Genomic DNA, 58,582 nt, shown 5'->3' with positions numbered 1-58,582 from the left:
CTGCATTCTTGTAGTGGCAGATTTGTGCTTTCTCATCCCTCTGCTGCCCTCACAGAAGGGCAGAAACAGTTCTGTATGAAGTGTGCAATTTACTCTGCTAAGCAGATCTCACCTAAATTAGACCTCCTTTCAGGTGACGTTTTATTCCATCTGCATTTGCCCTTGCACTTAAATGCAAGCACATAACCCTTTTTATTACTCTATGTAGTAGAATTGTTGTGATAAATTAAAGCACTTGATACATTTAATTGTGCTTGGTATTAGTTGTATACTTCCTCCTTGGAGCCCCCTTTTGCTGACTCCTTAGATTCAAGTTTCTCATCTGTTAGCTTCTGCGTGGGAATGTAACTGATGTTGTGCTTGGAAGGGGAGGTGTGTGCTCTGAGAGCGTGTCTTAAAGGTGTGTGCTCGAGGAAACAACATAGAACAGTGCTACTATTTACAAGCCACACTAATACAATCTTGCTTTTGAAAGTGAGCTTCCATACAAGCATGATTTTCTGTCTTTATGCGTGGAAAATACAGAAAACCTTCAGTTCTCCTTAGACACTGAATTTGTTTCAAGAACTGGAGGGTTTAATGGAGATGAGGGAGACCCATGGAATCAGCTGGTTGATGACATTCATAAGTGCTTTTTGGGTAGGAGAACCAACAGAAGAAACTAAATATCTTCCTTTTGAAAGAATCTGATACGGTGTTCACTTTATTTGTAGAAATTGTCCAATAGTGTGATGTATTTGGATAAAAATGTTTCAGGAAAATGTGGTCAGTGTTAATAGATTAATACACAGACAGACTTTTTTAACGTTGAGCATATTTGCTAGCCGTGTTAGAGGTGCAGAGGATCTGCCTCCCACCTGCTGTGCTGTGCCAGCCTGGGTGAGGAGGTGGTTCTGGCTGCCCGCCCTGCTGGGTGCCTGCTGGGCACTGTGTGCTCTGCCCAAGGGGCGCTGCAGCAGCTCCCTGCCCAGCACTTGGTTGGGTTTGGGAGCCAGTCAGCAGCAAGGAGCATCTCAGGGCTGGAGGGGGCAGTGTCATAGTGAAGGGTGGATGTGACCGAGAAAAGGATGGCTATTAAAACAGAAATAGCATGTGATGAATTAGGATTGTTAACCTGAAGGCTTGTTCATTTGTGTCAGGGACTCCTCCATGTATTCTTGCAGCATCTGTAAATTCACTGTGAGAGTTATTTAGCGAATTCAGCAACTGATTTGTTAGGGTTTGCATTTTCCATCTGATAGAGCTGAGCTCAGATCTGTAAGTGTAGGCCAGCTGACTGAGGTTTTTCGTTTGCAGAGTCTGTCACTTTGTTCAGTTTACTGTCTGTAGGCTCTACGTTCTTTTGAAGTGAGATTAGAGAAACTTGGAGTTTTGGCTTTTTTTCCTTCCCTGGGAGTGCCGACATTATCAAACATAGAAGCTTCATTTAACATGAGTAGACTCACAAAAACAAAGTCCCCCAAAACAATAACATCTGCTTCCTTCAAAGCTCCAAAGCACCACATTTCTTGTCAGTAAGAGATCGCTGTGCTCGCAGCAGTGCCTGCAGTATTCCAGACGTTCAGGAGGAAATAGCTTATGGCTACATGGCTCATAGCAGAGGGAGAGTTAGCGAAGGAATGGAATGTCTGGAACCTCTGGGATCCCATTAGGTGCTTCTGTTGGCTTTGGTAAGCAACGTGTCAGTTTCTGTTCACAGCAGTAGGCGTCAGGCAGCAGAAGAAACAAGGGGAGGTGGAAATGCACATCAAAAGAGATGGCCTGAGTGATGCAAAGGTTCCTAGCGTGTGTGTGCGTAACAGTTAAAGTTCTGTGTGCTCTGTGGAGAAGTGGATCCGGTGGAAAGGCATCAAGTTCAGAGGTGGGACAGCTACATGGCTCTTGTTTGTTTAAAGCTATCCTGTGTACATCAGAGGGCTTGCTATTGTCTGAATAATTTCTGAAGGCCTGTAGGAAGCCTGCTGCCCAGCACTGAGAGATCTCAGGAGTTCTTTAAAACCTCGTGTACCCAGCCTGACCGCTGTATAGCTGGTTAAATTTCAGCAGAAGACGTGCTCTGCAGTCTGATAGTTCTGCCTTAGAGCACTTCTGATTTTGCAGGATGTGCTGTGTGCGTGCACTGTTCTTGCTGCCCCACTGCTTGTCCCAGCAGCGTGAATCCCACGTGTCCCCATGTGAAGCAGTGATCTCACGGCAGGCTCTGAGACTGCATATGAGATCCCACAGAGTTCTGCTTATCAGGTCTGCAGCTCCTCATGGCCTCAGCTTTTGTACTTCTTAATCACCCCCATTTCTTCATTAATTTGATACAAGATTTAACATCTTATTATATAACATCAGTAGTTTTCTGCTAAACTGAGCTTCCAGTAGAAGGCTGATTTCTGTCAAATGTTTCCTTAAAGTATGTTATCTTGATGAGTTGAAATAGTCTAGGTTTACTTTTATCTAAGCAACACTTCTAATTAATTAATCTCTATGAATATGGTAATTACAGTCGTATTGCCAGTTCATTTGCATCAGGGCTGAAGCTGAAAGCTTTTCTGCCAAGTGCACTTTGATCTTCGACGCAGTAAGTAACATGGCCAGGTGGTGGTTGGAACTGATGATCTTTAAGGTCTTTTCCAACCTGAGCAATTCCATGATTCTAAGTCCAGAATGTGCAAGTAAAAATGTCCAGGGATCACAGACTGGTCTGTCCTGTCTTCGTTACTGGGAATAAATCAATTTGTGTTTGAATGGATTCTGTGTTCTATGGATTTGGGATGGGAAAGCAAGGTTCGCACATCAGAAAAGTTCTGAAGCAGAAATGATTGTACTGTTAATCTGCACCTCTACTTTGCTTCCTGTAATTGATAGTGCAGTTTAATTCATGCTTTAACTTCCTGGATCTCTTCTCTTGTGAGCAGTGCTCCCAAATGCCAGGTAAACTTCCCTGCATCATTTGAAAACACAACTCTTTCTTCTTTTGCCTTTGGGATCTTTTCTACAAAGCATGGTAACTCATAGTTCTTAAATTCAGAACTACTTCTGCTGCTTCTTGGAATAATCTCTGGGTTAACTTTGGCTACATGTTCTTGTACCAGGCATGCGTGGTGAATTGATATGTGCCACCTTATACAAGAAGTAAACGTGTTGACTATATAACATTTCCTAGTAGCATTCTGGAGATCAAAAAATGTCAGAAAAACAAGCATAGTAATGCTTTCAGAAAATCAGAGAAGATACGAGTCACTGTTTCTACCCGTGAGGCTCAACTGTGAGCCTAAACAGGTTACCCAAGGAGGCTGTGGATGCCCCATCCCTGCAGGCATTCAGTGCCAGGCTGGATGTGACTCTGGGCAGCCTGGTCTGGTGGTTGGCGACCTGCACATAGCAGGGGGTTGAAACTCGATGATCATTGTGGTCCTTTTCAACCCAGGCCATTCTATGATTCTGTGAGCACCTGGGAGAGGAAACTTAGATGTATTGTGTAGCTCATCTGTATGGCTGGGCTATGCAAGGGAAAGGACTGGAATAGAATCATGGGGTATCCTGAGTTGGAAGGGACCTATAGAGATCATTGTGTCCAATCCCTTGGCTCCACATAGCAGCACTCAAAAATCAGACTGTATGTCTGAAAGTGCTGTACAAACACTCCCTGGGCTCCAGCAGTTCAGGACCTTGCCCCTGCCCATGTGGGCTGCCTGTCCCATGCCCATCACCTCTGGGGCAGACCTCTTCCCTGATATACAGCCTGGGTAGGATGGGCATGAGTGCTCAAACAGCAGGGCAGCCAGGCATGGTTGTGTGATGCTGTAGTTGTAGTGTTCAACAGAGCAGTTGTTGTGGATGTAACGAACCTACAAGGAGGAAGCATGAACTCACAAAACTTTTCCTGCAGATTCTTGTTTGAAAGAGTCACGGCCGTGTTTTTACCTGCCTTCAAACCTCTGCTGCAGGTCACTGATGGAAGCTGGCACATAAGCACTGATGCCTTTGAGGAGTCACCCAATGGCTTTTCAGCCCATGCATTTAGAATGTAATGGCAGGTGTGCAGGGGTTAAAAAATCTCTTTCCTGACCATTCACTTTAATAGTGGACTATCAAAAGGCAATTCTTCTTTCTAAGAGTGACTTCTATATGATGCAGCTGATTTCATATACATTTCTTCCAGTTTCTGAACCGATTCCTGCTTCCCACCTTGTCTTACTCTCAGAGAAGAGAACGCCACACGTTTCTTTCTACAGTAGTGTTTCCTGTCAGTAATTCTTCTGTCTCCTGGGTCATGGACTGAAGGGTGAAACAGCTGTGTTCTTCCCCAGTATGGTACAAAGCTGTGCTGTGCCTGGGATGCTGCCCCTCGCTTTGCTATCAACTAATGGATGGAACTATTTTTGGTAGGAACAGTACTGTAGGGAACAGTACATGCACTAACTGAGCTTGGTAATTTATGTATTTGTATGTGTTTATATGTAGATGTAAAAAGATGAAACTGAAGATTTCTAATAGGGTACATCTCTATCTCTAAAGGCGTCGGGCCTTCTCATGGCTGCACTGTGATGAAGTCTGCAAGTTCTGTATTTTTTGTATGAATTTTGATCTTGAGTAGGTTTTAACATGAAGCTTTTCAAAGCTAACAGCATTTAAAAACACAGCTTAAAGCATTACAGTGTGCAGAGGGAGTAGGGTTCAGTTTTGCCCTTGATATAAAACTGAGGTTTACCTCCCTGTTTGTTTTCATCCTCCTGCAAAGCCATTCACCACAGAGCTCACACAGCAAGCAGCACCTGTGTGGCGTGCAGAGGGCTGGCTGAAATAGTTGTGGCTGTGACTGAATGTTCTGCAGACGTGTGCTCTGCACTGGGTGTTTATGCACAGCGCACCCTGTTTCAGCCACCCGTGGAAGCAGTTCTAACACAGACCCACCAGCTGTGATGTGCTGTCTGTGTTAGTGAGCTAATGCTGCGGAACCGCCCCCGGGGGGGTGCTGGGGTAATGGGAATGGGAACGTCTGGTATTAAGGCTCTACTGGTACGTATACAAAACAGACTCTGACATGTGGCTGTTGAACAAAGTTGGACCTGGTTTCTGTGCTGAAATTTGGTGAAGTCAGGTTCTCCGTGTTCCTGCAGGGACTTGGCTACAGGAACAACGCCTTTCCTCGGTCTTTCTTTGCTGACGCTCCCTTTTTCTGCTCACATCTTTGAAACAAAATCCATTCAGACACGGAATGTGGGAATGTGCTAATTCACAGCAGTTACAGGGAGTGAACAGGGCTCTGTTGATGTTGCTACGTAATTCTATTTCTTGCTTTTGCTTCTATCTTTGCTAAATCTGCTTGATTTCTCTGTGTCTTTCTGTACAGGTTACAAAAGTACGATCTCTTGCAGCCCTTAGGATAGGAACGAGGTAGAGATCAACAGAAGACCTGGGGTCAGCCAAGGCCTGCTGTTGCGCCTCTAAATCTGGACAGTTTTCAGCACTTTACCTTAGGTGCTGCCTGGTCCACCAAGACTTTTCGGGACGGACCGGGAAGCACTGTTCCAACATCTCGTTAATGTTTGGTTCTCTCATGCTCTCTAGAAATCTTTCCTTTGTTGTCTTTTCCTGGGAGAAAATGAGCTCTTAGAAGTACTGAAGTTGTTTTCCCCCGTAAAACAGGAGCCAATACTGATGTATTAATCTTTGACATGTGATGGAACGTGTTAGATGGGCGGTGATGTGACCCTGCCGAGCACTGGGGAACTTGAAGGCTTTGACCACTGCGTCTGACCATATCCAGCCTGGGTAGAGTGAAATGAGGGTAGATACTTTCCAAGTTTTATTGGTTTTCTACGCCATTTCTAATAGCCTTGATGATGCAGGAATACTGTCAGGTATTTTTTAATGTAAAACTACCGATTTGCTATGTCTGTACATACGTTTCCAGTGTAAGAACCTGTTGCTATCTGCCTTTTGTATGCTATTAGAACGTGCATACTGTGTATACGTAACTGCAATGAATTGTGCACCCTGCACAAAAGCCTGAATAAATGGGTTTTAATGTTGACCTGAAGAATCACTATTCATTCGATGATCGGTCTTACTAATGGTCAGACGGCACCGATTTCATTTCTCAGAGAACTTTTGTTTGTGGTGCCCACCTGTAACCGAGTTACTGTCCATGAACACTGTGATCAGGTATTGCTGAGAATAAATCATTCCTGAAGGAGAAAATGGGAACTGGTAAATAAGGGACTTGAGTGGATGGACACCTGAATTATTGGGAATACCAAACCCTGAAAACTTCTGTGTTGGTCACATTGCTGTCACACATGCTGGCTACTCAGGCTGAGATTTGTGTGGATAGATCATCACAGCACTTACATGTGAGCCCGTAGATGCCATATGCATCTGAAATCCTTGGCCAAACCTGCTGAAAGAGGGAGATGCTGTGGTGGTCCCCGAGGCTGCTGCCGAGCCTCGGTGCTGCCGCGGTGCCTGGGCTGTGCCTGCTGTAGTGCTGCAGGGAGCCCTGCTGTCTGTGCGTTTTGCCACTCACCAGACTTGGAGTGCCTCTGCAGTGACTGCGCCTGGAAGCAGCCTTCTAGGAGAGCTTGTTTACTTTGTTTCTAACCATGAGAGGTAATGAGGCACTTTCATGTGCAAAATGCTCTTGAGGGCTTTATCTAGTGCTGCCCACTATGTCTTATTGGTTTTGTTGTCAGTGTTCAGGTTCACTAGTGAATGTGCTACCGCGCTGCAGAGAAGGAATTGCACAAGGCAGTGTGTTTTAGCAGCTTGAATTTGGGGGGAAGGGGAAAGTGATTTTGTCATCATATATCTTTGGGGGCACGCTTACAGGGTAGAAACAGTGCCTCTGGTGAACACCATGGGGGTTTGACCATAGGGATGAGCAGGGAAGATTTCACCTTGGAAAGGGCTTTGTTACTGCTGGGATAGCAGGCAGGAGGTTGCCATCAATACAGGTCTGCTGATATGTCTGTGCGAAGGAGCTGTGTGTTGCCTGCTGGGTGTTGTACAATGAAGGGAGAGGAGGTGGGGGGTGCAGACCCACGGGCAGCCATCATGGAGGAGCTCAGCCTGCTCCCCGGGACAGGAAGCTCAGAGCAGCGCTTCCCTTCCTCGTGTTCTCCCAGCAGCGTCCAGGTTTCAGAGCTCAGCTCCTCACTGCTCGGATCAGGCAGGGTAATAACATAACTTTACGTACACACACGTGTTTCTTGGCTTCTCCGTGTGTATGACTACATGTCTGCTGCTGCTTTGCTTTCCCTCATTCACATGCACTGGCAGGTACCAGGTGCTGTTATCCCACAGACTGGTTCCCAGTGGCAGAAGATGGGATGGGCGAGTTATGTTTCAATAAGATCGCAGTGAAGGCTTCTAGTAGGGTAATGATCCTGCTTCCCTGCATGTTGTGCCATGCTTACGCTTTCCATTTTTATCATGCTGATGTTTTCCTTTCCCTGAAGCAATTCCAGAAAGGCTCCAAGCACAGCACTGGACTGTGTCCTGTGTCTGCCAGCTTTGGGTGCTGACTAACTTCAGGTTGGGTGTGAGGGGAAATTTCTTCTCAGGAATAGTGGTGAGGCAGTGGCACAGGCTGCCCAGGGAGGTGGAGGTGAGTCACCGTCCCTGGGGGGCTCAAGAAATGTAAAGATGTGACACTGAGGAACGTGGTGAGTGGGCATGGTGGGGATGGGTTGGGGTTGGACTGGATGTTCTTAGTGGTCTTTTCCAACCTGAATGATTCTGAGATTCTGTTCTATCTAACTAACCCACCTCACAGTGGGAGGACTCTGGTGGAGGGCTGAGAAGAGGCCTGGCCCCAGCAGGCTACTCTGCAAAATGGGGCAACCCCAGGGCAAAGGGGAAAAAAGATTGCTTCTGAAATGAGCAAAATAGAGCCTAAATCCACGTGTGCATTTAAGAAATATGAAGTGAATCCCACGGCCTTTGTGTGGCACAGGAAGGCTGGGTGCCCCGCACAGCCCTGGCCCCGGCCCAGCCCAGCTCTCCCTCCTGGGCATATCAGGTCACCAGAAGGCAGCAGCAGCCCCGGGTCAGCCCCGCAATCGGGGGATCTCTGTAATGTGAGCCTGGTCCACGTAAAAACCTGCTGCTCACGCTGATCACCATCTCCTTGTCTCCTGCTCCCGTTGCCCACGCTTCACTGGTTCATGTAAATTAATAGCGGCGTTTAATTTCCTTTGTACCCACCTGCTGCTCTTGGCACGCTCATCTGTGAGGGGAGGGGAAGAAGGGCCGATGGCGGCGCCGCCTGGCTCTGGCAGCCCTCAGCCCCTGGGGCAGCAACTCCACCTGGGGGTGGCTATGGGCCTGGGGCTGCCATAGGGATGGGGGTGATCCATCACTTGGTGCAGTCGTAGCCATTTCTGCCCCGTGGTGCTTCCCTGTCTTGGCACGGCCTTACAGGAGCACCTGTGTGTTACTACAAGAGCTACTGGGATGCTGCAGGCGTTCCGCTTTTGGGCCTTCAGCTCCAGCATGGCACCCTTCAACTCCAGCATAACACCTCTGTGGCCACTGAGGGCTGCTGGGATCCCTGACAGGCTCTTTTTAAGGAGTCACAAGATATGTTTTTAGCCTGATAACATGTTCTCTGTGGTAGGCTTCCCAAGCTTACCTTGAAGGATGCAAACAGGCAAATCCCTGTGGGAGTGAGCCCCTGCCATCCTGCCTGACCCATCTGCTGGGCCCTGACATTCCAGCTTCACTCCAGCATCTCCCATTGCCCAGAGGAGGCAAACCCACACAGCATGCTCAGCCACGATGCAGCCAATGTGCAAAGTGCTTGCACCAAGTGAATCGTCAGTGGGCACAGCTGCTTAAGGGCGCTAGGTTGCTTTTCAGGCCAACCACCCACCCTATTTGCACCACTCTCAGCCTCGCTCCTGGCTGCAGGGCTGACAGGGCACCCAAACCCAGCAGGTCAACCCCAGCCAGCAGTGCAATTCTGCACAACTTTCCACAGCATCGTGTGTGCTCAACAGTCTGCTTCCACAGCTTCTGTTGTACCTTTGCATTCATCAAATAACTTTGCAAAATTCTGAGATAAACTGCTGGAGCGATGCACTTACAGATAAATAGGCGTGTAGCAATACTTGAAGGCAGAGCAGCTCTGCTGGTGTGCAGTCTTCATCCAGATTCTGCTACCAATGACAGCCACGGCTGTGTGTCCAGAGCCCCAGCCCTCTCACCAAGAGAAAGGACTGGAAAGAGCCCATTAAATGCTCTTTACTGCCTTAAAAATGAACTTACGCTCTGTAATCACTGCATGTGTTTGAACCTCTCAGTTGTGGCACTGTTGGGTGAACTGACTCAACGGGAGCCATTGTGCTGTGCAGGTCAGGACACAGAGCTGCTCTATGCTCTGCTGCCATCAATGCTGCTCTCTAAATTTGTACGTATGAAACAAAACAGCCCACCAGTGAGGAAAATGAATCTTTATTTATTTTTTCTCTAAAAGCAGAATCCAGATACACGTTTTTGGAATGGTTTAGATGGTGGCTTTAGGATGGGAGTAGTCACATCACAGAAATGACACGGAACAACCAGTGAAGGAACGAAGAGCATTTGACAATTGCTTTACCAATTAGTCCCAACACTACTCTTAACTAATGGCTTTGCCAGAACAGCCTTTAGAATTGTAGAAAACTTCACCTACTCAATACAAGCACAGGGATAATGAGGGAAAAGGAACTACTGAACGCAATTATTGCTGCCGTAGCTGTGTTTCTATTTCCTTGCACAATGTTCCATAATGTGCTGGCACAACATTTCTTAAATACCAGAATGATTAAGAGTGTCATTCACATAAATAAGAAACAACCAACCAGCCAACCTAACCTTTTAAATCAGACTTCACTGAAGAATAACAAAATAATTCATCCTACAAAAACAGAGGTTTGCCTTTAGAAGGCGTAGACTGTTACACCAGCAAAACAGTGAGGATGAATGTGCTGAGATGCCAAGGAATAGATTTGGTTTCTGCATGCTTCCAGCTCCTCATGTGGCTATTAGATCTGAGAGGGGAAGAGAACTATTGCTGTCATTTCCCCTTTAGAGGTGCAAGGACAGACAGAGTAACAATCAGTTCAAGCATAAGTTACACCAAGCCTTTAAGACCTGGAAATGGGAGGTGGAGAATGATTTACAGCATGCTCCCAACTATGAACAACTCCACGTATGAACAATGCCTTTATCGACAGCTCCCATGTATCTCACTGCCTTGTACCAAAGCAAACCCCATCACACACACACACCAGTATGATCCACGCATGTAGAGACACTGCACGTGGGATCAGGCTGCGAGACACCAGCTCCTGATGAAGCCTTAAGATACCCGTGACTGTGGGCAGTGCGCTGTGGGACGTCCGCACACAGAATCTGAACGTCCCTCCTGTTCCCCACCACGAGGCCAGCTGGAACAACCACCTCACACTGATGATTTTCACACTGGTTACACGGTGAGTCCAAACGGTGTGCACATATATACTGAAGTTCAAGGAAATTCTTAAATCCTACCCCCTTGATAATTCACAGAGCGTATAAAAGGCATGACTTGACGCTTATAAAACCTCAGCCCTTTTGTAAAAACAAACAAACAATAAAAAACAACAAAACAAGGCCACAGGATTTCGTTTTAAGCTTTAATCTGTTGTTATCTTCATTTCAGCAGCTTAAGCTCCTACACTAAATCACAGATACACTCCTCCGTGGCCTTTAAAGCAAGAAATAAATTAGCAAGAGTCACACTGTAAATCAAAATAAATAATTTCTACATTACTTTTTATTAAAAAAAAACGGTCTTTTTAATTGCACAGTATTTTAAATTTTCAGTAGCAATGCAAAGTCAGTTGGGTATTTTCTAAATGCTCCAGACAGCAGGAAAGCATCGTACCACGCTGCAGCCAGCAGCACCAGCCCGGCCCCGTCGCACAGCCCTCGCCCTGCCGTGGTGCCCGGGCCATGTGAGGTGCTCTGTGTGCACACACAGGTTTGGTACTTTATGGCAGCTCCCATTCGCTGCCACTTTCCCAGCAGAAGATGGGACGATTCAACAAGAGTCCAAAGGCTGCGGGTGTCACCAGGCTGGCTCTCCTTTCTGGGGTGCTGCATGCACGCAGCACGCTTCCGGCTCTCCCCAGAGCAGTTTGCAGCAGAGGACCGAGTTGTAGTTCAGACATAGCAGAGAAAACACGGCTCCTGCAGGGACGTGGTCTTACGTCCAGCCATTAGCAGCAGTTGGCAAGCAAGGGCAAGGTATTGAAAAAAGAAACATTTAAAGGTGTTTGTAGAAAGACATCGTAGCGATTAATACCATCACATCCTGGGCAGCCCGAGCTCAAAGTCAGGTGCCCACAGGATGCATTTAAGAACTCTAAATACTGACAACAGCCCTTGTATAGAGAACAGCGGAGCGGACGCCTGACGTCGACGTGCACCCAAACACGGTGCATCTGCACACTGTTACAAGACAGCTCTCATGGCTCAGGTCCTGCTTGCACACACAGCTTCTGCGAAGCACCCCAACAGCTCTCGATGCCGAGGGAAGGGAAGTGGTGGGATGGGGCTAACCTGAAGGCTCTCCTCTGTAACTGCAGCGCTTGCAGTGAAGACAATATTGACAAGATACCCCTTACCATTTAAGCCCAGCTGTTTGCATCAGTGCAATTCTGTAGCCAGCAGTACCACCTGCCCAGTGCCACTCCTCCCCACACACTGCTGGTACTGCTCCCTGTACAGATCGGTTTGCCCTTCTTCCTCCAATACAACTACAACAAAGGAAGAACCAAGCCCTACCGTTTGTCCCCCACTCATTTTGTTCACCCAACGTAAGAGCGTCTAAAGGGAACCAGCACCTCATTGCACAACATCAACAATCACCACGTAACTCCTGTTCTTACACTTTCAAAGTGTTTTTAGTGCTTCGGCACCAAGCACAGAATGTACAATGGGAATTTTCTACCAACCAACACACTCGCAGGGGTTCAGTGCTGCAATAACATCTGTGGAGGCATCCGAGATCCAGGCACCACAGCGTGTCTCCTGTTGGCTTCAGCAGTACGATGTGAAGCCTGGAGGCCAGAGGGCCCCGGGCACACAGCACAGGGTGTTCTGATGTTCATGGGACAGGGGAGATGAAACGCTTCTACTACAAACACACAATCCTGTTCGCGTTCAAGGAATTCAGCTTTTGGCAGAAGCGAATCCCTACATAATAAATAAACATGGAAACTCATTAAAAACACAGGTATAATAGCTGCATTGTTAAAACAGCTGCATCTACACTATGGTGTAGTACTGACGTGTAATTCCATTCAAAAAATCTTAGGGGTACAACCCAGATGAGACCCACCGACCTCTCCAAACCTCAGCATCAGCACTACGTCAGCCCCTACGCTCCAGCAACGCCTGCAGACAGCCACCAACCAAAGCGAGGGGAAGGCTACAGCCGGACAGACAGCTCCTGCGCCGTCCCACGGACAGGCAAACACAGGTCCCACACCACATCAGCAGTAAGAGCCGTCTGGAGCACTACTTCCTGAAATAGTTTGCTGAACACGGTTCAGATTATTGGATATGTCTATAAGCACAATGCTCTTCAGAAGCATTTACTGTATACCCAAATCCTACTCACTGCCACACACGGTGTCGCACGAGTAGTGAAAATGTCTTCGTATTCAAAGGTGCTTGGACATCATTTTCAGGCAGCATTTTACCTTTATTTTAGTGAGTTCACACTATGAAGATTTTAGGAGGAAGAAGATGCCAATAGTTTCTTTAGTTTCTTTTCTTTCTTCATTTTTTTTTAAATATGTGAAATTGAGACAGACACCTCAACAAATAACTATTTTTACTCGCCTAAATCTATTCTACATCTGAAATCTCTAATTTTTCAATAAGAGATAAAATGTTGCCCAAAAGCCTGTAGCCATACGTTTGTGTTTCTACTAAATCTACAAATCAAAATAGTTCTCAGTTAAAAAGATACAATTTGTATCAACAGTAAAAGGTACTTTCTGGTTCTTCAGGGCCTTTACATTCCAGCAAGTGTACCAAAATGATCAGCAGTAATTGTGTAAACCAGTGGTTTGTTAACACTGAAAAAATGTTACAATGGATGGAAACCTAAAACTGTAGGCAACTGACTATGTCATGTAAGTACAACCGACATCAATTGCAAAATCTATTTCTATTTTATATATATAGATGTATATATATATAAAAGCTTAGAGGTGCTAGTAAAACCCATGACTTAAAACCAGAAATATCCCTTACTAGTACTAGAGCAGACTCACTCGGTCTGCTGCTAAGACTACGCTACCTGTGGCAAGCATTGGCCCCGCGACGCAGCAGGCCAGGAACTGATGCCAGGAACACACACAGCCCCTTCTTCCCCAGCCCTCCCTCCCATCTGCAACACAAAGACAAAAAGTTTCACTTGTTCTTTTGAGCTACAATATCGTCACCATAGTGCAGTTAATAAATGTTGCATATCCTCAACACACAAACCCTTCCAGGCCAGCCTTGATAAATAACAAGTAAAATCAAACAGTGTCTTAAATACAAAACTTGCATTGAGATAATTAAATTCATTTAAAAACGGGTAAATATTTTATGAAAAGCGTATTTTATCCGGTACACTTGTGCAGCAATACAAAGAAAGACACATGAAACATCTAAACAGAACCCTAGCAAGTCAGGCCCCTTTCTACTGACCAGGAACAGCACGTGGGGATGGAAGCAAGGCGGCCTGTTTCTTGGAGGTACCGAGTGTTGGCAGTCTCTGCTGGGCTCAAAGGGGGCTGCAAATTCTCAGCACCTTTGAAAACCAAGCAATAAGGCTTTCACCTTAGCCATAAATTAGTAAAAAGAAAAAAAAAAAAAAAAAAAAAAAAAAAAAAGAAGTATTTTTCCTCTGATTGCATTTGATCTTACCAATCAACTGCATCAACAGAACATGTAACTATTTAAACAAAACAAAGGAAGCAGTGAAAAGTGCCATGCTATAAATTACTAATATAAGGTTACCCATCTCACCGTTCGTGGTAACTCCATTATCTGTTTAAAAAATAAAGTCAGTGCTGTAGTAAATCTTTGTTTCCTATAAATAGATTATAGCACACACACAAAAAAGCCCACAAACAAACAAACACGGTGTTGTAAAAAGTTCAAAAACTTGGCTTGAAAATTGTCTGCTGGAAGTAGCAAAACCCTCTCTCTGCAGGTTGTTTTAACACCGTGCAGGACGAACATCCAGCAAGTTAAAAAACAAATCCCAAAATCGCAACAACATGTAACAAGGATAGAAAGTGCTGCATATAAACCCCTGATGCACCAAAGATTATAACCAGAGACCACAGATTTTTGTATATATATCTCTCTATATATTAATTTAAACTGGAGCTTTCTCCAGACATGAAAATAGCCTTTAAAAAATTTTCAAACTAGAACACAAAACATATCAGGTACTCCGATGCATGGGGCTCTACATACAGACTCCGTATTACAGTATTTCACATAAATGGATTACTATATAACCTCCTTGCTGAGAAGGAGATCCCAAATGCTATTGTAGCAAACCTCCCTCAGCGTTAGAGCTGAGCTGAAAACTACTGGACACCACAAAGATGCATCATCTCAATAACCTAGCTGAGATTTCTCCACTAAGATGGCTGCGGCGAGCTGCTGAGCGTCTGTCACGTGAGGGTTCTTCTTCATGACAATCCTCACAAGGTCGGGGGGGAAGATGTTGCACAGGTTGATGTACACCTTCTCCCTGGTGTCTTGGTGCCTCGGGGGGTCTTGAGGGATTCCGCAGTACGGTACACGCCACGTCTGGTCCTGCTGCTCCGGTAAGCTTTGGAAGGCAAACTGCTCGTAACACGGCTGTGTGGGGTTACTGGGCAGAGAGTAGGTCTGACGGTAGCCGTAGGCATCCACCCCATAGCCCTGCCTGTCCCAGCTTCCCAGCCCATCTTGGCCAGCAAAAGGCTTTCTGTGTCTCAACGGAGAATTATCGTACAAACGTGAGTCTGAAATGCTATCTATCCTCGTGGACACAAGGGCTCTCCCCATGTGCACGGTCTTTGAGTGCGACGAACTCTGAGATGCAGAGTAGTCATTTGGACAACTAGAACGAGCACCGATGGTTGGATGCTGGAAATGCACAGCCATATACGGAATTGGAGGTTTGTGGTGATGCTTTGGTTCTTCGTGACTGTAACTTTGCACTCGTGTTAGAGGCTCGTGGTAGCTCTGTAGGAATGGCTGAGAGTTAAGGCGGCCATGCGGGTGCATATGTTGGCACTTCAAGTTCTCCTCCAGCTGCGGGTCAGGAGAGCTCATGTACGAGCGATCGCTGTAACCCACATAGGAATCACTGCTGCCACAGCTGACGCTCCCTTCACTACTGCAGTCAGAAGCTACAGAGCTAATCCTGTAATCTGTGTCCAAGGAGAAGCGCCTTTCAGGACTGCGTGGACCAGATATACTCAGACTTGAATATGCATTCAGCATAGAGTAATACCCTACATCCACCGGAGACTCGCATTTTGGATACTGGTCATAAGGCATTGGTGTTCCGTGATTTTTGGTTGCCATCATCACTGTAGGATACTGTCCCTGTGGTCTTTGATCCTGAGGTGGAAAATGAACTCCAGATGGAAGGCCGTTGGTTAAAGGTGCAGTACTTTGGGGTTTTGCAGCAGAGGAGCTTGGTATACTAACTAACGAAGGTACAGACCTGGTTTCTAATTTGTTTTTGGTGGGAAGCTTTTCCTCCAAGTCTTGATAGACTTGAGTCCTTATACTAGGATCCGACTGCCTCTTCGGAGTGGCACGCTTAAGCTCAGAAGTGCCGTCATTCTTAGTGCTACAGGGAACACTATTGCTTTTTACCAGTCCTCCTTCACTTGTAGTTTTGGCAGCTGTACTTCTAGACATGGCACGAAGTTCGTCAGCTACAGATCGCTGAGGCTGATTTCCCCTTTCTGGGTGATAGTATTTGCATTTGTGTCCATAGGTACATTTCTTCCCTGTCAAGACAAATATAATGAGATTTAAAAAAAAACATCAGCAAGAAGAAAACAAGAAACAAAAGATCTTAATCATGAAACAATGGAAATCCTTCTCATTTAAAGTTTTACTCACAACTTGAAAGACTGATCAGAGGGCACCTTTCCTATGAAGACGTGTTGAGAGAATTGGAGCTATTCAGCCTGAAGAAGACTCCAGTGAACCTTACAGCAGGCATCCAGTACCTAAATGGGCCTACAAGAAGTCTGGGGAAGGACTTTCTACAAGGACATGCAGTGACAGGACAAGGGATAACAGCTTTAAATTGAAAGAGGATAAATTTTGTTTAGATGTTAGGGAGACATGCTTCACTGTGCGAGCAGTGAGGCACTGGAGCAGGTTGCCCAGAGAAGCTGTGTATGCTCTATCCCCAGTGTTCAAGGCCAGGCTGGACAGGGCTTTCAGTATTGCATAGTGGGAGGTGTTCCCACCTATAGCAGGGGGTTGGAACCAAATGATCTTTAAGGTCCCTTCCAACCCAAACCATTCTCTGGTTCTATGATTCTATGAAGATCTTGCAAATGGTTTTGTGTGATGCAGAGTGAGAGTTAAGATCTCCTTTCATGTACAGTGGGTAAAAAAGGCAGTGGTAGTGCTCTGCAGCAACTGATTCAGAACACAGACCAACACTACCAGACACACTTTGAGCTGAACACATCATCAGTGTGTATGCAGGCACTTGGTGTACTGTGCTAAGAAGATATACAAGTGGGAAACTTAATGTGAATGTTATGGAGCCATAAAAGCAGTAGACATTCAGCTCAGTTAAGATGGCCAGCAGCTAAACTTGAGGAAGCTCAATCCATTATCTGGCCAAAAGTCCATTACAAAGTAGCTTTCCAGAGCCTGAAGAATCCAGGTGTTGTTTTAGATCTCTCTCTACCAAAGACTGATGAAGTTGCTCCTTTAGTTCAGCTGGTAGATAGAAATGTTCTTTAACCATCACATTAAAAAAATCCCTTCAGCCTGCAATAACTCCAGTGCTCATCATTTTAAACATTCTCAGGCTAAGATGATAATGTAAAAACCTCCATCTAAAAGTTTTAATTCTGGCAGCATTAGAATAAAGCAGGGGCTGAGTCACCAGTTCCAGCAGTACAGAAAGCTGATGAGCAGAAAATCAAATTACCATATGGACACGGCTGCTTCTTGTGTTCTGGCACAATAGGCTTCTTCCTAAGAAAATTATCCAGACTTGGGCCATGGCGGCCAAGAGGATCATCAGGAGGCATAAATCTATAAAGCAACAAAAAAAAGTATTACAGAAGCAAATGCCTTTTCACATTCCTCCTACAATAAAAACAAGAACCTCCTGGCGCTATAGCCTGCCATGCTAACATCTTTATGTTTGGGTACCCTGAGAGCTGTTTTCTTGAAAACAGCTGCAGCTTTTGATGTCACTGTACCACAGCTGCACAAGATCGACTTTCTGCTGCAGCACTGCCTATGCCACAACAAAAAGCCACCAGTAGTAAGTGGGTCCATCCCAACCTGGGCTGCTCTGTGACTTCATGGTTTTGGAGCCACAGGTTCTCAAAACTGCTGGCTCAGTACACCAGGAGAATTTCATTGTGACACTGCAGCACACGTAAAATACAGAATACACATTGGTATACACTAGAAGAGGCAAACAATTTTACAGTGAAAAGATACAAAAATATTACTACGAAAGAGCAAAGAAGCAGAGTTCAAGTACTTTCACTCACAACACCAAAAACGTGACAAATTCCTTTTGTTTTCTTACATGTACTTAATGATTTTGGTGGAAGATAACAAATTCATACAAATCTTCAAACTGCCCTTTCCTCAGTTATGTAGTGGCACATATAAGGATAAAATGACTTACTTGTCATTAACAAACGAATACATTAGCAAGCGTTCATCTATGAACTTCTTCCACTCAGGCTTTTCATTTGCTAGATCCCTGTAGTTATCATTAGAAACAATGATGCCATCTGACTCAAAGGCCAGCTTCACTATAAATCGGTCATCATAGCACACCACCCTTCTTCCTTGCACTCGGCGGGATGGTGTGAATACAAGAATCTTCTCTTTCTCCAATTTACGCAAGATTTCTTGATCTACAAAGAAAAAGAATCAAAAGTTGAAGAAGAAATAAAATGAAAGTGTATTTGTTTGATCTCCAAAGACATTAGATTTTAGGAAGCGTTTATAACCATGTCTTAAAAGGTTATATTCAAGCAGAAGGTGTCTGATGTGTGATACTCAAAGCTAGAGTCAGCAGCCAACTGACAACACTCAAAAGAATACAAACACAACAAAACCCACAACAAATCGAAACACAGAGTGACTACTAACAGTACCACAAGGATCAGAAAACCTGCATTCTTTACAAATGCTCAGGCTCTACCTAAATTTAAAACACCTCCTAAGAAGGCTTAAGATGTCATTTTGTTACCAAAATACTTTCTGAGGAGCTCTGAAAGATGAGCTCAGGCTACCAAAGAGGGTAACCTGGACTAAGACTCTGGCCATAGCACCACAGTGCTAAGCACTGGGGCATCCCCACCTTGGGTCACTTCTACTGGCTATCGCTCTGCTCACAGCAGACAAGCTACGGAAGAAAAATGCTATGAAAGAAAAATAAACAGAAAGCTAGGCAACTCCTGAAACTGCAGAAGACACACACTGTATATGAGTCATGGCTCTTAATGATCCAGATCTCAAATCACTATTGTGCAGTGAAAGAAACCTGACAGAGAAAATGTTCCATACAAAAAAAAAAGTCTCCAACAGGAAGAAATACAGCATTAATATTACAAACAAGCAATATATTTCAGGCCAACATTATCTGCTCACTAGAAAAGCCACAAGATTAAAATGATGTCCAGCCTTTCTGCAGTCATTTTTCCCCCATGCAGCAAATGATACGTAAGAGTCTGAAGGATGGCCATTTCTTTCCCCATTAAGAAAGAACAAAATATCTGTCATGTCTAGATAAATGGCAGGCAGTAATAAGAAAAATGCAGCTGTTGTTTGGTCCAAGAAGTTCCTCACAAATATGGACAGCGCAGAGCCATTCCCACATCAGTCATTTCAGACCTTGACAAAATCACAGGTGGTCACATGTTTCAGTATCTCTGGAAATGGAGTGTCAGCACAATGTGCTTCTGCAGGCTGGCTACAAGCAGGCACCCTGCATCCTGCTAAGAAAGCTGAAGAACTCCTGCTTCTCAGCACAGACAAAGAAGAACACATGATTCTATGATTCTTCTTCGATTTGCCTCCCGTTTACCAGCTCCCTGACAACGCACAGCAAATTCATTTTCCATTGGTAGAAAAATAGTCGACCCTAAGAATTTCTGCTTTCTCAAAACTCCTTTTTGGGATTCTAGTCCTAGCCACAGCTCTAGCAAGTGCTACATTTCAACTCTCAGTAGTCAAGTCCTTATTACTCAGCCAATGCTCTTCTCATACCTCAAACACTAACATAGTGAAATGACTTGACCAAGACCAGCTCGAGCCTTGAGACAGGTTAATCCATCTTCTTTCTCAGGTTATGGTTTTCTTTATTTCCTTTGCAATAGGCTATATCAAATGTTTACCTACATACACATTCTCTTTCAAGGGAAAGACCCCACACCACCTCTGATGAGGGCTAACAGTACCTTTCCAAATCCATTTTTTGCCTTAACATGATATGTTCTAGTAGCCAGCAAGCAAATGAAATGAAGCACTGGAAAGATCTTTCTAGAAATTCAGAAATGCACGTGGAAATCAAAACATGCTTCCATATTCTTTTAGTAGCCATCACTGCTATTCTCATAAGCTTCCCTTCCTTTAAAGGTAGCTTTAAAGGCATGTTTAAAAAGCTAAAAAATAATAATAATAATAAAAAAATTCTGATTCTCCTCTGTTTCAACTTCTCAGCAGCAGGAAGACAACCCTCCAGCCTTCATAGGGAATCAAGAAGCTGGATAAAAAACAACTGCACCTACATCAAACTGTTTGGAGAGTAAACACATTCAAAGTGAAAAAAATAAATAAATCAGCAGCCTTCTCACTCGTTAACAGTAATGTTCCAAACGGAACTGTTCCACGCTGCCGGGATCATTCCCTTTGCTCCCAGCGCAGGGCAGTGACTCACTGCAGGTGACTGCAGACAGGGCAGGCTGGCAGACTCTGCTCACCACAAGAAAGATCATTCTGTGAATCACAGCTTTCAAACCTCTTTGCTGCCAAGGCTACACGGGCGTAACAGATTTAAAAATGGCAATTACGTCCCTGAAGACATCAGGAGCAGCATTAAAGAAAAATTTAGAAGGCGAGCAGAGAAAGAAGATGTGGAGAGGGCACTACTTTGTCCTTTTCTTTTCTTTCCTGAAGACTGTAATGAAGTCGGTGCACCAAAGATACCTTCTATTGCAGTCTTACATTTCTAACAATTTGCCCAGTAGCCACTCACATTGAACAAAGCACCCCACAAGCCAGTGAAGGCAGAGCAGAGCTTACCTGTGATAAGGGCATCAGGTCTCGACTGTTCTTTCCTCCACGCTGGCACGAACACGGTGACATCCTTGTGGCCTCTTTCCAAAAACCAATCTACTGCCAATTTGATTCCTCGACAAGAAAAGACTTCTTTGTTCCCATGGCTGAAACACACATTAAATTTCCTTATTATATGACTTTGCTTTTCTCTGAGTGCACACGGAACACAGTGAAGCACACATCTCCCACCCAATGTCACGTTATCCACGTGCTCCAGAGTTTCTAAAGGCAAGCAGAAGTCAGTCTGAGCTTTGACCAAACACTGCCATCAATTGTATGGCATGGGAGAGGGACTGTGAATCTGCAGAGTACTGTCAGCATCTCTTTGCAGACTGGAGAATAAGGAAAAACATAAGCAGAGTGTTAAAAATCCTCACAGCCCAACCAAAAATCTGGTATATAACAGCCATAATGGAGATTTGATATGGGACAGCTGAAATGCTGACATGAAAAAGTGCAAATTTCTTAGGAAATGCTGGCAACAAATAGTGAGCCCTGAGGGCATGGTGGCAGAGCCCAGCAGGAGCTTCCCTCAAGCTCAGACAGAGGAGAAGGATTCCAACACCAGGCACTCTACAGACAGCTCAGGCAAACTGGAAACACTCTCTTAAAGCAACAAGAGAAAACTAAGATTTTGCTTAGTACTGCACTCAGGAAGGTGAAATTAGTTGTGTATTAAAAAACCATGGAGAGGCGCAAGTTCAGCAGAATATGATCAGACACAAGCAAAACAAAAGAAGTGCACCCATTGTGCAATAACTGTCTGAGGTAAAGTGAGAGATGCAATTATTTCATTTTCTGAAGGTAGGTGACGCCTCGTCTGACTTCCACATCCAATTTCAGGCACCACAGAACATGAAATACACAGGAAAACTGGAAAAAATCCAAAGGAAAGCAAAACGAGACCTATGGGGAAACGCTGGAAAAAGCGCATTCAGTTAATCTAGGATAAACAAGCCTATGGAGGAACAAAACTGTCTTCAGCACCTTGCATGTAATTAAAACAGAGCATGTCTATCAGCCATTGGGCCCCCATGGTCCTGGGGAGGCTGCAGAGGTGGCCTCTGGGAGGACGGGCTGAGGCTGTCCCATGCTGCACACAGCTGGTTCCAGCCTTTTTTGCCTGCAATTCTACTTGGTAAGCAATTTCCCTGCCCTTATTTTGAGTTTTCTTGCTCTCGTTCCTCCTGTTTTTCCCCAGTCCCGCTGTGGGGTGGTGGTGAGCAAACAGCTGGGTGGGTGCTTGGCTCCCAGCCCCGGTCAGCCCACAGCAGTCCTACTGAGCAGTGATGGCAAAGTCAGCACAAAATGCATGAGAAACAGTTAAGCAATATGCTAGAAAAGGCTTTCTAACTGACTAATGGGACAATCTGCCTAGAAATGATTTGGAATCTCCTCAGTGGACATTTGTAAGTACAAATCAGATGGCTCTGGTCCAGGTTTTGTCCCCATGCACAAGAGGAGATCAGCAATTTCCACGAGGTCCCTCCCAAGCCCACAGCTCTGCACAGCAGAAGGGATACACAGGATGACAGCAAGCTGCTAATAGCAAAAGGGACACACAGGGTGACAGCAAGCCACTAGCTTTTGCCTCACTGGCTTGCCATGTCCTGTATGAACACCTCCTCATCTGGCTTTTGAAAGGTAAGAGAATTCAACCACCAAGGAGTGATTTGTGAAAGATATGAACAGAGCAAGTCACCTAAAAGATCTTCCAGTAGTAAAGTTTATAGGGAAATACAAACCCTAGAAAAATATTTTAAAACTTGTGCTTCTCTTTGTTTGGCAGAACCATTCTGAAGTACCTGCTGCTTCCACCTCTCTAACATGCTGCACTGCTCATGTTTCTTGACAGTCTGAGGGAGCCTGAATAATGCTGCAATGGATGAGACAGCCCTGTAGTAGTGAGAAAAAAATAGAAGCTGTTTAGATTTGAAATGCCTGCAGAGGGTGTGGCGTGCACCTCTAGGGGCACACAAGGCCAGGCTGGATGGGGCTCTGGGCAACCTGATCTGGTGGGTGGCAGCCCTGCCCACAGCTGGGGGTTGGAAGTGGGTGAGCTTTAAGGACCATCTACCCAAGCCATGCTGTGATTCCACTGCTCTTATGAGTCTACGAATTGAAAGGCAAGGACTTGTGGCTGAGAAATTGCATTATTTCCATTATTTCCTTTTCCAGCAGTTCCAGAGACAGGACCTGGAAACGTGAGCTCTGTACGAAGACACTGCAGTTGCTGCAGACTGTCAGTCCGTGGGTTTTAGCTGGCACAGGGACAGTTACTTCTGCTGGGTGACGTGAGGTTTCCCCTCTGCACGCCTCAGCCTCGCAGATGTAAGGCCTCCCCTGCAGAGCTGATACAAGAAGTTACTGCTCACACTATCAGCAGGCCATGTACAACCGTACACACACTGCAATCCATTTTAAAACAGTTGGGAAGGGTTTGTTCCAGCTTCTAAATTCCAGTGAAATCATTGTACTGTTATTACTCTAAACAATCTCTCTGGTTTCCAATGGATAAGACCACACTTCACTCCTTACAGAGAACAAGTGTTTTGTAAGAGTTCGTTTTAGTAACAGTATGAACAGTACATTTTTTCCCATAAATGTGAGAAATTGTTTCTGGAATGAGATGCTGGCCTGAAAGAGATGAGAATTCTTTCCGGTTGCTTTCCATCCAGTTGGAATTCAAGCCACACTGCTCAAGGCACAGCAAGGGAAAGGCACAGCCTAACACAAAACATGAAAATCTTGCCACTCAGAACATCAATCTGGAATGCACTTAAACTCTCATGAAGTATGTTACAATGCATACAAACTTTCAGGCACTGCTGAGTGAGATTTAAAGTTCACATAAATCTTCACACTATTTCTGCCACTTTTCTGATCCGTGCCCATGCTAACATTGGAACTGATACAAAGTCCAATTTAAATTATTAGTGAGAAACTATGAAAAACACCTGGTTAAAATTTGTGCTTTTGTTTTGTGGTGATGCAAATTTGATGCTCTCCTTCTCTGATCTTTGTGCTTCATCAGCTTTATGATACATCATATGATGAAAGGACTGAAATCACCCCTCTTCCCTGCCTTTCTTCCTTCTGGTAAAGAACAGGAGAAATATTTGTACTTCATTTTTTTTTTTCAATCTCTTCCCAAATATGACAAGAATATGGAGGCTCAGGGCAGGCAGGATGACAGTGGTAGCGAAATCACTGTGTTCTGCATTGGTTCTGCCTGCTGACCGATTGCATGTAAACCACTGCTTCAACTTAAAGGAACACAGAAATATTTCTTAAGTACCTATTACTATTTCATACCCTTCATGAGTGATTTTTTTGTTATATTTGGTCTCTTGATAGATGTAGCTTCACTTTTAAAAGGATAAAAAGTAGCAGTACAACCCTGAATGCTTCCTGAACAACAACAGTCAAGCATTTTCTAGGCTAGCAGTCAGTAGAACAGTGGTAAGATGTCTGATGAAATCATTTTTATCTTCCCCATTTCCTTATTTGTCCCCACATTCGATTTTCAAGTGGCTAAATCGTTGGAAAGAGTGAAGTATGCTCCTAAAACATTGATTGCTAACAACAGTTGCAAGACTTCTGGTGCGTTCTCATGCAATATTCAAACCAAAATTTGGCTCTCAGACTGAAAGCTGCAGGATACGCACACACTAATGACATCAGAGCTGAAGGCAACGCTGATGAGTGTTGCAATTCATCCACAGGCTTTTATCTAAGGGAAACCTGGACATGAGATACTTTGCAGGAAAAAGCATATTGACTAAAAACAGGAACAACAAAATGTAGATCAGTCCAGCAAACTCAGAGGACTACCAAACTACTTTCTTCCACCAGGTAACAACAGGAAAGCAGTCCACAACAGGGAGACCCTCTCCACCCTGGCTCAGTGCCTTGTTAGGCTGGCAGACTGGTTTTGTATCTAATCTCAACCCTTTTCTAAAAAAAACCTCTTCGAATTTCCACCAGATTCCTGCCCACAATAATCTGCCCCAAAGCACTTCTCAGCAACCCGAATCTTCTATCCGTTCTGCATTTGCTCCTTATTTGTACAATGTGGTGCAGGTGTGATGTGGATAGAACAGTTTCCAAATGTGTTTTTCTTTCCATTAGACCATGACAAATGACCCCCATGCTTTGAGGTCTTTGAAGGAGCTCTGGAGGCTGTAACACCACACAAAATGCCACTACAGGGGTATGAAGTGCTGCCACCAGCCCAACACGCAGGTGTCTGACCGAACCAGAGTCACGCACGCTGCAGCCAGACTTCAAAACGGGCAAAGAGAAGTTGCACTGAGAGCTGCCAGTAACAAGCTGCCAGCCACATGATCATTACTTGTTGGAAAAATATTTTTATCTATTGCTTGGAGCGGTTTCTCAAAATAATCTCAGAAACAAGGCAGACTATGGAGAAAAAACACTGCTTTAGGCTACCGGTGAGATGGATGCCTGAATCCATCCACGTTCTTGTGCCTACTGAGCTCAGTCTGAGAAGAGGCTAAGCTGTTAGTGCAATTATTTTAATAAGTCTGCAGCTGGGAATGTTCAGCCTGGAGAAGAGGAGGCTCAGGGGAGACCTTATTGCTCTCTATAACTTCCTGAAGGGAGGTTGTAGTGAGCTGGGGGTCGGCCTCTTCTCTCGTGTCATTAGTGATAGGACCAGAGGGAATGGCTTCAAGCTACGGCAGGGGAGATTCAGGCTGGACATGAGGAAGTATTACTTTTCAGAAAGGGTGGTCAGGCACTGGAATGGACTGCCCAGGGAGGTGGTGGAGTCACCGAGCCTGGGGGTGTTCAAGGAAAGACTGGATGTTGTGTTGAGGGACATGGTTTAGTAGGACCTATTGGGAATAGGCGAACGGTTGGACTGGGTGATCTTTTAGGTCTTTTCCAACCTTGGTGATTCTATGATTCTATGATTTAATTGCTAGATGGAAACTACATCTGGCATAAAGGAGACAACTCAAATCGTCCTTTGGTTGACAGTGCGCAGTCATTTCCAGCTGCGGAAAAACTAAGTAGACTGGTATCAGCAAAACTTTTACCATGGTCAAATGACCTGCATCATGACTAATACACATGGACAAGGCTCAGATTCCTAAATGGAGATGCCTAATGCTTGATAGCTGCCTTTGGGTATCTCACAGATCCTTTCGAACAACACCAGCGCTGTCACAGTTGCCAGACACGGATGTGCATTTCTGCCCCTGCTGAGCACCCAAACCATCCAGTTGGATAGATGGCTGGGAGCGAAAGCTGTAAGAAAACTGCAAAATGCCTCTGATAGAATCATAGAATCATTTGATTTGCAAGGGACCCTTAAATGTCACCTAACCCAACCCCCCTTCCACGAGCAGGGACATCTACAGCTCCATCAGGTGCTCAGAGCCCCAGCCAGCCTGACCTGGAGTGTCACCAGGGACAGGGCATCCACCACCTCTCTGGGAAACCTGTTCCTTTCTTATGTGAAAGTCCCCTAAATCAATATCTTCCTCTCCCAAAGAAAAGTGCAATAGTTTTGTCAGGCTGCATTGTCCTTTAGCAAGGATATGCCTCCAATACAGGTCAAAATTTTCCAAAAGGGCAAGCAGAAGTTCAGAACCTATATAATCTTGGAATTCAAAGGGTGAATTTTTAAGACAAATCTCGTTATTCAGAACAAAATTCTGCATTTCCACTAGCAAACCCAGACAGCATATGATCAAGATTTCAGTTATTTTTCAGATGTAATTCTGAAATTGTTTGAAAAAAATCTAATACAGCAAGTACAATCTCCAATTAATTGCCATTCAACATTGTTTTCATGTTGCTGTCATTGTGAGCACAGCAAAGTTCAGACTTTCTTGTCTCTGTTTTCATCACAAAATTTTATGTAGGTTTACTGAAAGTGTTGAACTTCTTCCCATTGGCAAAGAAAGTGAAGGTACCCACAACAGCCAAGCAAAGCTAACAAATACGGGACAGAAGCACATGAACACCATAGAGAAAAATTTCCAGTTGTTTTTCTAGCTAACAACTCTGTTCCTCATTCCTTACTTTTCTTAGCAAAAGCTTGACTTCGATTCCAGCAAAGAAAAGTACCACAGCAGCAACTAGTTTCAGGCAATTTTCAAAGTCCCAGACTTATTCTTGAAAAAGACAAGCACGGAAAAAGGACTGTGCTGCAGCATATTTCTCTCTTCAGAAGGAACCTTCTGAATCTCAGCAGTAAAGAAGGGGCAAAATAGAATCTCAAAGCCTTGTCTCTGTTGTCTCATGGAAGAACAGGACCTTCTCCCCTTCATTCTTGACTGCTGAGGCTCAGAAGAGGCAGCCTGGGATGCACAAAGAGCAGGTCTGGGAACACACTGAAGAACAGAGAGCAGACACAGGGGTGAAGAGCTGGTGATCGGTATTTGCTCGATGGGCAAAGATCACCCTTTGTCTTCACTTACATAAATGGAAAGTGTAGGTTTGCTTAAAGTTCAAATGGGGATACAGAACTACTATGGATGGAAATGTGTTACTCGTCTAGTAGCTCATACTAAATAAGGCACCGAGTGCATTTTTATGTCAACGGACAAATACTTTTCTCATCCTTGCGGACTAATACTTTAAACCACCATTTTTCATTACAACATCATCAACTACACGCAAAAAGAACACTTCTGCAGTAGGATTAGATATACCCAGTTTTCTACAGTGACAGTGTACGTCACTGCTCAGGTACAGTATAAAAGAACCCAGGTTCCTACCACTCAGTCCAATCTCACCCCAGTTGTGCTAAATGTATATCAAGAGTTCTACAGCTGCTGTAGGGGATTATCTCATCTACTGTTCAGTTCCAATTTTAGATTTAGATACATGTGCACACTAATCAGTCTCATCCCTTTAAAAGAAAATTAGCAGTTCTTTTTTAAAATAATAATTACAGTAAATGATATCAATTATTATGGTAAGGCAGCATCAAGAACTTATCTTACAACAACATGAGGTAAGAATATAGCTCAGAATACCCAGTCCAGCAAGAGCATATGAGAAAGCTCTCAGAAATCTCTCTTCAAAGATTAGCTATGGTCTTGCTTTTCCTGCTAGCAGCTCCAAATAGGGCTAGTTGGCAACACCCTGGAAAGGCAAAGAGGAAAGAAAAAGAAAAGACCATGCCAAATCATAGAACTAAGGTTCTTGTAACAGTATCCCAGACATTAAGGTATGAACATTTGAATAAGATTGTCTGAACTATGGGTGAATTCCTGTGTCTTCCTCACTGCTTCAAACATTGTTCTTTTGCATATGGAAGTTCAACTTATTTACTATTGCCTATTTTCTTGAAAGGAGGAGACTATCATGCAGGTAAACAACTGGTTGCACAGCTGACGTCAACAACAGGGATGCGCCTTTTATAAACACAGGATTGAACCTCCTTTGTAACAAAGGACTGATCTCCACCTAATGATATAATCCACTTGACAAAGCACAGCAAACATATCTTGGTCATCTGGCAGAACGAAAACAGAGCAAAACTGTTTTTTATCACCTGGCTGGCCAACAATGCAACGCACAAACAGCCCAGGAAGTTACTAGAGTGCACTGATGACAACTTCTTGACTCTGGTGACTGAGGATCCAACATGACAACCTTGCTGTACCTAAAAATTACGAACAAGGAAGAACTGATCAGGAATGTGAAGGTCACGGGCAGCCTTGGCTGCAGTGATCTGAGTGGTGGAGTTCAGGATTCTGAAAAGGAAGAGCAATGGAAAAAGCAGGATCACAACCTTGGACTTGAGGACAGCAGACTTTACATTGTATAGAAGAATCCCATGGGATATGGCCCTAGAGGAAAGAGACAGCGTACCTGGTCACAAAGGATATGTAAAAGCTGAAGGTACTCAATGCTTTCTTTGCCTCAGTTTTTATAGGTAAAATTTGCCTTCAGGAATCCCAAGACCAAAGGAACAGTCTGGAGCAAAGAAGACTTTTCCTCAGCAGAGGTTAAGGAGCACTTCAACTGAACATTCCTAAGCTACTCGGCCCCGACAAGATGCACTCAGGAGTGCTGAAGGAGCTTGCTGATTACAAGGCCATTCTTGGAAACCTCTGGAAGGTCATAGTGAATGTGGATGTTCCCGAGGTCTGGAAGGGAGCTTCTATCATCAAGGAGATCACTTCTATCATCAAGGACAGAAACGAGGACAGTTCAGGCAATCTCAGGCTGGTCAGCCTCACCTCAATCCCTGTAAAGGTGATGGAGCAAATCGTCCTGAAAGCCTTTTCCAAACATATTTATTACAAGAAGGTGATTGAGATAGTCAAATGGGGCTATGAAGAGCAAATAATGCTTGACCAATCTCACAGCTTTCTATGATGAGATGTTTGTCTCAGTGGATTAGGAAAGCTATGGACGCTGTTTATTTTGAGGTTTAAAAAATAAACCTTTTGATACTGCCTCTGATAGCAGCCTCACCGACAAACTAAAGGAATATGGGTGGCATAAGTTGACAGAGGCAGACTGAAATCTGGCTCAACGCTGCACCCAAAGGGTTGTGATTAGTGACATAAAGTCCACTTGGAGGCCAGTCACTAGCGGTGTACCCCAAGGGACTACTGATACTGGGGCCAGCATTGCTCAGTATCTTCACTACTGCCCTGGATGATGGGACAGAATGCACTGTGAAACAAGTCCACAGAAGACACAAAACTGGATGGAATGGCTGATATGCCACAAAGATATACTGCCATTCTAAAGGACATTGGAAGGGTAGAGAAATGGGCCAACGGGAGCCTCAGCAAGTTTCAGTGTTTGAAACTCAACTGGACACGGCCTTGAATTGACACTGCTCTGTACAGGGTGACTGGACTACGAGACTCCTTCCAAACACAGTGATTCTATGATTCACAGCTGGTGACAGAAGGATAAAGACCTGTCAATTGGATTCCTGGATATAGATTAAAACAGTTACTTATCATTTTCTATACATTAAGGCCCTGTACTGTGCATATCATAAATTCACACATGGCCCACTTTATGTAGGTGGTCAGGGAAGTAATTGAGAATAGAAAGTCATAACCTAATTACTTACACTAATAGTTGAATAAACATTAAGGAAAAGCGGCTGAGCAGAAGCTACTTGGCCTCTCCTCAAATGCTGCATGCAATTCTGGAAACCACAATATAAGAAGGATATAAAACTATTAGAGTGCATCCAAAGGAAGGCTATGAAGATGGTGAAGGGTCCAGAGGGCAAGACGTGTGAGGAACGGCTGAGGTGCCTTGGTTAGTTCAGCCTAGAGGAAAGTGAGGGGAGGCCTTGTTGCAGCCTACAGCATTTTCATGAGGAGAGCAGAGAGGCAGTGTGGATCACAGCTCTCCAGTGACAGTGGCAAGATCCAAGGGGGGAAGGTTAAGCTGCGTGGTAGAAAAAGGCTCTTCACCAGAAAGTTGATGGACTTCAGTGAGCATTTGGACAACACTATCAGAAATGTGGTTTCAATGCTATGATTATATGAATTTTGGGTGGTCCTGTGTGGATTCAGGAGCTGGACTTGACCCCTTGTCTGTCCCTTCCAACTACAGATATTCTATTATTCTGTGATTCTACTTCTGGAACCTGTTTGATGCAGTTAGTAGGAAATGTTGCACCAAAGTTCAGCCATCAGTTTGCACAAGAGTTTTGTATTTCTGTAAAATGCAATTCAAATCTATTTTAGCATCAAATAGTGTTCATCTGGATGTAACTCCCTCACAACTCAAGCTGAATGATATGTCAGGTAACAGAAACTCATTGGAACACCCAATTTAGAAAGAAGCATTACCTGTAGTTTATGGGCTAGCCACTTTTACTTAAATATATAAAAGCTACTGCACTGCTCTAAAGAGCTGTACTTAAATTTCATTTGCAAAAAACCTCATCCAAAGGTAATCCAATTGAACAGAAAATAATGTTAATAAAAGTCTTCAGCCCCAAACAGTTCTTGCATGAACTTTTATTACTATCCTGATAGTTCATTAGGAGACCAAAACACCCTTCTAACCTGTGGTGCTAGTACTTGGACAATCCTTACAAGTTAACCAATTTGTTACTCATCAGTTAGTCAACTGATCTTTTATACTGACAAAAAAAAACACCATTTCTGAGCACTCCTGCATTATCACCTCTTTCATCACTGAGGAAGCATGAACCTACTGCCTCTCCCCAGACAAGTTTATTGCTATGCACCTATATTACTGGGGTCAGAATGGCTGAATGCTCTAGATAGCTGTGTCACTTGTAGGTATGTCAGTGAAAAGTCTAAAGGCACAATCACAGCTATTAGCGGCACCAAAACTTAGCTCCAAATCTGATAATCAACAGTCAAATTTTACAGATAAACCACTTATAGAACAACATGTCAAGGAAAAGTATCCCTCAAGCTACTTTCTTCTAAGTCACTGTTTCATAATCCTCTGTAATCCTACATTTGCTTTGCCCTTCTGTATGTAACTGGATATAACGATTTCTCATAGCAGTGGTGCCTAATACAGGTTTGTCAAGTATACCAAAAGTTAATGAAGTATTAGACTGGCAATGGGAAGGAGAGATTTGATAGTTGGTTACACAGGGAGACTGACATGAATTCTTACAGACCACTAACCTGATTACAACACTGGCATGCTGTTTAGTTGAGGATGATGCTTGCGAGAGAACCTTCACACAGTTTAGGCAATTAAATAGTACATCAGTGCTTGAACCAGAGCAATTCTGTTTCCATTGAAATACAAAAGCAAAAAGCGTCACGGTCACATACCTCATTGCAACATTGCTGCCATCGATAACTACTGGCCTCAGGTTGTCACCATCCTCTGTCACATCCTCCTGCAGTGGAGATTCTGACCTCTGAGACTCTATGGAAGACGTTTCACGCATTACACTAGTGTTAGCATTAGTTACAGACTGATCAGTCTCAGTTTTATTCCCAAGTTTGACAAGTTCTCCCAAAATATCATTTATTAAAGCATCAGTACCAAGTTTATTTAGTACAAGTTGAACCTGCTCTTCAGAGTAACCCAACTTAAGTGCAAACTCCAGTTTGGTTTGATATTCTTTCACCACATCAGGGGGCTTTTCGACTTCCTTCGGTACTGTCTGAGCCTCTTCTATCCGAAAGTCTTGCAAAATTTCATTTCTTTTTAGTATATGAGGCTCTAAACAAGGAGATCGGCACAGCTGTCGGTGAGTCTTAGGCAATAAATGTGATTCTGATGCAGAATTATTCAGTCTCTCTGAATCATTATCGGAATTTGTGCCTTCTTCAGAGTCACAGCTGGAGCTTCCCGAAGTCTCCTCAGAAGCCTCCTTGTCTACATCCTCTTTCCTAGAATTAACCTTATCCATCGTCGGCTTCTCCGCCATTGACCAAGGTACAATTGCATTTATTTGTGTGCCAGTGCTCGCCACATAAAGATGGCCTAAGTCACGCCCTAGATGATCCTTCAAGCCCATGAAGCTGCTGCATGTACTTGACTCCACTTTGCTGTTTTTCTTGTATTCCTGAATATAAAGCGCTCCGTATTCCTAAAGAGAGAACAAAAATGTTGCAACTGGTTACACATCTTATTTCTTTTGTATTTTATTGTTGCCTTCTCAGAATTGCACTTAATCTCTCACAGCAAAGACACAAAACTTGGTGCTTTTTTCAAGCATGGACATTTTTTTCCAGGAAAAAACTTTCCAAAAGGAGCATACATAGCTAACCTGAGTACGACTGATCATTTGTTTTCTTCGTGTACGAAATGCTTTTACGGAGCCATTTCCAGAAATGGGTTTTTAATGAATAGGAAACTGAACAAAGTTCAGTTTGCTGTAAACTCAGAACTCTAACCAAGACCTATAGGTAACCTGGTATTTTCTCTAACTTTAGACAATATTGCAACATTAAAACAAAAATGCAGCTATAAAATACATCTACCAAAAACCTTTCAAACTAAGCAGCTTAGACTCTCTGTTCAATAGAAATTAGCATAATACAAGATTAGCTGCCTTATTAGGCAAATAAAGGTGCGAAAATAAATAATTATAACAGAAAACATAATTCAGTAAAAACTTACTGGCCCTAAAAGACACTATCAGTTAAATTGAATATGCTCCACTTATTTCTGCATTTCCTTATAAAGTGATAGTTAAATGAAGAAAGACTAACTGCTCTCAACAGAGTGCTGCGTTACTAATACACACAAGATGCAGAGGCACAGATTGCTCTAGTGGTCAATAAAGACAAGGAAAGTCTTTTCATCATTGCAACAGGCTTTTTGTCAAGCCAGTAAGTCAGCAAAAATAAATGCTAATTTCAACTCTTGGACTTGACTTGTGGAAGCCATTTGCTAGATCACATTAAACTTATAGGAAGAAGTCATGTAAAAAGAATGGAAGAAGAAAAATTGCAGTTTTTCTTGAGCAATTTTGCATAATGGCAGTTATACATAAATCCATTTCATCAAAGCATTATTTCCATAATGTACATTTCCAAAGGACAGCTTTCTGTCTTTCTCCCTTGTTTTGTTATTTTAGGTGGGAATTTTTTGCTAAAAGCTTCAATCAGAAAAGTAGAAGATTATTTCTCACACATGAAAATGGACCACACAGAGCAATCGTACTGCAGGGGCACTATAAAAAAGGAAACTTTCCATGAAAGGAAGACTATAAAACAAAGAGCTCTTCCACACTTCCACCTTGCAGAGTAGAATATAAAAGTAATATACAGATGCAAAGGTTTCCACTGAACTTGTCAAATACAGATCAGGCACAGTCAGTTTACCCAAGTACTTTTAGCTCAAAAAAGACACAAAAGAAAACACAGAAGTGTTTTCTGTCTAACCCCATAATTTAGTTAAGAGTGACTTCTAGGAAAGAAAATATTCTACTTCAAGTTTTATTCAGTCTTGACCTCATAAGAATGGAGTAAGGCCATAACCCAACCTCAAACAGCGTGTCAAGGAATATTACATTCTCTTAACTGAAGAGAGTTCACACAACACCACATACTAAACACAAGAAGAATTTCGGAAACGAACCTTTTCACACAGTGATTTATTAACTAATGTAATGCACTTGATAGCACAGTGCTAGTAACAAATCACAACAACGTCCCAATAAAAGGATACAGTTAAAAAACCAACACTAAAGCCTTCACAGGACTGAAAAAAAAAAAAAAAACAACAAATAAAAACCAACAAAAAAACTAACCCTCAAACAAGAAAAATCTCTTGGAAGCAAGGCTGCTTAGCAACAAGCCTTAGTTGCTAGGATGCACTCCTTTAACATACCATCATGAATACTAGCATGGCAGAAGAATAATTTGGTATGAACAAAAGCCCATGAAAAAGAGTGGGACTTAAGTGCGTCTGGTTTCCCCTCCGAGAACAATGCAGCTGCCAAAGCAATCTGGAAGGCCCGACATCATTGTTCCCAAGCCTGCAATCTGCTGGGACTCGAGGAAGTCCTGTTAATGGGCAACACTCCTAAGCTGGCCTGAAAAGTTGAGCTGGCTCATGTACTGCTGGCGCTGAGCGCGCCCAGATAATGGGGCGCTGCCTAAATCCATGTACTGTGAAATGGCATTTCAGCACTGAGCTAAAAGCAGGGGGATTTTTTTTTTTTTTTTTGAAGTGGGAAGGATGAGGTTGGATATTAACATCATAGAATAAACACATCTCGAAGCGTCCAAGTGACAAGGACGTTTTGTTTGTCAAGCGTTAGTTGAAATAATACTTAAGTCATCTTCCAGTTGCTTCTTCGCTGAAGTTTAAGTGCCTCAAAGCAACTGCGATCACAAAACCCTTCAGCGTGATTAAAAACCTCATTGGCATATGAATGTATTCAAAGATCAGCCTTTATATGAAATATACTTCAGACAATTTGCACATCATCTGCATACAAAAGCGGCCAGGAGTTGAGCTTTGTGCCTTGTTGGAATGTCTATCATCACTCTCACATGTACCTCTTCTAAGTCTCTTCTCTTTCTCTCAAGGGCAGTTAAATGATTCACCTACTGTAAGCCCCAAATTAAAGATACCAGAAACATTTTGCATAAGCAGTACGCTACTCCCGGCATTTGGCCTAGGCCCTGCTCACAAACTTTTCAGAGAAACACTTGCAATATCTGAACTTTCACACCATATCCATGGTTGGCAGCGTCTCTTGAAATTCTATATGTGGGAGCTCGCAAGGCAATGCCCTACATGAGACCCATGGATTAGAACCACAAAGATCAGATGTTCTGTTAAACGCTGGAGTTGATTATTTTATCTTGATGTGGTTAGTAAAGAGGTAGTCTATTTGAGCCAACTTACAGTCCACATAAATGCCAGTGTATCTTCAGACAGGACAAAGAAGCTCACAAGAAAGCAGAAAAGGTCACGTTTATTCAAGGAGGAACATCAGATAAGAAAAACTCCTTGCATTCTTTATTGACAAGAAACTCTCATTATGCATGTAGGTTTTAAAGCAGGCTTACCGGTACAATGCAAGACAGATGAGAAAAATACCCACTATGATTTCTGTCTCAACTGAGAGCCAAACAAGCAAATAAAGCCAGTGAAAAAAGTCTTGTCAAGGAAAGTCTGCAACTTTTGGTTGTGCCCACAGTGGAGTAACAGAATTTGTTTTATTTAAAGGAAAAAAAAAAAAAAAAGAGTAACTTCCAATTTGGACATACTTACAGCAACAGAACTTTTAAGAACAAAGTACAGCCTGATTGAAACTGCAGTATCTCACAGTGGGTTTGCTGATAAAGGCCTGAAATGCTGTATTACTGAGTCAAAGACATTTATCAGCACTGGGGATGAGCACTGTGCTACCACATGGTAGAACCATATTCTTTTTTCCATTTCTTAAGTTACCACTATTTTTTGTAACCGCTAACAACAATCAACTCATTAATTCAATTCACACAAAATATTTCTGTTTCTCACAGGAATGAGGGAAAAGAACTCATCTAATCTTTTAATGTCTATTCTGAATATTTTCCACTTATGACTGAACATAAGAAAAGTATTTTAATGCAAATTTTGTTCATGGAGAAAAATAACAAGGAGGAAAAAGTCTTGTGGCAAGGTAATAGAAATTGTGTATTCCCAAAAGACCTTCCACAAAGTTTCCGAAGATACATTCTACACTGAAACAGTTCCTCTTGTTTTCACACAGGAAGTCTTTTTCTAAGTCTTCTAAAAAGAGAACGGGAAATATTGAAATGGCAGTTTGTTGAAACGCTGTAATTACTTGTCACAGAAAGAAGTGCGGCGCTGATCAGAAAAGAAAAAAAATGAATGTATCTGTTACCCAAACCGTAACGCTACGGCAACAATGCAAATAAAATAATGAATATGTAATAAATACCTACTGCTGTAGTTTCTATGTATTTAATTACCATTGTATTTCAGCCAGTGCTGTTGTCTGCATCATTCTGTCCAACAAAGGAAGGATGTCCCATTGAACAGATTGGTTAATGCTCTGGGGCAACAGATGTCTACTGGAACTGCAGGAGACCAGCAACTGGTGGCCTGCCCATCTTCTGAAAACTTTCAATAGACTCATGCATATGTTCACACAATAGGGCATGTGGTAGAAATGCAAACCTCTTTTTAACCCCTTTATATACGCTCTTTCCCTCTCAACAGATATATGAAGGTCTTTGTTTTTAGGGCTTTTTTTTTTTTTTCTTTTTTTCTCCAGGATCCTTGGAACATAGCTCATGGAGTTACAGAGTTCTTCAGCTTAACATCTGAACTCAAAACATAAAACAAAACAGATTAGAAGCTTTATAAATTAACTGGACTAGATCTGACACTCTTACGAATCTCTTTCAAAGTACAAAAGCTTTCAGTAGAACATGTTCCCACCTGAGAATATCCCAATGGTCTGTATAGCACGACAGCACCTTCACATGCCCCTCAGAAGAGCTCTTCCTATTTTCACACACAGAAAAATTTATTCATTGTATGCTATAACAAGGAAAATTGGTTTGCTTTTTAAAAAAGCTTTACTACCACTCAAAAATTGCAATAAACAGCAGCTTACTTGAAAAAAAAAAAAAAAAGAAAGAAAAAAGGAATCATAAGTCAAAGTCAAAACCTTCTTTTACCTCCAAAGGGGCTACAATAAAATTTGTTCTACTGATGGGAACTGCCTGCCATTTCCAAATTCTTGGAAACATACAATTTCTAATGCTTTTAGAAGTTCGTTGACAGACTGTACTGAGCTAGAAGACCACTCTTGAATACACTTTAAGTCTTCAGATACGTTTTCTCCTCTCTTTTTTTCCAGATGCCCAAAGCGTGCCAATCTCTGCTGACGCACACGCTCATGTTGTCAGAAGGCACACTGACCTGCTGGAACATCCGAAAGGAGAAATGTCCCATTTCTGCAGAGAGAAGCCCCTATACTTACGTTCGCTGGAAAGCACACAGGCATTGGTTTCTTGTAGCTGTTCCAGAAGCAACTCCTTAACACGATTTCAGCTGCAGACTTGATGCGAGCGAGCAGAACAATGAATGGACGAACAGATGGACCCGCAATGTCTTTGCTTAACCTATTACCGAGAGGAAGGGGAGCCAATCACAACCCGCGGTGCTCACAATTAGTTGGCTAGGCAGATGCAAGGCAACCTCCCCGCCCTGCATCAGGTTTGGGGTTTCTAAGATAAGCAAGTTGATGTCATTCACAGGGGCTGCCCCGGGCAGCATGTGTATTAACGAGGGGTGTGCAGCAACAATGGGCCATACAAAGGAGGCTAGCAGGCAGCTGCTGTATGAGAGCCAGAGTCATTAGGGAGCAGGCTGCCAACAAGAAACACCTGGCTTGGGCAGACTTTGGCTTCTCCTCATTGTTTCTAATTCATGAAACAAAGAAAAGAATTATTTTTAAGTGGTAAAAGTTGTGAGTTCTATCATAATAATGATAATATAAAAAAACGCTCCTAAGAAATATAAAGGGTATTCAGGAAACTTCCTTTGTATATTGAAGAGAAGCAAATCCATCACTAGCTATTTGCGTTCCCCTTTTCTCGTTAGCAAAATTAATCATATTGGTACAATGTGTGAGGAGCTATGAAAGGAGCTCACACCAAGCAATGAAAAGTATTCAGAAACCGCCTTCTGAATTTCCCGACACTTTTGTACATCGGTCAATAAGTATAATAGATGTGCACTAATGCAGAGCTATAGCAGGATTTGTGGGTGTATTTCAGTTTTGCTGGAAGGCAAAATTGATTAAAGCAACCCCAAATAATATTAATACATGGAACAAAGAGTATTTTTACGCAGTGGCACTGAAACATTAGGACACTTGATAGAAAGGCACTGAGAAGCACCCTTTGTCTGGGAGCCACTCATATTTGTTTGTAACAAAGCTTCTTCCCCTGCTATTTCATAGCCCTGCTCAGGATGTCAAGATCTTCCTGTTGCTTTGCAGTGATGCAATGCTTGCCGGGAAATCAGGAGCTTGGCCACAGCCAGCACGTTGTATGTTCTGTTTTATTTTCATGGAGGTAAGCCCCAATGAAACCTAAACCCAAACTCAGCCTTGCCTACCCGTCCCAATCTAACAGGCCCCACAGCACACAGACTGTGCCATATAATAGCAGCAAGGCTCGAGGCTCAACTAAAAATACTGAAATCCCATGCCATCGTGCTACTGCACTGATGGCTGTATCACACACTCAGCTAGCACACTGCCCAGCAGAAGCCCACGCTCTGCTTTCCCTGGGTTGCACTGCCCATGGCCAGCAGAGAGCCGCTGCCTCACAGCCCTTCAGTTGGTTGCAGGAGGAGCTCCTCACTGATTTCTGCCACTGTAGCACAAAGGCCAAGAGAAAGCTACCCACGAGCCCAGTGGGAAGCCTGATCTCCAGCACTGGATTAAGCCTCTTTGCGAACAGCAAATAAAAGCTGTGATCCGAAAAAGCTAATCAGACCCTGCTGCGGTATTTAGACTACCTCAGTTGCTGGTATTGGATAACATTAAGCATATTAAAACTCTTACAGGCAAAATAAGAAGCCAGCCCGGCTCACCTATGCCCAAGAGCTGTACACAGCATCACTTGGCATCAGACACCAGTTCAGGATCTTCCTAACTGGAGCCAGGCACTGTTTGTGCTACCCTCAGCCAAAATAAGCATTTCTGGTACGTAAGATACCAGTTATGTCCATGTGTAACGTGCTGAGAACTTCACAGTTCAGGCAAATTTGTGATCCAGTGTGAGAACCTGCCTTAAAAATAAGGGTATAAGCTTTGCTAGTTTACTTGCAAATAAGCCTTCTTTGCCTTAATGTGTTCTACAGTAACAAGTAGAGTAATAACAATGCACAAAACCAAACACTCCCACACCACCAAACAACTTCCCACACTCCAACCTTATGTCTTTACAGAATCAGTTCTGACTGTCAGCTGCTGATAAATCTTCACTCTTGCACTAGGACTGAATTTAATTACTTGTGTTATATTCATTTATATCAAATATTCCAGCAGGCTGCAGTTGCATGAATTAAGAAAACATTTTCTAATTCAACTCCTTGCATGATGTCAGCTACTTAAAGCAGCCACCTGTACCTGAAGAATTTTCTCCGCTCATCCCTAAAGGTTGTGCTGCCCAAGGCTTACAAGACATCACATCATCCTATTAAATCATGTCTGCAACGACAGCAAAGCTTTCCAACTGTGAATGAGGTGGTCAACAAAGAAACCTTAGTCAGAAATGATGTGGATCTCCCATCTCATCTGTGATAGGCTACAGCAGCATCACTCGGAATACATGGTGCAAATGAACAAAGTAAGCTCTGCTTGGCTAAAACCTGCAAATCCAATAACTTGACTAGTTGTGCAACCTTTAGAACACAGCCAGTAAATTAAATCCAGTCACCAAAATAAAGCATTTGGCAGCTCTTTCAGGAAGCTCCAAACACCTATTTTTTGAGATTCCTAAAGATCAGACATCACAAACAGTGCTCATCAGGTCCCTAATACCATCTGATTGAAGAGTAAGGAAACACAAAGCTGCAAGCTGGCTGGCTGGACATGGCAGGACAATCAGGGACTGGGCTGAACTGCATGGCTGAGGGGTCCCATGGGCCAGAGGAGAGAGCTGCAGCACCTGGGAAATTCAGGTGGCGTAGGCTGAATTTACTGGGGAAACGCTACTATAAACAAAAATCAGAAAGAAAAAAAGATAGCTGCTACTTGCAGCCAACTCTTCTCATTTCAAACATGAAAACAAAGCCGCTTTTTAAGAAATGATTTTATGCGAGCATACAAATGGTCATTCTGTAACTCAAGTGGTATTGTTGCAGCAATCAGAAAGACAGCTTGTCCTATTACAGCATTTCATTATCTTTTATTGCAGAACTTTATGCTAAGCATCCAGTTATAAACGATGCATTTGCAAGAATAGATTGTACAAGTTAAATCAATCACATACCACTGCATGTATGAAATAGAGACAAAGGTTGTATACTGAGACAAAGCCCACTGCTGTGTCACAGCAAAATATCCTACATTTACTATTGTCCTGGGGAGCTGCAAGGGAAGTGCTTATATTTCAGATCAGGAAGTGGAAGTAAAACAAAAATTCCTCTTTATCAGTTAGCAACTGGAGTGGTACCAACTATCTCAAGTATAACACTTGGAAAGAAAGCTGCTTAGTTTTGAGGAATGGCAAATGGTGCTCATGGCTGTACCCACATGGTCACTAAACCAAACAAAAACCCACCACCACTCCATGCAGAGGAATGAATTAAATGACCAGCAAAAACTCCCTGGAATTCAGAAAAAACAACTGGTGTTATGATAAAGATGAGTAATGCTTTGCCTAGGGAAAATGACTAGCCTTTAAAAAAATAATTACAAGCATCAAACACATTTAAAAATGTAGTACAATTTCTCTATAGAATAACATATAAAACCATCTCCAAAAACAGTGAAACAAGTGGCAAGGAGTTATTTCACTTCCAGAAAGAAGGCTCAGCCGCCTGTAGTTACACTTAACATTTAACAAAGCAGAGAGGCATTCCTCTCCAGGCCATAACCTTCAAAGGGGTCCAGGTGGCCTGCAGGTTCTGATATAAGCCTGCCCAACGATCAGTATGGACTGAGCACAAAACTAGAGCAATGCTTCTCCATGGAACCACAGCACCACGAATCACTGAGGTTTGAAGGGACCTCTGGGTGTCTCTGACCCAAGTCCTGCTCCAGCAGGGACACCCAGAGCAGGGTGCCCAGGGCCACGTCCAGGTGGCTTTGGAAGACCTCCAAGAAGACTCCAAAGTCTCCGTGCAGCCTGTGCCAGTGCTCCATCACCTGCACAGCACAGCAGTGCTCCTGGTGGTGAGAGGGAACCTCCTGTGATCCAGTTTGCACTTACTGCCTCTTATCCTGGCACTGGGCACCACTGAGCAGAGCCAGGCTCTGTTCTCACTGCACTGCCTTCAGGGATTTATAGACATTGATTGGATCCTCTTGAGCCTCCCCTTCTCAGCTGAGCAGTCCCAGCTCTCAGCCTCACAGGAGAGATGCTCCGGTCCCTGAACGATCTTGGTGCCCCTTTGTTGGACTCTCTTCAACATGTCCAATTCGCACAGGAGTAAAAGACTGTGAAGCCTACGCAATACTGTGAATCTTGAATTGCGTTGTGCCCTGATACAGATTCTGACAGAAAGAAAAAAAAAAAAAAAAGTATTTTTTTCCTTTTAAAAATGTAAACATGGAAAAACACAACAGCCATCACTAGTGCTGAGTGCAAGTCTAATAGTTCTGTTCATTTTCTTTAGAACTGCACTGTAATGCAATATCTTATATTTTTGTCCACCTTTTCTGGTGGTGCAAGTGCCTAAAATATCTTAAGTTATTAAGAAAACCCAGATTAAAAAACCTTAAAAAAAGAAAAAAAGAGAAAAATCACCCACTAATAGTTACCAAATCCCAGATTGAAGAGTCTATCTTGTTTTTACCCGGCTTCCTAAAGAAAACCAAGAAAAGCCACTTTCACTCTAGGCCTTCCAGCTCTATCAGCAAGCTCTCCAGGTGGCTGCAGGACAGAAGATGCCCAAAGCCCCTGCGTGCCCCAAGATGGCAGCCGAGCCACTGACAGCAGGGTAACACTGCATATCTCTGCCACAAACCAGAGGACAATTAGTTTAAGATCACTGCCAAAGACTACACTGTTAAAGTTCTAACTTTTTTTATTATTATTACTTATGAATTGAAGGAGAGACACCAAGCTACAAATCACTCTAGAGCCAAAAAGAAGTTTCCGGTGATACACGTTGGATTTGATCTCTTCCCACTTCCAAAATGAGTCATGCTGTCTGGGTGTTTTCTGAACATGAAAATCTGAACTGCCTAATTAACTTTCCTTGTGACAATATTGGGCGTCCAGACAATGCCTACAACTGTACAAAGTGTACGCCGTCATGCTTAGCAAAGTACTTCTATTCAAATTTGTTCTGTCAGAAGAAAATCCTCTAACAAAACTAACATGGTTAAGTGAAAAGAAGTATTCTCTTCATTTAAATACAAATTTAAGAGACTTCACTAGTCAACCTCCCATCTTTTATCTGTGCCACGCTATTATTAAGAGTTTGAAAGGAGTGTCAGAGGAAAATAGGCTTCTCAAACCATCTAGCAACACGGACAGGTTGTGTTCCAGGTCATGCTGCTGGCAACAGAGCTCCTTAATCTCCAGGGTTCCTGGACCGAGTTCAAGGTGTTGGTTGGATTTTGTGTAGCCCTAAATGGCTTCACAGGGTTATGTTTGAGAGACAATTCCTGTGCCTGTAGAATGCTGCTGCAGTTGTCATTTTGGACTGGAGCCTTCCCCGAGGGAGCTGCCAGCAACAGATTTTCTGCATGACTTTCAACCTTATAATTTATTGGGATAAAAGATAGAGAAGTACGTTAAGGTCCAAATCTTCACCCAGATTTTAAAGTTAAGAAGCAAGAAAGACCAAGCTGGCAAATACGGTTTGCTGAGACACACTTAGTGTATAATTCAGAAAGAATTATACTTTCTGGAGAGGCTTTTAATAGAACTGACAAGCAGCAACAATAGGCAAACTCTATAGTAAGTAGGTTACTGTAGCTGCAAATGCAAGTTCAAAAATAAATTAAGAGAAAATAGCTGCACAGCAGCCTATCAGACTACCTGTCACTTGGGTATGGGGTTTTCTTGAGGTTTGCTGTATTCCTGAAATCAGGAGAGCCCGCCAGGAAGTTGGTAACTAAGCTACACACACCGTCTCTTTGAAATCCTAGTATTTTATATATTAACAAAACAGCTTGCCCACTTTCATGTAATTATCTAATATATCAAAAAGAGACAAACCATCTGTTAGTGATTTTACATAATCTTTGTAGGTCTTTGGAGTCTCAGGTTCACTTCATTCTAAGCTCAGAACATTGCAACTTTTAAATTAGAAATGAATACTGCAGACAAAATTTCCTCTACATTTAGTACACAGGTTGTGGCTTTATTTTTAAAGTTGGAAAGCAGACCAGATCTTTGTCCTGTGAATGAATACCTGGTACAGATTCCTTCATTAAAAATAATATACTGCAAGCCTTTTTGGCCCTGAGAGCTCTCATTCTGTGAGTTGCAACTACTGGCTGTTACTCCTCTAGTGCAAGCCTTTGATGTGATTATTTCTGTTTTCTTTACACCCTCTCGCTATATAGCTGAAGAGAGCAATAAGATCTCCCTCAACTGTCCCTTACCACGGCTGAACACATTTAAGTGTCCCAGCCTCTCTGCAGGCAAGTACCTCAGCCCTCACCCACCCTGGCAGCTGCTCTCAGCACTCCCTCCGGTAAGGCCATATCTTCTACTGTCCTTCAGAGACCAGAACTGAACATGGTACTCCAAAGGCAAGCCCCAAAGTTAAAAAGATGCAAACAATCACTATATGATCTACTGATTGCAGGCTTGCTAATGCAGCACACTTGGCCTTATTACCTCTTCTTGCAACATCATCTTGCACTTAGCAGACAATGAGGCTTTCCTTTCCACAAAAGCACTGCGCATCAGCAGATGGACTAACCTCTACTTGCAATGCCCACTGGAGGCATCTGCTTTCAGCCCCTGCTACATTTTCTTCCCAGTGCTCCCTAAGGCACACTGATGAATCCAAGATGCAGATGAACAATTCAAACTGCTTTCTGTATATAGAGAAGAGAAAGATCAGCATCAAGATGACAACACTTGTTCTCACAGTAAAGGGTTTCCTTGTCTAGGGTTCTATATATCATTTGTAAAAAGCTGCTGTCTAAAACTTAGCAAGTATTCTCATCAGCAGAGAAATAGCCAAAGTCACTTCTGTGTTCAGTCCCATCTTGATGGAATTCAAAGAACAATGGATTTAGGAGTTACACGCAGTTACATGTGAGCTACACTACTAGCTGGTCTCATGAAAGTTGCCCATTTTATGAAACAAATCAAATGGAGGACCACCACCAAACACCGAACAAAACCTCATGGGGAAACCATGCATGGAACTAAGAGTTAAACTTTAATAAAGTTCAAGCACAGTTAGTCTTGGAAAAGCACAGAGTCTTGGAAAAATGCTGGCTGTGTCATTCCACAATGCAAGGACATACCAAACTTCTAGAAGGAACTGCAGTTTCTCTCATAACTCAACAGGCAAGGGGATGTTACCAAGTGCTGCTCATAACACAAGGGATGGTACATTCAGGGAAGAAAGCAGAGAGTTCAGAGGAAGCAATGTCTGAACTTTGAATGAGATCTGGTGATGAGGTCAAACTCCAGCCAGTGGGTACTACTAAATGTATTCACGAGCCACACGACCTTTTTGCTGGAACCTGCTGAAGGCTTTGCCAATGTATGCGGGATATCAGATATTATCCTCCATGCAACAGCTATCACAAAAAGCTACCAACGGCCAGATGATTGAGTGTCTGGAGAAAACTAGAGTTAAAGCAGAAAACTCTGATTTCCATCCTTCAGCTGTAACTATGGGCTATAGCTCAGCAACAACTTCAGGAAGCCCAGACTGTAATCCAACTGTGACAGCTCTGAAACAGCAACGAGTCCAATTCACAGCTCAGTTGGCAGCCAGCAAGGACAGCAGCAACAACCCCAGAGCAGCTGCTGGAGCCTTGTTAGCCAGGTGCACTGCCCTGGGCATTTGCAATCACAGCCCTTCCCTGGCCAGGAGAAACCACTTCCAGAGGTGCGTTCAGCAAGATGAACAATAGGCACTGGTATTGATGGGAGAGATTATCTGAGGTTTTCCAAGGAGTTGAAAGTTTTAAGCTGGGAAGGCCTTAGGGGATGCTGCTACAATCTGTGAGGCTCTCAGAGCCTCCCTTTGATAGAATGGAGAGCTCCATGAAAGAAAGCACTGATGGCACTCCATAGCGGAAGTGTCTCTCATCGAGGATGAGGATTTAATGCTTTGAGCAGGAAAGATGAGGTAACTGAGAGGTTCAAACTACAGCTTTACAGATGATGGATTTGAGAGAACTATCCAAATCTGGGCACCAATTATAATGCAACTGCAAAGCACAGTGACAAAAGATTGCAGATAGCAGCTATGACAGTAGCATCAGTTTGCAGAACAAAAGTAAACGAGGACAGTAGTTTCTAGTAACAGAATTGGAGCCTGCCCCTTCCAACCAGTCTCAGCCCAAGTGCCACATTTCATGAGCTCTCAGATAAAAGCTCTAAGTCACAGCAGAACAGAAATTTTCAACTCATCGCAAAATTTCAAAGTTTTATGGCAATCTTCTTCAAGAACTGACTCACTGATTTCTCAACACATCACTTTTTATAGCTCAGATGGGAGGATGGCTCACACAACTGGTCTTTTAGGAACTGTCATGACGGTTTTTGTCAATTACTGAAGCACTCAAGGGTTTCAGTCTCTTTCCAACCTCAGAGCCCTCGCTGCCCGCAGCGTGCAGACTGCTTGCCAGGTACTCGCAGTAGCAGCAGAGGCATGCTTACTGCTCAGCTTCACTCACTTCCCCAGTCTTGGGCACTACTCTGTAACTTCCAACCTCCTCCTAAGACATTCCTTTCATACCAAAAGAAATTACTGTATTTCTTCCACTGGGAGGATTACTAATGACCTTTAAACTCTCCTTCACTCCCAACCACTTAGTGTTGTGCTGTCTCTTCCTCACTTCTCTCAAAATACCAACTTCCATTTAAGCAAAACCTCTCCTTCCAAACACGGCTTTTGTTTTCTCTCTACCCACCCTCAAGAAAACCACATTTTATAAGAATGTGTGTTAAACAGTTTGTACAATCTTGCAGAAGTTTTACACGTATTTATCCTAAAAGAACTCAGACCCCATTTCTGTTTTAGAATACTTTGGGCTCAAACAAAGGTATTGGGAGCGGCATTTCCTGAGTCTCATCATATAACCTTTCTACATTTAAAGGTCAAGAGACCCCTGTAGCATTTTTTTGTTCATCTGTGTGCACATACACACATAGGTACACATAAACAGACATCTCCCCTGGCAGGGAGGAGGCTGATGTATGTGAAACCCAGAGCGCTACACTGGTGTCATAAATCAAGAGAAAACAGCCTTACAACAGCCAGGCAGAGTGCGAGGAGAGCCTGGCAGAACACAGCCAGCAGCCGCAGAAGGAGAGATGTTTTTCTTCTCCCTCAAGCTTCAGAATGGTCATCTACACCTTTCCAGATGGGACTGTAGCAGTCCAGGGCTGAAAACCCAACTACTCTTTCAGAACACTTGAATTCTGCAGCATTCCAGCATTCAAGAATGAAAGGAGCTAGAGTTTATCAAAATGTTTAAGTAATTCCTGAACTTGGGGGCAAAGCATCCTTGCAGAGTGGAAGTGTCAGGTGCAGAGTCGAGCACTTCAGTAAGCAAAATGCAATCTGAATTTTTGGTTGGATGAGCTCAGCCTTATACAAGAAATGTGATCTAGCCTGAAATAATCAATATGGAAACAGGTAAAGAGAGCAATGCCTTGTTCATCTAAGCACAAAGCCCCAAGGTTAGGAAAACCTTCAGCAACTTCTGCTCATCAATAAATACCACGGCATGGAACATGCCTTTTGACAGTCTCAAGCTGCTCCGCAGCAATATGTGAAAATGCACAGCTTTACACAGAAAAACATCCATCCATACCTCCCCTCTCAAACTCCTATTCCACATGACATATAGAGGAAAAACAGCAAGGGGGGGGGGGGGGAAATTAAAGCAGAAGGAAGGGGGAAAAGAGAAGTAAAATTCGAGAGAGAAATGTCTCATAATTCTACCAGGAAGGCAATTATGAGCAGATTACAATTGATTTTCTATCTGTGTGCTAACTGGAAATGACCAGGAGGTATGAAAAATGACTCCACTTCTTGTTTCACCATCCTATCTCTGCCATTGTCATACACTGCTTTTAACATGCAATTTAGTAACTGAAATGAAATAAGTGAGAATTCTGAGCATGAAATTGGGCTGGTTCAATTAATGGCTTACTCACTCCAAACATATGGCAGTGGTCGTATGCTCACTGTAAATATTTAGTGTGCTGGAAGACAGGAGGCATTTTAAACATAGCTATACAGCACATAACAAGCGATATAATGCATAACTACACAACAATTCAGTCCAAGGACAGAAACATTTCATTCTTTTCACAGAAACCACTCACTAAGGTTCAGTGTGCAACATCTGCTGCTTCTGGTACCTCCAGTGTAGTTTCCAGTACCACACAAACAAGAAGTGTAACCACCTCATGGCTAATAAGGCCACTGGCCAGCTGCCTTGGCAACAAACACGACGGAAATGAGTGAATGAGGAAATATCTTGAATAACTTTAAGAAAAAAACCCCGATCACAAAAACCCCTTTGCACTACTTCCTAGCTGCATGTGGGACACTGCTTCACAGAACAGCAAAAGCAGTAGAATAATATTTACAGAACAGGAAAAAGGTTCAGTTTTACATCATAACCTCACTTGTTTTCCAGCCATCACTTTAATTACTGTAAACCCCCCCCCCATCCCCCAACTCCCTCTGACTATTGTTGTTCTTTTTCAATTATTTCAGCTTTTAAGAATAAATTAAAGTACAGACTAAGAGGAGATCTGGGGCTGGAAGCTGAGGCTGGAAAAAAAAAAAAATCAGATTAGGATCTGCTGTAATTAAAAAAGAAAGTGTAACCAGTGAAAAATCTCCACAGATGGGAAGCATGGGAGGGTAGATTTTTTTTAAAATTATTATTATTTCTTCATACTTGTTCAAGCCAGAAGCTAGGGATCTGATGCAGAAAATACTGAACAAGACTCAATGATGACAGTAATGTAAGAAGCTGCCCTAAGCAGCACATACTCCTGCTCCTAAGCACGGAGCTGCTGGTGCACAGCCATTTCTGAGCACAAGAAACGACCTGGGTCAAGCAAGTTCCTCATTTTGGCTCAAGGTGACTTTTACTTGTCTTGCTCCAGTTCACTTCAAGAATATTTTCAGCTGCATGTAGGATATGCAAGATGACAGTAGAGAAAACTTTGCAATGCTTTTGACCTACCTATTTAAAATTGAACAGCAGACAGTTTCATCAACTATTGAACTAAGTCTTCAATCTTTGCAAGTCTCATCCACTGCTAGCCTAGTTTCTTTCCAAGAAAAACAGCTCTGGAATACCAATAACATGTTTAAAAACTGGTACAACCCAGCAAAGCGAGCAGTGAAATCACTCAGCTCAACATTCAGCCTAAAGTGCACAATCTACACAGATGAGTCAGGTCTGGATAATCCTTCATGCTCCGTCTGGTTGAGTGTATAGGTTTGTTTTGAAATTGCATACCTTAAATAAACTCCACTTCTCTTCACATTTACATCCTAAGACTACATTTCTGCAAAGCTTATTGTGTTGGACGATGCCTAAAAGTAGTTTCTATGGATCTCTGCCTATCAGGACCTCATAAGAATTATCTAAAGGATTAGGAATGGGAATGTTTATTCTAAGACTGCCAAGTGACTGCTGCCCTATAGATGTTTTGTGAGGTGAGAGCAGAGCAGCTCGATTTGGGCAGAAACCAGAGACATAGCAAGGTCTGTGGAGAGTTGGGATATCTGTGATTAGTTCAGCCATCTTCATTAGAAGAAAGTAATAGTTTTGGGTTTCTCAACACTGTTCTGGTAAATAAAAAAAGACAGAGAGGCAAGAGAGAGGAAATACAAAACCACGTACCTATGGAAGTAATGTAAGCATACTGAAACAGCAGCAAACTTTGTATTGAGAGAACAAACTGTCTTTAACATGACAGCATGCAAGAAGTTCACTTTGTTTGCTACACTACACTTTGCTGGGGTAGCAGCTCACCTCAGAGCATCACCACACAAACCAAGACTATTCATCAAGATCAAAGGCTGTCCTGGATAGACCGAACTCATTGGATTGCTCTATGCTGGGTGGCACAGAAACAGTGGCAGAGGGAGCGCCGTCCCGCTTTGTGAACCCACACATACACGTATGGTTTATTCTCCCTCCCGCTGAGAAGACCGTGCCATGCACCCAGCGCCTTCTGAAGCACATTAACTACTAACTGCGTAACTCCAGAATCCCCCAGTTAGGAATGACACCTCCGCTCCTCGCAGACCAAGAGGACGGGACACGGCAACGGCACAACACACAGCAACACACCTCCCGTTAAAGCAACGCGCTGCTGAGCGGGCTGGGTTCGCCCGCCGCCTTTTGGCACCACCGCCCCACGCGTGCCGCCGGGCCCGCCTCGAGCTGCCCAGCCACCAGCGCCAGCGTTCCTAGCGCCGCTTTGCAACCCAGAGAGCAGCGCCGGGCGGTCAGCGCAACGCACGGCGCCGTCCGCGCCCGCTCCCAGCCCCACCTGTCCGCAGACCCGGACTCGGGCGGCGCTCTGAGGGCTCCCCGCCCGCCGCCCGCCCCGCGCTCGCACCCGCGGAGCAGAACCGCGCCGTCCCCGCAAACGACCGCGACACAGCAGCAGCAGCTCCCGGCAGGACGGGCGCGGTACCTGAGCCAACTTTCCGATTCCCTCCCAAGTTCCTCGGCGGGGCGGAGCGGCGCCGGGCGGTCCGCGGGGCTGCCGGGCCGCCTCCTTGCACCGCCGAAGAGAAGGGATAAGTTTCCGCGGCGCGCGGTCCCGGAGGGCGGCGCGGGCGGCCCGCGGGGCGGAAGGCAGGGCCGGCTCGTACCTCCGCGCGAAGCACCGAGCGGCGCCGGCGTCTCGTCCTACCCACCGCACCGCGGCCTCCGGCGCCGGGGCGCGCTCCGCCGGGCGACCTCGGGGAGGCGCGGGGGGCGGGCAGGGCCGGCACGGCCCCGCCGATGGGCGTCACCGAGGCGGGCCGCCGCCGCCGCCGTTCCCCCCCCTTCTCCCGAGGTCCTACCCCGACACCCACCTGCAGGCCGCCGGCGGAGGAGGGCGGCCCGCCCCCGCGTTACGGCCGGAGGAACGGCGGCAAGGTCGCCGTCACCTCGCCCGCCGCCCAAGGGCGCGGCTGCCGCCCGCTTCATGCCCGCGGCGCGGCGGTCCTGGGCTCGGCTCGCCCGGATCCTCCTCGTCCCCTCCTCCTCCGCTAGGAGAGCCGGGCCGCACCTGCCGCCGGGACGCCCCGAAGCGGCGACGGGCTCCGTGCGGTGCCCGCCCGGCCCGCGCTGCCCGCCGCGCTGCGGCCTTCCCCGCCGCCCGCCCTCCGCCGCGGCGCGGGGCCGCGGTGACGCTCGTGAAGAGCCGCGGCGTCCCCGGCTCCGCTGTGTGCTGGCGGGGCCGCGCCGTGCCGAAACGGGCCGGCTGCGGCCTGGGTGTGGGTCCTCCCAGCCCACCCTGCCGCCCTCAGAGGAAATCTCTGCGTGCTTACAAACGTTTGCTGTTGAAGTCTCCTCGTACCTTACTGTTCTTGTCTTTACAGATGGAGAAACGGAGACCGGAGAGCTCCTTGCCACAGATCACAACCCGACTCAGCCTCAGACTTAGTAGAAACCTTAATTTCCGTCCCATGCTCTAATTATGGGAGGTTTCCTCCCACCTCGCTGTTACTTTTGTGGAGATGAAGTAATCTCCCTCGCGCCATCCTACGGAGCCGCCCGTGTGCGTGCGGCCGTGGCTGAGTGCCAGGAGGTGGTTGGAGACATGAATGAAATCCGGGGCCGCGCTTGTGGTTTGCCGGCTGAGCGTAGCCGGGGTGTGACACAAAGCTGCTCGCGGGCTCCTCGTGTGTACGGCTCTGCTGGTCTCTGATGCTCTGCTACTGCAGTTCATAAAGATTTTTTCAGGTTTCCAGCAGAAAATGGGCTAAATTTCTGAATTTTGCATGTGATAAATCCTGTACAGAAATACAAGCCTGTACAGCTATTCTGCAAATATTCCGATAAAATATAAAATATGATAAATTTACTTGCACAGAAGATTCTGGAGGAACAGACTGTGTCACTTTCCTGTGTATGTTTCAGTAAACCCTCATGACATGACCTGTAAGTTTGTCTGGTCATCTCACTCGATTTGCCTGACCCGTCTGTCAGTTTTCTGTGATGGACTGATGGCACTGGTGGATGAAAGTGGTCCATGGACACAGACAGAGGGGCTGTGGTCCAAGGCTCTGTGCCTAGTTGGAGGCCAGTCATGAGTGGTGTCCTCCAGGGGTCCATTTTGGGACTGGTACACTTCAGTGGTTTTATCAACAACGTCAGTGGTAGGATTGGGTGTACCCTCAACAAGTTTGATGGCACCATGCTGAGTGCTACAATTGACAGAATAGGAGGAAGTGATGCTATCCAGAGGGACCTGGACATTCTTGAAAAGTGGGCCTATGAGAACTGGATGATGTTGAACAAGTAAATGCAAGGTATTACGTATGGGTCAAGGCTATTCCTGATACAAGTACAGACTGGGAGAACTCATTGAGAGCAGCCCTGCAGAGAAGGACTTAGGGGTCCTGATGGACAGAAAGCTGGGCATGAATCAGCACTGTGTGCTTGCAGCCCAGAACAGCAACAATCACAGAATCACAGAATGACCAGGGTTGAAAGGAACTTCAAGGATCATGAATCTCTAACCCCTCTGCCACATGCAGGGCTACCAACCTCCCCATTTAATACTAGACCAGGCTGCCCAGGGCCCCGTCCAGTCTGGCCTTGAACACGAGGGATGCCTCTCTGCATAGCCTCACCACTCTCATAGTAAAGAACTCCACTCTACCATCCTCTACTCTGCCCTCATGAGGGCCCACCTGGAAGACTGTGCCCAGGCCTGGGGCCCCCAGTACAGGACACAGTCTGGAGCACTCTCCTATGAAGAAAGTTTGAGGGAGTTGAGCTTGTTTGGCTTGGAGAAGGTTCTAGGGAGACCTCATTGTAGCCTTCCAGTACTTGAAGGGATCCTATAACCAGTGAGGAGACCAACTTCATACAGTCTAATAGTGATAGGACAAGGGGGAATGCCTTTAAACTAAAACAGGGGAAATGATATTAAGAGGAAATTCTTCACTCAGGAAACTGAAGTGCTGGGACAGGCTGCCCAGAGAAGTTGTAAGCTCCATCCCTGGGGTGTTCAAGGCCAGGTTGGATGTGGCCCTCGGCAGCCTAATCTTGTGAGTGGCCTCCAGTCCATGGTAGAGAGGCTGGAACCAAATGATCTTTGATGTCGCTTCCAACCCAAGCCATTCTATGATTCAATACAGGATCTGTTCAGTTTCTGAGTATGTCTCATGCTGAGTTTGCATAAGCATGATTTCACAGTGTTCAGTGCACAGTGGTAGATTTCTCTGCTTCGTTACTGTGCAGAAAGGTTTTGAGACCACTACTAACAAAATTGAAAGTGTTTGTACCCTTAATCCCAGACGCGTTAATGCTACTTCAGAAGTATCAGAGTGTTGTCCAAATGTAACAAAGTGTATTAATTTGGAAGAGGAAACCAGTGAAAGGAGGAGTAAAGAATTAAGACACTTGCATTGCTACTTTGCTGCTGATTATGGGAGCCCTTGCCGGTGACTGAGGAGTGTATGAGTCAGTTGAAAGCACTGCGGTGCTGCAGAAAATGGTTTGCAATTACAAGAATAAGAGAGAGAGTGGAATTGATTTCTGCAGTACTTTCAGTCACAAGAGAGAACTCTCTTGTGAGTTTCACATTAACTTTTTTTCCTATAAACTATAGCTCCCAGTGAGGTCCCAGTGAGATCCCAGTCTAAGGGATCTTTTGGACCCCCTCTCCTGATTCGAGTTATGTAACCCATATTACCTTTGTAATTGATTAAAATTTATTATAAGCATGGGTTGTTTGCTCAAATATGAGCTTAAATGAAATGAGCTGCTTGATGTCACTGCATTGTCATTGCTCATTGGCAAAGCCCCATTTCATCTCCACTGACTTTAGTAGCAAATTGCCTCCAAATTAAAATAGAAGCATGGGAGTCAGAATCAAAGACTTTTCAGTCTTGTGATCACAAACCCTTAATGCAGCAGTGGTACCTTCAAGAGAGAGTCGCAGGAGCTGCTGGTCTTCTCTCAATAGGACAGTCAGGTCAGGACATCTTCTACACCCAGAACTCCCCACACCTCTCTTTGCTCCGCCATTTTGTTCACCACTGCATGTTCACAGCTTTCCCACATCTCTGTTCTTCAGATTTTGCAGAAATTCAGGATTTTAGTGGCTTGTCTGGGACTTTCATATGTCGCACAACCCTTTCCTGGTAAAGAAATGGAGAAAAAAATTGTAATTTATAACTGACAGTGCAGTGTAATAATACAGAATCAGATAAGTTTGCAAGCAGTACTTTTTCTCTTACAACCATCCGTCCTCCTGTACATATGAACTTTGATTTCCCTTCAATCTTCTTTATTAAGCTGGTAAATCAGACTTGCTTTTGCAACTTTGCATTTCAACTGCCTCTTCTGGTGGTTTTTTGTTGTTGTTGTTTTAAGTTAAAGAAATGCACATTTCAAAGTTTCTTTACCTTCTCAGTTATGCTGGATGTTTAGTCTACTCTTTCTGCTCTCCTCTTACTATCTACAAATGGTTTTCACAACTTGTGTTATTTTCTTCGTGCTGTTTCTGCATGGAGAATGCCTTTTCTTTTCCTGTAGTTGTCCAGCAAGCTGCCCTGCTTGGCAGCCCAGGGCACTGAAGCATCTTGGACTGGGAAAGCTGTGTATTATGCATTCCTCTGCAGAACCTGCTTCTCTCAGGTAGCCCCTGCTCAGTGCTCCCTTGCTGGCTCATTCACATCAGGCATGCTGGAAAAGATAATGGATTTCAGCAGAATGACTGAGTGCTTTTTGCCTTTACCTTCTAACTGGTGGTTTTCTCTAAGACCCTATTACTAAGTTTGCTGCCTCCTGGCAACCTTTTTCAATCTTCTGCGTACCTTTTGCAAGTACACCCTCACCCCGTTACAGTCCCTGTTTTCAAACTGACGTCCTTAACACGTGGAGATGTTTCATCAGCTCTCACTTTAACCTCCCACTGACATTATTTTCTCTTTTCAGCCATCACATTTTGTCCAGTTACTTTTCCAGCTCAGAACCTTGTGCTGCTTCTGCTGTGATTTGCGTAGAAAAGCCTACATACTTTGTGACAAAGCTGCTACGACAATGTACATTTTGTTAATTTATGTTACCACAGCAACTGAGTCATGCGAAAATGTAATGTCACGTTGTTTGATGCTGTATCTCAGTGTGCTCAGGGAAACAGGCTCTGTGTAGAGCTGCTATGAAACCAGGACTGAACTGGTTGGGTATCATTTCTGTAGTGTGGGTGTGGGGGGTTGTGGCAGAATGGATGCACCCTGTAGGATCCTCCAGCAGTCCAAACCTGGTTCTGCTGTGTTCTGGGAGGAAATGCAGACATGCTGGAGGAGGATGCCTAGGTCTTGACAAACACAAATCTGGTCCAGGAAACAAGGCACAACCTTGGGGGACAAAAGCAGGCTGTCGAACTTGGACAGGTGTTAAAAATCAGACAAACTCAGGGATAGGAGCAACAGGTGAAAAAGTAACTGTCAGAAAGAAGTGTGGAGTTGACTGTAAGCCGCTGAATTTGAATCAACAACACGTGTTTGTGGGGAAATAGTAAAAATCCCAGGCAGATATGTATGAAGGAAGAGATCCATGCTCAGTGAATTGTTTAGGAGATCAGTAACAGAGCTGGGTTTGTGCACCAGAGCCCAGAAGATTGTGAACCAACAGGAGATAGTGCAGGTGGCAGTAACAGTGAGCAGAAGGCTGGGGAGACCAAAGGGGCTGGAGATGCTGGGTAGAGAGAGCAAGGGAAACATGCTCAGAGTCTTCATGTGCTTAAAAAGCCATTGAGAGAGGAAGGGAATGATCTATTCTTGGTAGATAAAGTAAGCTGTAATGGACTTAAATTTCATCATGGAAGAAAATCTTTTTTAATGGTAACATTAGTGAAGCATAGCGTTATGTTGCTGAGAGTACAGTTTTGTCTCCATTACTGGATGTCTTTAAGTATGTACTGGACAAGTAGTAAGTACTATTGATCTGACATTGGAATTGGAGGATGGATGAGATGACCAATCAAGATCCATCCCAGGCCTATCTTTCTGTGATTACATGTACTCTGAGGCTCCTCATTAATCGCTAATCTTTTACCCAGTCCCATTTTACATTCTGTCTTCTTTCTAATACCCCCTCAAGTCATTCCTGTGTCCTGTGCAAAAGATATTTTGTCCCATTTTCTCAGAATATAGTCAAAGATTCAAGTCTTTCTTTTCCTGGCAGCCTGCAACAGACCCAGGTTGGTGATTGCAGTGAGTTGCTGAGGTAACTATGATAATTTACTATGAGTCAAACATACAAAAAGTTATTTAGATGGCTGTTTCAGTCTATTCAAGCCCTACACAGTATTAACATAAATTTAGGCTCCTTAGACATATAAGATAAAATCACTCCATTTGTAAAATGTATTTGTAACCCAAAACCCATCTCATGCACACTATCTTAATTTCCTCTGTTTTCACTACCTGGAACCCATTGAGACTTTATTTTCTAGGCAAGAGTTTTGTTGGTTTTTTTTTTTTTACAGTGATGTATGTTTAAAAATGTAGTTTACTACCCACATATGCATTTCAATTTAACATAAATACCTTATACAGTGAGTACTGTGCATTTGTTTACTTGTTAGATCTGATCAACAGACAGCATGCCTGATAGATTTTCTGTTTCTCTTGCTATTATATGGTCTAATTAGATATTGCTTCTTTCTACAAATTGTTGCTTTTACAGGCTTAGATCAGCATGTCACTGAGAGTGGACTCATTTTGGGCACCCTGGAATTGCAGTAATTGCTTGTGCTTAATACATTGATTGTAGAGCTTTTAAAGACAGTGTACATTAGGAGTTAAAACTTTGCAAGATAACTTTGCAATTTGGATCGTCATTTTATCCTTTAAAGAATGAGGATTTTCTTCCTGTACTCAATGCCCACTGAAGATTAGAAGTGTGCTTTTTCATACATGGCGTGTATTGCCTATTTCATTTACCTGCACAGGGCGATATGCTTGCACTTGTACTGATCACTGTATTCAAACTTTTGTGGAAAAAGAAGCAGGAAATAAAGTGGCAAAATGTCATGATAATATTGGTGGCTTTTTTCTTTTTCAGGGTCATGTAAAGCAAAATGCAGTGATTAAGAACTATTCATCTCATGTGAGGCAGAGGGCATTGGAGTTACAAGGTGTTCAGCAATGCTGCGAGAAATAGATGTTTACAGGAAAAAAAAAAAAGCACAGAAAACAGGAAGCATCAATATGCTACTGTTCAAGTATGAGATGCTCCAGATTTTGGATGCTGCAAACAGTTCTTGCCTCCCTGTCTCAAAAGGGACACAGAAGAATGAAAAGGAATGGTCAGGTGTGTGGAGCAGCTCCTCCATGAGGTGTGACTGAGCAGTCACTCAGCCTGGAAAGAACAAGAGAGAATCATAGAGTCATTAAGGTTAAAAAAGAACACTGAGATCATCTAGTCCAACCATCAGCCCACCACCACCATGCCCACTAAACCACATCCCTCAGATCCACACTTGCCCTGGGTCCAAGATAGATGTGTGAGTAACGGAGGGCTTGAAAATCACGAGTAATGTGTAACTGTTTTGTGTCTTTGATTACGCAGGATATAGGGAGCATGAGATGAAGTTGTCAGATATCAGGTTTAAGAGCAACAAAAGGAGTGACACCCCGAATCTACCAATGCTTTCAAAAGTCAAATGTCTTCATGGAATAAGAATCCCTCTAGCAAGTTCCTAAGGCAGCCCCAAGCTGTTAGCTCCCTGCTGGCATCTATGGGCTTGTTTGGTTTGAGTGCTTGGCAGAGGACTCCTTCAGCTGGCTTCTGCCAGAGGAAAGTGCAGGGCATGACCAAGACCTCCATCCCAGTGTGGCTGTTTGTACTACATTGTTTGTTTGCTGAGAGAGCTCTGAATGCCTTTAACTTCTCCTGGGCTGTGTTCCTGCAGCGTCACAGCACTGTGGGAGGCAGCAAGGCTGGGAAGTAATCAAAGGGATAAGCAGGAGGCAGAAAGCTGTCTTTGAAGAGTCAGCATTTCAGGGGGTTAAAAAAAAGATTGCCACATACATCTGTGGACACAGACAAGCGCAGGCTCCATTTTCACCTTCCTCTCAATCATGAAAGCCAATGAAAGTCCTAAGGCACTCTGAGGCCACAGAATGGTATTGCTGGGATGAGGTAGCCAGAGGAGAGCTCTTTGGCTGTGTTTGTGCGAATGGAGCAAAGCAGCCTCTGTCTTGCATCCCAGAGCCAGGGTCTCTGAGGTGGGCTGGGGTGGGCCACACACTGCTCACAGGCATTCCAGAGCTCCACAGGAAGCAGGATTACTCACTGTCAGCAAATCCAGCAGCATGACTGGAAACTAGCCTGGGAATCTTCTTCCCAGCAGAGAACAGAAAAGCAGAAACCTGACGTTTGCAAAAGGCTGGCTGACAGGAATATTAAAGAGGCTTTTGCTCAGCTGGATGTGTGTGTGTTGGCTTCTGGGACCCAGAAGAACGGGAGGGTTGTGGCGGCTAATAGGGGCTGGTAGGAAAGCTGAGACACTGCACAACCGGAGGAAAGCATTGCTGGGGGTTCTTCTGCCAAAGGTCCTCTTAAGGCTGCAGAAGGTGATGACAAAACTCAGAATTAACCTAAGAGCTTTATCCTTCCTTTAGGAAGCTCTTTATTACATCATATATTCATAGAATCAAGGACTTATTTGAGTTGGAAGAGACCCTTAAAGGCCATGCAGTCCAACTCCCCAGGCATGAACAGGGACAACTACAGCTTGAACATATTGGTCAGAGCTCGGTCCAGCCTGACCTTGAATGTCTCCACATACAGGGCATCTACCACCTCTCTGAGCATCCTGTTCGGATGCCTCACACCCTTATTGTAAAAAACTTCTTCCATACATCCAGTCTAAATCTGCCCTTTTTTAGTTTGAAACCATTTCTCCTTCTCCTATTGCAACAGACCCTGGTACAGTGTCTGTCCCTTTCCTTACAGCCCACCTTTAAATACTGGAAGGCCACTTTCAGGTCTCCCTGGAGCCTTCACCAACTCTCTCAGCCTGTCCTCATGGGGGACATTCCATCCTTTGGATCATTGTTCTGGCCCTCCTCTGTACACACTCCAACAGGTCCATGTCTCTCCTGTACTTAGCACTCCACATCTGGATGCAGTACTCCCGATGAGGTCTCACCAGAGCTGAGCAGAGGAGCAGGAAATGTTTTCTTCCATTTATTTAATTTTGGGCGTTTAAATTATGAAGAAATAAAAATTAAAATTAAAAAAAAAATAGTTGCAGTAGTATTTCAAGTTAAGTTAAAATCCATTCAGTACCAAAAATTAAAATGAAAAAGTGCTTGGGTGATAATTTTCAGATACTCAGAAGCTGACCTTGAATTCCAGTGAACACCAACCTGCTGGTTTCTGAAGACTGTCCAGAACTGGACTCTCTCATCAAGGGGAGTGGTGTCCCAACACTGAGAAACA

General features: G+C 44.1%; 1 protein-coding gene across 3 annotated transcripts; it reads right to left on the bottom strand.

Moving 5' to 3' along the window:
* Positions 1–9,431: 9,431 nt before the first annotated feature.
* On the bottom strand, positions 9,432–50,688 carry ZC3H12C (zinc finger CCCH-type containing 12C). Of its 3 annotated transcripts, none has more exons than XM_042867982.1 (6): positions 50,472–50,688; positions 31,377–32,143; positions 20,557–20,696; positions 17,930–18,164; positions 17,213–17,319; positions 9,432–16,043 (listed from the first exon to the last, which is right to left on the bottom strand). In XM_042867982.1, the coding sequence occupies exons 1-6, from the start codon at positions 50,580–50,582 to the stop codon at positions 14,647–14,649; spliced, it is 2,757 nt and encodes a 918-aa protein (XP_042723916.1). In that variant the 5' UTR covers positions 50,583–50,688; the 3' UTR covers positions 9,432–14,646. The 3 variants fall into 3 exon arrangements, with proteins under 3 accessions (XP_042723916.1, XP_042723919.1, XP_042723917.1); XM_042867985.1 differs by lacking the exon at positions 50,472–50,688 and adding an exon at positions 49,984–50,017; XM_042867983.1 differs by lacking the exon at positions 50,472–50,688 and adding an exon at positions 49,596–49,658.
* Between the last annotated feature and the right edge of the window lie 7,894 nt (positions 50,689–58,582).

The sequence above is a fragment of the Lagopus leucura genome, unplaced genomic scaffold, assembly GCF_019238085.1.
Source record: "Lagopus leucura isolate 7727_CA_CO unplaced genomic scaffold, USGS_WTPT01 Super-Scaffold_100001, whole genome shotgun sequence".
NCBI classification, from domain to species: Eukaryota; Metazoa; Chordata; class Aves; order Galliformes; family Phasianidae; genus Lagopus; species Lagopus leucura.
The sequence above is the reverse complement of the archived record's forward strand: the minus strand, read 5'-3'. Positions and strand labels throughout refer to the sequence as shown.

What these genes read in the sequence shown, in the direction of transcription:
- ZC3H12C (XM_042867982.1), bottom strand. Translation starts at nt 50,582, where the DNA reads ATGGGACGGAAATTAAGGTTTCTACTAAGTCTGAGGCTGAGTCGGGTT. An exon ending in GTAAAGACAAGAACAGTAAG is followed by an intron (nt 32,144 to 50,471) that starts GTACGAGGAGAC and finishes TTCTCTCTTTAG; the next exon opens with GAATACGGAGCGCTTTATAT. An exon ending in GGCAGCAATGTTGCAATGAG is followed by an intron (nt 20,697 to 31,376) that starts GTATGTGACCGT and finishes TGTGTGTTTCAG; the next exon opens with CCATGGGAACAAAGAAGTCT.